The sequence below is a fragment of the Culex pipiens genome, chromosome 1 (genome assembly GCF_016801865.2).
Source record: "Culex pipiens pallens isolate TS chromosome 1, TS_CPP_V2, whole genome shotgun sequence".
In the NCBI taxonomy this organism is placed as follows: domain Eukaryota; kingdom Metazoa; phylum Arthropoda; class Insecta; order Diptera; family Culicidae; genus Culex; species Culex pipiens.
This window is the reverse complement of record NC_068937.1, coordinates 1,830,634-1,885,758: the sequence shown is the minus strand read 5'-3', so window position 1 is coordinate 1,885,758 and position 55,125 is coordinate 1,830,634. Positions and strand designations below refer to the sequence as shown.

General features: G+C 31.7%; 2 protein-coding genes across 6 annotated transcripts in view; both read left to right on the top strand.

Moving 5' to 3' along the window:
* Window positions 1-4,210, top strand: part of LOC120415043 (casein kinase II subunit alpha) — a 9,995-nt gene extending 5,785 nt beyond the window's left edge. Inside the window, exons 3-4 of the mRNA XM_039576416.2 lie at window positions 3,125-3,240; window positions 3,302-4,210. The gene's annotated coding sequence lies outside the window, so the exon portion shown is untranslated. The remainder of the gene's footprint in view (window positions 1-3,124; window positions 3,241-3,301) is intronic.
* Window positions 4,211-18,227: 14,017 nt separating this feature from the next.
* LOC120415036 (acetylcholine receptor subunit alpha-like) lies at window positions 18,228-54,875 on the top strand. 5 transcript variants are annotated; one of them, XM_039576405.2, is made up of 13 exons: window positions 18,228-18,466; window positions 27,783-28,230; window positions 36,907-36,951; window positions 37,011-37,120; window positions 40,200-40,380; window positions 44,936-45,051; window positions 45,252-45,420; window positions 45,495-45,631; window positions 49,188-49,276; window positions 49,342-49,396; window positions 49,600-49,719; window positions 49,910-50,159; window positions 52,615-54,875. In XM_039576405.2, exons 2-13 carry the CDS (start codon window positions 28,018-28,020, stop codon window positions 52,804-52,806), a joined length of 1,677 nt encoding a protein of 558 aa, XP_039432339.1. In that variant the 5' UTR covers window positions 18,228-18,466; window positions 27,783-28,017; the 3' UTR covers window positions 52,807-54,875. The 5 variants fall into 5 exon arrangements, with proteins under 5 accessions (XP_039432339.1, XP_039432338.1, XP_039432340.1 ...); XM_039576404.2 differs by lacking the exon at window positions 40,200-40,380 and adding an exon at window positions 37,833-38,013; XM_039576406.2 differs by lacking the exons at window positions 40,200-40,380; window positions 49,600-49,719 and adding an exon at window positions 37,833-38,013 and having other exon boundaries at window positions 18,229-18,466; window positions 52,615-54,851.
* Window positions 54,876-55,125: the final 250 nt, after the last annotated feature.

Sequence of the window (55,125 nt, the reverse complement as noted above, 5' to 3'; positions counted from 1 at the left end):
TCAATACATACAACTTTGCCCAAGACATCAAATCAATAAAAAAAATCTTGAAAAGTTACAGATTTTTTTGATATTTTCGTACCATTTATGTATGAACAGCTGCCAAAATTGTATAGATATTTGTACAGGAGAACCAATAACACAAAATGGCTTCTTTGGTGACAGGGAAGGCCTCCACATTTTCACAGAAGAAATTCCATTATTCAGCTGCCTTTATTTTATAGAGCAATTTACAGAAAAAATACAACTTATCAGAAAGTTGCCAAACTATAGCATCTTAACTTTATTACCGTGTTTTAAATCATGCGCAATCAATTCCCCAGATAGTTTTTTTTTGCAATAATGACTTTTAACGAATTTTTGTTCAGCCTCCTTTTGCGTGGCAGGCCTAATTTGCGATTTGTATCCTTTTTCGCCCACTTTTCAGTTATCAAAAAGGTCTTAAATAGAAGCGGGAAATGGGTTGACACCCTGTAGATGAGACACCCTGTCTTTCAACCATATCTTTTTTTTTTGGAATAAGTAGCTTAACAACTTTTCCTAAGACACCAACGCTTCACCAGTAGAAGTTACTCTGCATGTCAATAGCTTTAAATAAAAGCCACAATCATATACAACAACTTTTCCTTAGACACCATTTTGCAAGGTTGCTTCCTTATTACGTTAAAAAAAAAGATTTTGAAATATCTACCGAAGTACAGGCAGTGTTGGCAAGAAATATAATTTTCAGCACAAATTTCCATACCAATTTGAATCGCTTTGCGGAAATCTGGGTCAAACCCAATCGCTCCCAAATTTTGGGGGGTTGTTTGGGGGCCCAAATGGGACCGGAAAAGGCCTGTTCTGACTGAATTAGTCCATTTTGAAATTTTCCCATACAACTTCAAGCCATCCTAATATATATTGAATATCAATTGAATAGCTTGTAATTCGTCAGGTTTATGAAAAAAATGTTTCTCTCTGATTTCCTGACTCATTTTGAGACATTTTTCAATATTTAAAAAAATATTTGCTGCGATCTTTATTTTCAATATGATTAAATTGCTTTTTTAAAACTTTCCTTTCCAAACACTGAAAATTTGAAGTAAAAATAGTCAAACTTTAGAAATTTTAATTCAGTGTCTTTTTGCAACCTTTTTGAACATTTTCAAAAACACGATATGGATAATTTGTTTTCGTGTACATACAATTTTTCAGTTTAATAATTGATTCTGGAAATATCAATACAGAAATGATAAAAATTAAATTAAAAAATAAAGAATGTTTAAATGTAAAATAAAATCAATTAAAATAAATATATAGGCAAAATCCAAACAAAACGTTAAATTTGTGATATTTTATGTCAAAAAGAAAAAAAAATATGTGAAAATTTGATCTCAAGATTTTTTTTTCATTTGAAAGATATTTTAAATACATTTCTAAAAATGTATAAAATGACAGGGTTTCTTACAAAACCTGGGGAGCTTTTACAATCTTCCGGACTTTCCTCGAAAATGTTCTTTTTAGCATAACTTTTGAAGTACTTTACTAAACTTCTTAATTTTTAATAGAGACTTATAGGACCTCAAGACGGGTCGAGTACGACCAAAACGATTTAAATCGGTTCAGCCAGTGCTGAGTTGAGAAGTTTTCGGTGCACACATCCAAACAAACACGCACAGACATTTGTTCAGTTTTTGGTTCTGAGTCGATATGTACACGTGAAGGAGGGTATAGGAGCTCGTAGCCAGTCTAAGCACCATACTCTCATCGGGAAAGCTGTAGAGCACCTTCCAGAGCATCCCAATATGAATCTGGTTTAAAAATCAAAATAAAAAAAATAGTTTTTTTCCCATAGAAAATTGAACCATATTCGACGCTGTCGTGCTAACTTGTCGCACGTCGCTTTTTGTCGATCCGGGAAAAACGCGTTTTGATGTTTGACCTTGAATAAACAAAAACTAGTCCACGCAATGTAAAAAATAACAAACACGTTCTGTTGGTTGACCATTATGTGCATTGTCCAGAAGTTTTGTTAAATTTGGTTGCTGGAGTCCCGAGTTATAATTGAAAATGTTTCCGGTAGTCGAGCTCGCACTTGTGTCAAACGCGTTCTGACCTGAAATCCCTTTGACCAGTTGTCGCACTTACAGCAATTTTCAGGGTGTGTCAAGATAGCACGACAAGATTGAAACTTCTTTCATATGAAAAGTGACAACAATGCACGAAGTTTTTTATGGTTTGATTGAATATCTCATGATTGAAATCGATTTTTGGGGATCTGTGAAGGTCAAAAAGTGAGACATTGTGAGCCACACAAAATGGCGTTCTTAACTCAATTTGGCCCAAAATGCACGTGCGACAAAAAATCGCGTTTTAGACCAGTTTTGCGCACTGGATCTTTGGACAGAAGCAACATTCTTCGGGAAAGTTTCAGAGATTTGTTCTCTATTTTAATGGTATTGTGTTGGTTTGAAAAAAAAATGGAAAATAAAAATTTTAATAATCAAAGTGTCAAAAAAGAAATGCCCAAAGCGTGGACGCAACCAATCGCTCTCAAATTTTGAGGATTTATTTAGGGGCCTAAAAGCAACCGAAAGAAGAATCGCCCATCTCGAGCCACCTGGTTGCACAGACAGTGCAGATGTATTCCTTGATGTGTTCTGAAAGTGCCATGACCTTATACATTGCTTGGAATGGTAACAAATATCCTTCCAACGGAACGGCTTTATAGTTAAAGAAGTGTATTGACCCAATACCTAGTGTGATCCAGTTTTGAAGACAAACAAGAGAATGGAATGCCGGCAACATTCTTTTCAAGTTTCACCAGCGCCTAGGAACCTGAACGAAACAGCATGTATGAACCATTGCTCTGCCCCTGTTATCCCAGCAATAGCAATACATTGGTGTGAGTATATCCTGTTGAAAGTGTTTCCATACAAAAATATAATCTATAGAGCTTAAACTACTTGAATTGCTCTTATTCTGAATTTATTTAAAAAAGAAACTGGGTTAAATGTCATTTGATTGTTGCATTAAAGAGATAGAATGTTCGAAATCAATATATGATGTTTCTTATCCTCTAAATTGAAATTGGTAGCAAATTGTATTAACATTACATTTATTCTATCTCTCTTTCTTGCAGAACTGGATGAAGACGAACCCATGGCAGCCTGATACGATCTTTTTGTTGTTACATTTGTTTGAAAGTGCATTATACAAACGCTTTCAAGAAACCGTATAGGAGAATTTAGCAAAATGGTAACTTAACAAATTTTGTACCAATATTTAGAGATAAAACTTAATTATTTTCACATTTTAGAAACTGCCACCGACAGCAAGAGTCCGCACACACGCCTTCAAGAATCGGACCTCTCCTAGCATCGATCTCCAAGCCGCGCGATTGATTCAGCAAAGAAAGAAGTTGTTCACCAAAAGTCCAAGCAAAGCAAAAAAAAAAACGCCGTTCCCCCCTTTTCTTCCCCTTTTCCTCAAATTTTACTTCAGTGTAAAACACTGCGGGAAAAAACAGACAAGAACAAACACTCATCAGAAAAATTCGAATCCTTTTCCTAGCCCATTTTTTTTTTACGAGGACGCGTTTTATTTTGTGCGTCGTCTGCTGGCTCTCACCCATGTACAATAGTTTTCACAAGAAGAGAAAGAAGCTAAAAGTATGAAAGTGCGAAACAAGTTAAAGGAGTAGAAGCAGAAGAAGGAAAAAAAACTGATCAATAGTCACAGAAAAAATGATGAATTCGGGAAATATACAATTTTTCATTTGACATGAAGCACGCAAACGACTTTTCATTGCCCATTTGTTTGATGATTGATCGCAAAACTATTATTATAATTATGACCTACTATTAAATGTGAACTATTATTATTTTTCTCTTGCAATGTATAGTGCGTACAAACGAGACGTGTGTGTATGGAGAACAAAAAGAAAACAAACAGAAACAAAAAAAAACAAAGCAAAACCGGTAATTTTCTGCTGAGCGAGTCCAATTGATTCGAAATTTAAAACCAACTGAATGATTAAAGTAAAACAAGAAGAAAAAAAAAATACTTTTCAAAACTCTGCTTTTAAAGAAAATCCAAAATGGAAGCTGAGCGAAAGCACTTAATCCAGTAAAAAAAAGAACAGATAGTTGTAATAGGGACGAAGTAATTATAGAACAAAAAAAAATAATTATAACAATATTTAAATCAATAATAAAACGAAACGTTATCCGTTTGCTTTTACTTCATTTCGAAAAAGGCGTATCACCACCAAACACCACACATAGCTCGAATGTTTGCATTTTTAAGTGGGAACTGAATCCTCAAAAAAAAGATTTTCAATTCTTCTGTTTGAATAAAATGTCCAATCTGGTTGTATCACATAAAAAAATCATTCCCGGGTCAACCCGAGAGGGGTTTCCAGAAACACGTGCACGTTGAATTTTTCAAAAATATTTAGACATGACCGAATTGTTTTTCTCAATAGTTTGTATGGAGAAATAGGGCGGTTCGTCGCACTTGCATACAATCCAGAAATCGCATGCAATACGTACGTACAAGAAGCGAGCCGCACTAATTCTTTATATAAATTTTAGAAAAAACACAAATTGAGCCCAAAATCACACTTTTCAAACAATCATAACATTGCGCCATTTCAACCAAAATTAGCTCTCTTGGACTCAACGCCAAATGTCAAAGCAGCTTTTTCAAAACAACAAAAGAACTTTTTTGGAATTGAGAAAATCAAGGTTTGTTTCAACGCAATTTTGTTGATTATATTCAACAAAAAATTTGCTGATTCAAACCTCGTATAGGCTGATTTTACAAAAAAAAATCAGCGTAAAGCTAAATTTTTGAAACTTTTTACTATTTTTCTTTGAAAGGCCAATTTATCACCTTTCATTTGCAGGGTTGTTACGGACGGCGCGGATTTGCTGGCTAATTTTGCTCAGGCGTGGATTTCGCGCGGATATCAATTTTGATAAAAAAAAATTGAGAACGATAGAATTTCTTTCAAATTAGAAAGGAAAATATTATTAGAAATTAAATAAATTCAATCTTTTTCGTTCAGTGCAAAAAAATCAAATTCTAAGAAGTTGTTAATGAAGAAAATTTTCTTCTAAAAATTATTGATTTTTTTCTTAATATGAAACTTCGAAATAATCTTCAAGGAGCGATTTTTTTTTAAATGTATTGAGATTTGTTATATAAATTAAACATAACATTACAACTCATTATTTTTTAAACATCTGCTTAACAACTCGTATTAATAACAATTTTATTGAAATCAAAATAACTAAATTCGAAAAATTACAGAATTTCATAAAATTTAAGCTATGAAACTTTTTAGATTTTCTATGTTTTTTCAATTTAAAAATTGAAATTTTCAAAAATTTTGGTTTATTGAAAAAATGAAAAATTCTGTTGCCACTCGGATTCAGGTAGAATTGATTCTACTCCCAATTATCACAACATGACGAAATTTACTTAGCAATCTGTAAAAATCACCGTATTAAAGCGAACTGTAATGTTCAAATTAAAAAAAAAAATAAAAAATCTGGAATTCATCACTTTGAAATTTCAGAATTTACATATTCAAACAATAAAAAAATAGAATTTATTATTTTAAATTGCCCAAACTTACAGACTCAAAAAACGTAAAAGAGTACGAATTATTAAATTGAAAATTTACGAAAATATAACAATGGATTTTTTTTTAAGAAAGTTCTTAAGTTATTTAATTAATAAATTATTTAAAAAATAAATTATTATATTGTTAAATTATAAAATTATTAAATTATTAAATAATTTCATTATTAAATTATTAAATTATTAAATTATTAAATTATTAAATTATTAAATTATTAAATTATTCAATTATTAAATTATTGAATTATTAAATTATTAAATTATTTAATTATTAAAGTATTAAATTATTTAATTATTTAATTATTTAATTATTTAATGATTAAATTATTTAATTATTTAACTATTAAATTATTTCGGAGTCATAATTTTGTTTAGAGAAATTTAGTGACGAAAATGATAAAAAAAATTTGTTTCGATTTTCCAGAGTAAAATTTTGGCGAGAATTATCAAGTACAAAATCCCTAGATTTTTTCATTCGGTAATTTATTTTATGGTTTTAATTTTTTAAAATTTTTGAATTTATTTTTTTTCCTGAATTTGTTTTCAAAGCAACGATATTTAAAGTGTGACAAAAAATGCTAATATTGTCCCGAGCAGACGGAAATAACTAGGGAATAAAGTTTTTTGATATTTGAAAATACTAGGCCAATAACATTTTATGTTATTTATAACAAAATTTGTTATTCGTTCGTTATGAATTTTTTGTTATTGGATAGTTATTGTAATAATAGACTTATAACATTTTTAGTTATTCTTCGAACAAATCTTTGTTATTATTTTTTTGTTATTTTAACAACTAATCCGCTCATCCCAATAACAGTTGGAGTCATTCTTCCATAACAAAAAATGTTATTCCAAAGTTGTTTTGGCTTTCAACCAATATCAGACCAATAACAAATTTTGTTATGATAACATAAAATGTTATTAAACTCTTAATCGATAATTGATTTTTCAGGAAGATTCCATAACACTTTCTGTTATTTTAACACTATTTGTTATTGAAATGGCATGAATTTTGTTATTACCGTCTGCCCGGGGTTTCAGAAATGGCAAAAAAGGTTCCACTTGGTGCAGGTGGGATATGAATCCACAACTGATCAACGGAGCTGATCCAAATGCTTTCTGTATTATTCTTTATTCGTTTGAAATTTCATTCATTATGTTACTTTCTTCTATGTTTGTCGCGATTTTTTTTAATATGGCGTGGATTTTTTGCGACTTCTCCGTAACAACCCTGCATTTGCGTCCAAAAAAACTAAAATCGGTTGAAATTACGGAAAGTTATGATTTTTTGAAAAGTGGTTTTTGCGAAAATCGACGAAAATGGCCATTTTTGGGACCACCCTAACATGGCGTAGGTCACCCAAACAAAAAAATACGGGTCTAATTATATTTTTTTTCAATAATGCTATTTTCGTGGGGAATTGCTGATAAAAGATATGTTTTTTGTTGGTTATCACATCAAATCAAATCAATCCACTACGATAGATTTAACATGTTTTTCCTGTAGGTGTAGTTGAACTAAAGTTTCACTTTTATTAGCTAAATTCCTTAGGAGGCTAGAAACAGTGTGGCCACTCAAGTCGAGTGTTTTCCAAAACCAACCAAAAAAGTTTTTTTTTTCGTCAGAGTCAGAAATCCTAAGCAGACTTCTTTTAAGAAAAAAAAAAAATTGTCCGCCTTTGGTTTTTCAGATTTAGTGTAAGCCATAACAATTTTTTTAAACCCACTTCAACGAATCATCTCTGCGGCAAACTTTACGCAGTGGGCCTGGCTGCTTTAACGTTTGTGATGTTTCAATGCATTTTAATGCAATGGCGCACCATAAACGACAAGAAGAAGGCTAATATAATCTAAGGTTTTCTCGAAAATCCCTTCGAAATATGGAAATAGATTTAGGCAAAGACAACATTCTTGGTTTTGATCTTTATTTTTTCATAATTGAAGGATACAAAATTAATCATTATCGTACTTTGGTTTTCAAATGGAAAAAAGCAAAGGAATACTTAATATCTTAAAACTTTTTAAATTAAAATTCAAATTATGGATTTCTTTATTCAACCCTTTCAGGACTTAATGGTAAGCGATGGAAAAATGATGCTTTGACCTTACGAAAATTACAGGCTAGTTTTGAAAGCTTTGATTTTTGGGTCACATATCACAAATCATCAGGCGTGAAAGAGTTTAGCAAATTTATTGTAATTTGAAATCCTTCAAAATAATTTAACTATAATAATAATATAGGGGAAATTATTGATTTTTACTATTCAAAATTTTTGAAAAACTGTTTATAGAAACTTAAACTATTTATCACTCGATTTCAGTTGAAAACGCATTTTTATGAGCTGTAATTGAACGTCAAAGTGCTGATATGACAACATTAGAGGCACGCTGGAATTAGATGCTGTTCCCAAGATTTATATTTAAGTTTTTCTTTATATATTTCCAAACATTGTTAGATTTCTATTTTTATAAAAGTTGTGAATATTGTAGATATTGTGACATTTTTTTAGGCCGTTTCCAGAACTTGTGAAACAAAATACTGTTAGTCCTCAAGCTGTGGTGGCCGAGGCAGTTAAGTCGTTGGGTTAGTCTGCTAAAGGTCTCTGGTTCAATTCCTGTAGTCGACATTTTTGTTTTGTTTTGACGGATGAACTTTTTTTGCAAATGAACCTCGAGGGAATAATTCTCTTGTCCATCTCGAGTTGTGTTCTCTGTGTCCGTGAATGGTACCAGTGTGTGGTTTAGATACAGATTGTCACTTTTGAAATTCAAAGCCGAATTTGTTTAAATTGTACGTACTTTTTTAAGAATGAAATATGTATGGAATTTTACATTTTATTCCGTTTTTATTGTTCTTCTAGTCGAATAATTCAAAAGCTTCAAAAAAATATTTAAAACAGTATACAAAATTGTTTTAACAGCTTGACATTTTTAAAAGTCATATTGCTATTTTTCTTCTGGCTCTGCCAAACTTAAGCTCCCCGAAGCCTTTCAAAGACACAGAATTAAATTTTAACTCATTTGCGGCCAAAAATAATGACTCCGAAAAATGAGTAGGGGAAATATGCTCATTTTAAGCCTAATAAGCGGTCGTGTTTGAATGATGCTGGATAATCTGGATTGTTCCTTGAAATTCACTAAAACCAAGTATACCAACGAGTAGAGCAACTTTGTGTGAACATTTCTGTTTATTTTCACTTTTTTTTAAAGTTATGCTAATCCCTTAACAAGCATTTAAAAAAAATATTTCAAAAATGCATTCTAATCAGTCGAGTGCATTGGGCCACGCCCATTTTTCTATTTTCAGCTTAGTTCTTTTTTTCTTCCAGCGCTCTTTTGGGTCTGCTTAGTGCTGCCAAAATTGATGAAATTTTAAGCTCACACTCCAGAAAAGTAGCATTTATGCAGATCCTGGCATCACTGGCTCACTCCAACAGGCGCTGCACCAGCCTGTTGGTGGTGTTGGTGGCCACCCTTTGTTCTTTATTTGCCTTCGCTCCTTGCTCGGTTTTCTTCAGCCTCCGATTGGAATGGGTAGTCAAAATTGAAACGTCAAACGACTTGGCGCGTTTGTTTTTTGGATGGCGCTTGCTGATTATTTACATTTTGCGGGATTATTTTTCAAGTGAGTAACTAACTAATGTGCAAAAGAACATGTTGCCGGTATTTGGAAGCAATTTTTTATCTTAAGCGCTTTGAAATCGTTAGCGCAAGTGAAAAGATATTGATGGTGACTTTCGTTAAGCAGTTAACCTCTGATCTTGCGTTTGGATGTGTGTGCCACCAAAATGATGAGAAATGGTCGCGCAAAATATAAATTATGATCAAAAGTGCATTAAATTTGACCTTTTTGGTCAGTAAATGGCATAAATTTGCGTGCTTACTCGAGGCGGTGCTGTTGCTGGTAAGTTTATAGCCTAAATAGTATTTTTGGAGCTTTAATCGAGCATCAAACTCTCCATATGACGAACAAAAAGATTCATTAAAACGGTTTTTTTTTGTGAGGCAACAATTATATTCCCAATAAAAAAAATGTTAGATCAATAATCACAAATTTAACTCTTTGATTGATGGAAACGCATATGAAACCGGATTCCGAATTTTTGTCCCCACTTTTTTAATTTTTTATAAAATATAAAAAATGCAATTCCACGCGAAAGATGGATTCAACACTTGAAGAGCCAAAACTCTTTGATTTGGTAGAAAATATAATTCGTCAAGATTATTTCGTCGGCGTACCCAAAAACTGTCGGAACCCCATAAATAACCTCTAAATCCTTCTGGCCCAGTTTAAAGTTTCGCTCTCAGCATTGAACTTGCTCGCAGGAACTAAAAAACCCTCGAAAACTAATTGGAGCAGAAAACCCATATTTCAAGCTCTGTGCGAGTAAAGAAGCAGCATTAAATTTCCATTGTTGCTCTTGTCGTCGACAAGACGTGCATATCGCGTTTTATGCTAATTGGTCGCGTTAAATCAACCGGAACCAAATTCGTTTATCGTCCCCACTTCCAACTCGCAGTCTACGAGGAGCCAACTTGAGAGTTTGAGAGTGTTTTTTTTTCGAGTGGGAAAAGTTTTTGTCGGGAAACGAACTTGAAACAGTAAGGAGCTCGTAAAACATTCAAAGCAATAATTGCATTAACATTGGCCCTCTTAACACCTTTGTTGTAAGGTCTTTTCTTTAATTAAATTGACTTTACAGTCCCATTAGCATGATTGCTTCTGAAATAGGTAAGAAGAACCATGCGTCCCCACACTCAACACTGAAGAAAAAAACACCCTCAGATGCATTCAAATTGACACATGATGCTGCTTTATTGCTTTTTTGATTCTTATTATGTATATTTATATTATGTGTTACACACAAACGTATGCTAATGTAATCTCGCGGCTGGGCAGAACTATTCATTTCCCTCAAACCATCCCCCACAAAAAGCAGGGAAAATTGCGGCGGCGGAAAATGTATGAATGAAATGGAAACTCACACCACAAATAAACACACCAAGAAGAGAAATCCGCACAAAACCCAACAACAAAACCCAACGAAAATAGCAGCTGTTTTCTCTGTTTTGGTTTGTTGACCACGTTTTGTCATGCTCGCCCTCTCTCTCTCTCCCTCTCGCACTCACACACGTGGGGAGTCTGCGCGCGCGTGGTCCTCGGAACGTGCCGCCGGAATGTGGAGGATTTGGCTCTCTCTGTTCGGAATAAAAGGCGATGCTGGTTTGGTTGTGTTTGTGCCGATTGCATCCCCTTCTCTCTCTCTCGCGATGGATGTTCTGTTCAAGTGATAACCGGATGAACGCGACGCGAAAAGGGCTTCCTGATGCTCTCTCGCTCTTTGAGTTAGGGATGAAGATTAAATGGCTCTCTTTGAAGTGTGGAGCTAATGGAACGGGAGACTGTCCAGTATAGTTTAAGTTTTTATAAGAATATCGTGAATTTCTGGAGTTTTTTTTAAAGGTCCAATAAACCCAATTTTCAGTTTTTTGCTTTTTGGATGTTTTTTAATACTCCTGGAAATTTGGTTTATTGTACCTTTTTTTTTTAAAAAAACTCCAGATTTGAGTTTTACTTCTAAAGTTTAATGATGATTTCATTAATTTAAGGAATTGATTTATTTATAATAAAATTCCAGCAACATTACAAACATAAAAATTACAATCTTTTTTTAAATTTCTCAGCTCATGAGAAAAAATGTACCTTTTTTACAATTATACTTTTTTCATCCCTGATGTAATAATACAGCGTTTTGTTTTTACTGAGCACTTTTATAAAAAAGTGTTTTATTGCTTTTTTGGGATTTGGGGTCGGGATTATTGGGACAAATATTTAATTTAACTCTTTCGGGATTGTGGTTAAAGGTTCACTATTGTGGTTAAAGGTTGTGGTTCAGTTCGAAGCTTGTACGGAACTCCAAACTCCATTAAAAAAAAAGCTCAAGAACATATGCTCAAGAATATGCCTCGATTAAAAAAAAATACTTGGAATTTCTCATTTTAATGCGACTTAAAATTACAAACGTTGAATAATTTTATATTGCATATAACAATATTGGAGATCCAGAATTGCCTATGGGACGAATCTCAAAACGCAGAATCATGAAATGCCAAATACTAAAAACGGATTTAGTTTTTTTGCTCAGATCAAACAATAATTTTAATATTATTTTATGAAAAAATAAATCAGAAATTCTGAAATTTTGGAGTCTTAAATATGTTAATATTTAAAAAATTAGAAAAATTTAGCAATAAAAAAAAATGTAAACAAAAATAAAAAAATATCTAAACATAAAATAAAACAAATAAATTTGAAAACTCAAAGATAAAAATTCAAAAGTTAATGAAAATCAATTCTAGCATTCAAAATATACAACTAATAAATTTCAATGTTAAACAATTTAAAAATTAAAAATGTTAAGAAACTAATGAATTTGAGAATTTAAAAATTCAAAATTTAATAAAAATCAATTCCTAACTAAAAAATTCTAATTCTAAATTAAAAACTCATTTAGTTTTTTGCTCAGATCAAACAATAATTATTTAATTTGATGAAAAAAAATACCAAAATATCAGAAATTTTGAGGTTTGAAAAATGCAAATATAAAAAATTTTAGAAATTAAAAAAATCGGAAGTTTCGAAATAAAAATAATTAAAACAAAAAATTAAACAAATAAATTTCAAAATTCAATGATAAAAATTATAAATTTAAATGTTTTACAATTTAAAAAATCCAAATTTTAAGAAACTGAGAAATATAAGATTGTTAAAATTCAAAATTTAATGAAAATCAATTCTAACATTCATAAATATAAAACTCAAAAGTTTAAATGTTTTCAATTTTTAAGAAGCTAAGAAATTCAAGAGTTTAAAAATTCAAATTTTAATAAAAATTAATTCTATTATTCATAAATTTTAAAATCTGAAATTAAAAAAAAATATGTTCTGTACATAAAAAATCCAAATTCTAAGAAACTGTTAAATTCAAGAATTTAAATATAAATAAAATAAGAATCTAGAAATTTTGGAACTTTATTTTTATGTTTTATTTAAAAAGTTAAAGTTCAAAGATTTTAAAATTTATAATTCAAAAAAAATCAAAGATCTTAAAATTCAAAAATAAAAAAACAAGGCACCACAAATTAAAAAATTAAAAATTCAAGAGTAATAAAATTCAAAAATTTTAATGTTCTAAATTGAAAAATTTAAAATTTATAGAAATTTCTAATTTACAAAATACAAAAAAATAATTCATTGATTATTAAATTTCTAGTAAAAAAATATATATAAAACTAACAGTTCAAATGGTATCACAAATTCAAAAATTTATAAATTCTAGAAAAACAAACAAATGTTCTACTATTTTTAAATTTCTAAATTCAAATTTAAGAATCTGAAGAATTCAATTGTTTTTATCCTAGGAAATTTTGGAATTTGTTAATATGAGTACAGATTTTTTAATTATTACATTTTTTTTCCTCAAGAATCTGAAGCGCGAGCACTCACAATCGGAACTTACTATAATTTCCGTATAATTCTCACAATTTTTATCCATTAAATATTTTTTCAAAAATATTTAGACATCTGTCACAGATCAAAACAAGGATCTTAAATTCAAAATAAAAATCTTAAAGCTTTACGACCTGTGATCACAAAATGCCCTTTTTTCAAATACTTGAAAAAGTCCCGTTCGAATAAAAATAGATTGATAAACATTTAAATTTAATTTGAAATGCAGTCCAGGATCGAAAAACAAAATCACTTTGTATTATCGTTTCTTCGGATAATCTAACCACATCTAACCATCTTGTTTTGGGTCATTGAGCTCAAATATGCGCTGAAGAAAATTGAAAATTTTAAATCCAAGATGCCGGCCTAAATGCCAGTGATGGAATGTTGACAAAATGCATTTGGGAATGTAGGATGCAAGAAATTATTAAAATGATCAATATTTTTTTCATTATTTGATTTTTCCATGTTTAAAAAAAATCGAATTATTGATTGTGCAAGTTTTTTTTATATTGAAATTCATATCTCTAAAAGCATCTGGAAATGAGTTCAGATAAAAACATGGCCTGCATTTTCGGGTTATTTGAACAACTGTCTTTTAAGAGTATATGAAATGAGTTTTAAAACAAGCAGATTTCTAGAGAAAATTTTCGAAGCATCCTTTTGGAAATTTAATCTAGATTTATGTTTTATAAAAAAAAATAAAAAATCTTGCAAAAATTGTAACATTCATCTACCTTATCTGAATTTGCATAACATGTTGGTCAAATAATAGGTCTATTCCCGTACTTGCAGAATTTCTGCAGCTTCTGCAGAATTCTGCAGCCAGCATAAGGCACGTTCCCGTACTTTTCAGCTCGCTCTCTTCATCTCTCTCTTTTGCAGATGTTCTGCAAGGAGAGAAGCGGTAAAATTTTTGCCTGGGTAGCGCGTTCCAGTATCTTTTCTGCAACATTGTACACAGTTGAGTGGATTTACTTAAATTGGGTATTTTTTATTATTTCAAAATATTTAAAAAAATTGTTGACAAAAAAGTAATTGAAGAAAGTTTACCTCTAGAACTGGGACATTATTGTTTTATGCAGCACAACATTTTATTTAAAAAATCAAGGATGTATTATTTATTAAGTAACTAGAAATTAATTATGCTTAGGTAGAAATCATATATTAGAAACAACTTAAAAATTTTACATTAGGTAAACAAATTTACAAATTAGAGCGGCAGGTACGTTTAATAAATATGATTAAAAAAGACAAACAAAGGTTTTATATAGAAAGGACCATAAATACATGATTAATAGCAGAATGTATGAAAGATCATTCAGGATAACATAAATAAATCATGACTGGATGTAACATGAAAGAACAACGGTGACGCAGTAAAATTGACAAATAAAAAAAATGATCACATAAAAATTTTGACACACATAAGTTGAGCAATCTGGAAATAAAGAAATCCATAATTAAAAATATAAAAAAAACTAATATTTTCACATCCAGAAACTTAAAAAAAAACATTAAATCAGATATTTGAGAAATTTAAAAATTCAAATAATTATATCAGAAAAATAACAAACAATAAATCACAAATTCAAAGCTTAAAAAATCAAATGCTTAAAAACTAAATATTTCAAAATGATTATAGTTCAAACAAATCTTAATTAAAAAAATTCAAAATAAAAAAAAGGTTGAAAAAAATCGAAATAAAATAACTAAAGTTTTTTAATATTTATGAGTTCAGAACACAACAAATTCAAAAGCTACAGCTAAAAATAATAAGATAGAAACTTATAGAAATTATAATTTCAAATACAAGTAAAATTAAAAAATTCTGTAAATCAAATTTTTAAAACTAAAATATAAATAAAATAGGAGAAGTCAAAATTTCCAATCTGTAAATCCCCTTAATTTGAGTTTCTAACCTAAAATACGACTTCAAAAAATGTGTATTTATTATGATTCAGGATGGCATAGAAATTAAAAGTTCGAGAATTTAAGAATTTAAGAATTTAAGAATTTAAGAATTTAAAAATTTAAGAATTTAAGAATTTAGGAATTTGAGCTTTTAAGAATTTTTATTTCGACAAAATAACATATTTTTTTCTGCTTCATATAAGAATACAAATTGGTAGCACCGGTAGCACAATTGAAGATCAAAAATTATTCCTAATCAAATATTTATTTGAAATTATTAAACTCAAAAGAAATGTGTCTTTTAAAAGTTTTTAAAAACAATTTGTTTTTTAGAGTACAATTTTTTGTTGGGGTACCAGCCGTGCTTTAATACTATCGCTTAAGTTATCAATTTTTATCAGTTAAAAATATTAACACTAAAAAAATCGCTATATCATTTAAATAAATGAACATCGAACAATGCACATAAAAAAATCGTTCTCAATAAAACCAGATATAAGAAAACTAACCCAAAATCATTTATTATTACAACTTATAATAAAATGCTTAATTTCACCCAACTTGCAGATTTTATGTAAGCGTGTAGTCAACATCCATCACACCAAATTGCAGTAACTCTTCAACAAGAAAGAGAAGAGAGAGCTTGCTGAAAAGTACGGGAACGGTTTTGCTGCAACTTCTACCTCTCTCACTGCAGAAGTTCTGCCTGAGAGAAAAGTTACTTTTGTTGCAGAAAAGTACGGGAACGCTCTGCTGCCGTTTTTGTGCAGAATTGCAGAATTCTGCAGTACGGGAATAGACCTAATATCTCAAAAAAAAAAGCGTCGGAAAATGTATTTGGATTAGTTTTCAATTGATTGGAAATTTTATTATATATGAGCAGTTCTCTACGGAATCGGTCTTTTTTCTTTAATTTTATTTTTTGTATTTTTTAATCCGGCTGAAACTTTTTTGGTGCCTTCGGTATGCCCAAAGAAGCCATTTTGCATCATTAGTTTGTCCACATAATTTTCCATACAAATTTGGCAGCTGTCCATACAAAAATGATATGTGAAAATTCAAAAATCTGTATCTTTTGAAGGATTTTTTTTATCGATTTGGTGTCTTCGGCAAAGTTGTAGGTATGGATATGGACTACACTGAAAAAAAATTATACACGGTAAAAAAAATTTTGGTGATTTTTTATTTAACTTTTTGTCACTAAAACTTGATTTGCAAAAAAACACTATTTTTAATTTTTTTTATTTTTTGATATGTTTTAGAGGACATCAAATGCCAACTTTTCAGAAATTTCCAGAATGGGCAAAAAATCTTTGACCGAGTTATGATTTTTTGAATCAATACAGATTTTTTCAAAAAATCGAAATATTGGTCGCAAAAATTTTTCAACTTCATTTTTCGATGTAAAATTGAATTTGCAATCAAAAAGTGCTTTAGTGAATTTTTGATAAAGTGCACCGTTTTCAAGTTATAACCATTTTTAGGTAACTTTTTTGAAAATAGTCGCAGTTTTTCATTTTTTAAAATTAGTGCCCATGTTTGCCCACCTTTGAAAAAAATATTTTTGAAAAGCTGAGAAAATTCTCTATATTTTGCTTTATTGAACTTTGTTGATACGACCCATAGTTGCTGAGATATTGCCATGCAAAGGTTAAAAAACAGGAAAATTGATGTTTTCTAAGTCTCACCCAAACAACCCACCATTTTCTAATGTCGATATCTCAGCAACTAATGGTCCGATTTACAATGTCAAAATATGAAACATTCGTGAAATTTTCCGATCTTTTCGAAAAAAATATTTTCAAAAAATTTAAATCAAGACTAACATTTCAAACGGGCCAAACATTCAATATTACGCCCATTTGAAATGTTATTCTTGATTTAAATTTTTTGAAAATATTTTTTTCGAAAAGATCGGAAAATTTCACGAATGTTTCATGTTTTGACATTGTAAATCGGACCATTAGTTGCTGAGATATCGACATTAGAAAATGGTGGGTTGTTTGGGTGAGACTTAGAAAACATCAATTTTCCTGTTTTTTAACCTTTGCATGGCAATATCTCAGCAACTATGGGTCGTATCAACAAAGTTCAATAAAGCAAAATATAGAGAATTTTCTCAACTTTTCAAAAATATTTTTTTCAAAGGTGGGCAAACATGGGCACTAATTTTAAAAAATGAAAAACTGCGACTATTTTCAAAAAAGTTACCTAAAAATGGCTATAACATGAAAACGGTACACTTTATCAAAAATTCACTAAAGTACTTTTTGATTGCAAATTCGATTTTACATCGAAAAATGAAGTTGAAAAATTTTTGCGACCGATATTTCGATTTTTTGAAAAAATCTGTATTGATTCAAAAAATCATAACTCGGTCAAAGATTTTTTGCCCATTCTGGAAATTTCTGAAAAGTTGGCATTTGATGTCCTCTAAAACATATCAAAAAATAAAAAAAATTAAAAATAGTGTTTTTTTGCAAATCAAGTTTTAGTGACAAAAAGTTAAATAAAAAATCATCAAAAAATTTTTTACCGTGTATAATTTTTTTTCAGTGTAGCCCATAGCCATACCTACAACTTTGCCGAAGACACCAAATCGATAAAAAAATTCCTTGAAAAGATACAGATTTTTGAATTTTCACATATCATTTTTGTATGGACAGCTGCCAAATTTGTATGGAAAATTATATGGACAAACTAATGATGCAAATTGGCTTCTTTGGGCATACCGAAGCCACCAAAAAAGTTTCAGCCGGATTAAAAAATACAGAAAAAAACGCATGACCGAAATCTCAGAGAATTGCTCTATATATTTTAAATGATGATTTGCTTTTGCCCTTTGATTTTTGTACCATTTTTTAGAGAATGTAGATTATAAATTTGGCTTTACGTGGAAAATACTTTCAATTTTGAAAAATCTTGCCGACTTTTCTAACAAATCGTAGAAAAATCTAGCAATAATATTGTTTTATATTTAAAAAATATTTAAAGAAATTCCTTCATCAACACCAACTCTTAGCCACCACCTCCTATCCCCCAAAAATACATAACTATCTCCACCAACACAAGCACTCCCCTCCCAAAAAAAGGACGAGATTCATCTCATCTCTCCAGCAGCATCATCACCATCATCGTTCGTCGGCATCCCTTTTTCGAACGGCAGGAAAAATTTTCAGTGAGCATTTGAGTGTCCGAACGAACGAACGTCTTCTTCCGAGGAAAATTCCACACGAGAACCACCCCTTTGTGACTGTGACTGACGGACTGTGTGTGTTTGTGTTCGCTTTTGGGGCCCTTTTTGGTGTGAATCATTTTGTGAATCAAGTTGGCCAGGAGGAAATTCGTTGTTTTAATTACTGCCGCGAGCGAAAAGCACGGAGGGAAATTAGCAACGACGGCAAGAAGGTGACTTTTTTCTAGGGAGTGGATCAAAGTCCATTCGAGCAGAAGAAAGAGGGTGGTGTTTCAGTTTTTGGGAAGAAAATTTTGCCCCTTCGCTTGGTAGTGTGATAAAAAGGGCCCAGTCAACGGCAACGTTTCTGGAGGGAGCAGGGAGTGTGAAAACGGAGGGGGCTGGCCAAAGCGCCCAAAGTTATGCAATAATTAATGAAACGCTGTAATCTGCACCGGACTAATCTAATTAGTGGCGCTGGGTTTAAACTTTCAATCTAATGCAGTTTCTGTGTCATTTGCCCTGCCCTTCTCCCCTATCGTCCCGTGGTCGACGTCCCGCGAGGGTTGCTTCGTTTATTTGGGGCGAGGTGACATTTAGAGAGACCAAAAGTGTGGTTGCTTATCATTCAAAAGGAAAACACTAAAAAGACACGAAAGTGAAAGCACCAGATCGATATTGCTGGCCATTTTTATGTAACACTTTTAAAATTCCTTCACCAACCAGCAAAAGTAGATGAATAGAGCATAGGCATAGGGGAGAGTGGCCGAAAGGGAAGCAGGAGGAAGCAAGTATACATCTTGCTTTTCCTTTGGGTTTTTCCTTTGTGACAGCACACGAAGAGGAGGACGACGATGAGCCAAGCCCTGTGTGTGATACATGGTCCGCCGCCGCTCCTCAAACACATGTACAGAAGCGGTGTGGTGGCACACGTACGAAAACGTGCGTTCACACATACAGAATTTGAGAGAGAGAGGGAGAGAACGAGAGAGTTCTCATTGTTGGTCAATTGGATTGGTTGGATGTGTGTTTTGATGTTTGTAATCAAAAGGACTGTATTTTGTGTGATAAGGACGATAACAGAATGAGCATTCCTTGAAAATCAAAAAACACGAATCGATGTTGCTTTTTTCTGTTTAAGATAAATTCACATTGCAAGATAAAGCTTCCCCATTTTTTTCTTTGCAAAGTGTTTTTTGAAGGAGCCGCATGGTATCTCTACACTACAACCACGTCTAAACACGGAATTTAATCTTAAATTTTTCAAAAATAAGATCATTTTAGAACTTTTTTTTATCGGAAAAATGCATAATATAACAAAGAAAAACTTTTATTTGAAGATATGACCAAACATCGATTTTTTGACACAATTCTGAGGGAAGATTCAGACTCAGCGTGCAAAATTACATGAAAAAACAGATAGTTGGAATATTTTCAACACTTTCTGTAACTTTTGACCATTTCGTACAAATTGACTTGTCCAAAAATAAAAATGTTTCTTTTTTGGAGCTCTGCAACAAGGTTGTTAACGATAAAATTATCGAGGTTCGATAACGATAACGATAATTCTATCGTTATCGTCGGGACGATAACGATAATCTATCGTTATCATTATTCCGATAATTCTATCTGCGATAATTTTATCCACGATAAAGGACGATAAATGAGATTTAACCCTCTACAACCTAACCCCGCCTCTAAACGGGCTTCGATCTAAAAAATCGCCAAAAATCAATTTTTCAACCAATTTTTAATCTAAAAAAAGCATTGGAAAGAAGAACTCTTAAAATTTTAGAAAATTTATGGTTTGGAAGTTTTATTTGCTTTATGTGAATTTGCCAATGTTTTCAAAAATGTTTGTTTAGGGATCAACTTTGGCTGTGTTTTTTTACTAACATTTCCTATATTTTCAGTAAAAAGAAGTATGCAGTAATTTTTGTAGTGTCCCAGGCTATTCCTCTACGCATTTTTTGCAATTTAAATGGTGATGGTGCCGTTCTATAGCAGAAAATGTGAAAACAAGCAAAAAATAGAAAAAGTGCCTGTAAAACCGTGAAAAAATTAGATAAGCAAAATGTAATTATATAAGGTGGTAGAATAGGTCAAATACTACCAAAAACAAACATATACTAAACAAGATAAATGCAAATTAAAATACTAAAAATAAAACAAGAAAAACATAAAACAAGAGAAGTAAAGTTTTTCGTAGAACAAAAGTTGCTCAAAATGACCTCCTGAACACGGGAAAAGTAGAGGGTTAATATATTTCTAAAATTTAATTAAAACCCACTAAGTTATATTGAATTTTTAAGCTTCCTTCCATAGTAAATATTTTTTTGATAATATGGTAAGTTTCAAAGTATAAATACTTTAAAAAATCACAAAATACCGTATTTTTTTAAAAGTACTGATTATTTTATAATTTACAATATGGGTATTAAACGATTCGAAATATTGCATCCATTTTCACTGTTTTAGAGTTTTTTGAATGAAATACTGAAATTTTCACAAAATACCGTATTTTCTCAAATTATATTTAATATATTTCTAAAATACTCAATTTTTTTTATAATACGCATTATGGGTATCAAACGAATCAAAATTTTGCATGCATTTTCACAACTTTAGAGTTTTTTGAATGAAATACTAAAATTTTCACATAATACCGTATTTTCCCGAAAATATTCAAATTTTTAAAATTCTCAATACGGGTATCAAAGGATTCGAAATTTTGCATGTATTTTTGTTTTAGAGTTTTTTGAATGAAATACTGAAATTTTCACAAAATACCGTATTTTCTCGAAAATACGAAAAATTTTACAATTCGCAATATGGGTATCAAATGATTCGAAAATTTGCATGCATTTTCACTGTTATAGAGTTTTTTTTAAATGAAATACTCAAATTTTCACAAAATACCGCATTTTCTTGAAAATACTATAATTTTTATGATTCGCAATATGGGTATAAAACGTGGTATAAAACGACTTGAAATTTTGCATGCATTTTCACTGCTGGGTTTGTTGAATGAAATACTAAAATTTTCACAAAATATCGTACATATTGTCTCGAAAATACTCATTTTTTTATAATTCGCAATATGTGTATCAAACAATTTGAAATTTTGGATGTATTTTAACTGTTTTAAAGTTTTTTTGAATAAAATACTCAAATTTTCACAAACTTATTGCAAATCATGAAAATTTGAGTACATACAAAAAATACGGTATTTTGTAAAAATTTGGGTATTTCATTCAAAAAACTCTAGAACAATGAAAATGCATGCAAATTTTCGAATCATTTGATATCCATATTGCGAATTATAAAATTTTTAGTATTTTCGAAAAAAATACGGTATTTTGTGAAAATTTTAGTATTTCATTCAAAAAAAACTCTAGAACAGTGAAAATGCATGCAAATTTTTGAATCACTTGATACCTAATTATAAAATGTTTAGTTTTTTCGAGAAAATACGGTATTTTGTGTAAATTTCAGTATTTCATTCAAAAAAACTCTAAAACATTCAAAATACATGCAAAATTTCAAATCGTTTGATACCCATATTGCGAATTATATTTTTTTAGTATTTTCGAGATAATACGATATTTTGTGAAAATTTTTGTGAATTATAAAACTTCAAAAATAAAAAAGTTAAAAAATTAAAATTACAGGCCACGGTTTCAACATTTTAATGACAAAAGTGTTTTAAAATGTATTATACCCTTGTCCAGTTGTTTTGCAATCATTAGTTTCCAAAATATCAAAATATTGATGAAATTTTTATTTTTTGCGAAAAAAAAAAGTTTTTGCATTGGTGAACATTATAATTTCATAAGAATTCAAAATATTTTTAAACGAGTCCAAACATGCTAAATATAATTATCAATACAGAAAAATGCATTTTGATTTTTTTTTTAAGTTGGTTAGACTTTTATTTTCATGACAATTTTGAAGTTTTTTGAAAAAAAAAATGTTTTGCCTTGTTTTTCGGACTAATTTTGAGGGGGGTGAAAAGAGGTCAAAAAGATCAGGGGGCAAAAAAAAAAAATAATCAACTGAAACAATCTGAAATGCATTTTTCTGCATTAAAAATCCAATTTAGCATGTTTTAGCTCGTTTGAAAATATTATAAACTTTTATGAAATTACAATTTTAACACACCGAAATTTTTATTTTTCTCACAATAAATATTTTCTTAGAATAGGTGTATAATGTATTTTAAAACACTTTGTTAGTTCAAATGTTAAAACCGTGTAATTATTTTTTTTACTTTTTTATTTGTTTATTGTATTGTAAAGCAAAGTATCAAAGTATACCTAATAGATGGTTAATTACCATAGTGAGCAATTCTCTACGAAATCGGTCTTTTTTCTTCAATTTTAATTTTTGTATTTTTTAAACCGACTGAAACTTTTTTGGTGCTTTCGGTATGCCCAAAGAAGCCATTTTGCATCATTAGTTTGTCCATATAATTTTCCATACAAATTTCGCAGCTGTCCATACAAAAATGATGTATAAAAATTCAAAAATCTGTATCTTTTGAAGGAATTTTTTGATCGATTTGGTGTCTTCGGCAAAGTTGTAGGTATGGATACGGACTACACTGGAAAAAAAAATGATACACGGTAAAAAATATTTGGTGATTTTTTATTTAATTTTTTATCACTAAAATTTGATTTGCAAAAAAACACTATTTTTATTTTTTTTTATTTTTTGATATGTTTAAGAGGCCATAAAATGCCAACTTTTCAGAAATTTCCAGAATGGGCAAAACTAACATTTTAAAAGGGCGTAATATTGAATGTTTGGCCCTTTTGAAATGTTAGTCTTGATTTGAAAATTTTGAAATTATTGTTTTCGAAAAGATCGGAAAATTTCACAAATGTTTCATATATTAACATTGAAAATCGGACCATTAGTTGCTGAGATATCGACATTAAAAAATGGTGGGCTGTTTGGGTGAGACTTAGAAAACATCAATTTTCATGTTTTTAAACCTTTGCATTGCAATATCTCAGCAAATAACGGTCGTATCAACAAAGTCCGAAGAAGCAAAATATCGAGAATTTTCTCAACTTTTTAAAAATATTTTTTTCAAAAGTGTGCAAACATGTGCACTAATTAAAAAAAAATAAAAACTGCGACTATTTTCAAAAAAGTCACCTAAATATGGATTTAACTTGAAAACGGTGCACTTTGTCAAAATTTTACTAAAGTACTTTTTGATTGCAAATTTGATTTTACATCGAAAAATGAAGTTGAAAAAATTTTGCGACCAATATTTCGATTTTTTTAAAAAATCAGTATTGATTAAAAAATTCATAACTCGGTCAATGATTTTTTGCCCATTCTGGAAATTTCTGAAAAGTTGGCATTTTATGGCCTCTTAAACATATAAAAAAAAATAAAAATAGTGTTTTTTTGCAAATAAAATTTTTGTGATAAAAAATTAAATAAAAAATCACCAAATTTTTTTTACCGTGTATCATTTTTTTTCCAGTGTAGTCCGTATCCATACCTACAACTTTGCCGAAGACACCAAATCGATCAAAAAATTCCTTCAAAAGATACAGATTTTTGAATTTTCATACATCATTTTTGTATGGACAGCTGCGAAATTTGTATGGAAAATTCTATGGACAAACTAATGATGCAAAATGGCTTCTTTGGGTATACCGAAGGCACCAAAAAAGTTTCAGTCAAATTAAAAAATACAAAAAAAAAATCGAATGACCGAAATCCTAGAGAACTGCTCTAGTGTCAAAATGTTTCGAAATTCCCATTTTCGATAGTAGCACAATTTTAATAATGTTATAAACAATATTGCGATCTCTTTGCTTCAAAATGTTGAAGGCTGGGCTTGAAATTTCTATTTTTTCACAAATGATGTGGATTATGTAGTAACCGTTATCCAACCTTCCTCCAGACACTGTTGGAAATGTGTCTCATCAAGTCGTTCCAATCGATGAAATTGAATTTTACCTCATTTCCGGCCATAAAACCAAAGCTCAAATTTCGTGTATTAATACTATATGGAATGGTTTTAGGAAACCAAACGTCTCCATGGATTATATCTTAGACAGTGAGACTTCAACTCGAAATTATTATTATTGCTTTCGGCTGGATATTAACTAAAATTTATTTTCTGGCAATTGGAACGGCTCTCGAGAGCTCAACTTATACAATGTCTTACAAAAGATCAGAATTTTTGTATATTTATTTTCAAAATAATTAGCTGCGTAATTTTGCATATCTGTATAGACTTGATAAACAATTTTTTTCCTGCCTTTAAATCCTAGGAATAATAGAAAAGACCATGCGACTGCCTTGTCAAGGTTTTTTTTTAAATTTAAAACATGTATAAAAAATATTAAAAATTATGGCTAGCCCTTTATCGCAAATATAATTGTCCCAAAGTGTCCTCCACACCGAGGAACCAACAACGGCTAGCCCATAGAAAATATACTAACCAATATAGATAGCTGCTATATCGCTGATGCCTGGCTACTTCATTCATAAATTATAGGTGTTGCTTTAACGACAGCCCCATCACGACCCGCAGCCTCTTCTATTCTGCCCCGCCTCATACGGAGAATATTTCCCTCACCCTCCCGAAAAACGAGGCCAGGACAGGATTTCGGTGTGGCAGCACCTTTCAAAGCCCCATCCAATATTAATGGTCCACCAGGGCCGAGTGTCATCGGAACATCCTCCTCCTCTCCTGCTTCCCCACTTTGGAAAACCGTTTACTCTCCATTTCTTTCCCCCAACCAGAATTGGCCACACTCAGGAGGAAGACGTGTACATTCGATGAGAGATGAATGTTGTGCGAGGAACGATTCCAGCATCTTTTATGTATAAGTGATACCCAAGGGTAGGATTTGAGAAGGGCGTAATCAATATTTACAATTGAAACCAATTTAAGGTGGTATTACATTGTAGGAGTCTTTATTTTTGTAAATTTGTCAAAAAAGATTTTTTTAACTCGTCAAAACCGTGTTTTGACACGTTTTCAAACAAAATTACCCACAGTAAAAAATTTGATTTAAATTTTGTTTGACTCTAAACCCTTTTCAAACACCACTCTCGAATATTATGGAAGTTGGTCTCGTAATCGATCTCTCCACCGGTGTCCTTTTTCCGTTCCGTGCCACTCTTGACCAGAGAGCTACGACAGTCTCAAACGGGGACAGTAATGTGACTTTTTTTTCGGAAACATGATTCTCTTACTTCAACCTCCCCCTTTTTCCCACCAACTGCTGTGCGAAAAATTTTGTTTGAAAAGTTGTTTTCATTGTTTGATTTATGTCCTCGGTCCTCCTCCCGGAATCTTTTCTTTTTCGCCGTTCGTTTCTTAAAGGAAGAAGAAGCACAGTGTGGTACACTTTGTGTAGGGGTGGAGGGTGGAGCAGCGCGGTACTTTACAAAAATGGGCGGGTGGAAAACAAGTCGAAAATAAAGAAAAAAGAACCCGACTTCAATTATTCATGGGAACCAGCCATGGCATGACGAAAAACAGTTTTCTTCGTGTTTTGTCGTCCCATTTGTTTTTTAGTTTGTTGGCAAAGTGATGTGTTGGCGGGAGGAGGGAGGGGTAACAAATTGAATTGAGTTGTTTATTGGCGAAAGTTATCTAATAATTTCACGCTACCTGGTACATACAATGTGGCCTGTCGAAGGCGGCGACAACTTTTTAGGCAAGAAATTATCGCACCGCAAACTGCCAACTTGGGTGGAGTAATATAAATTTTTGAGGGGGATCATTTGGCAATTTTCGGGAAAATTTATTGGCATTTTATCGTTTATTAGAATTTTGAACGAAGATGACTTCTATTTGAATTAAAAAGTTTGTGATTGTATGACAAGAAGTCGACCAGAGGACACGTTGAAAAATCATTAATTCAGGACAAATTCGAAGTATATTCGAAGTATAGTCGATTGGTTATCACCAGCCTTAGCACAAATTCATACAAGTTGGAAAAGCATTAATTTAGGTCAAAATCATGATATATTTTCAATTCTAAGTCTATTGCTCAATACCATGCTAAGCACAAATTCAAACAAATTGAAAAATCGGTACTTCAGATCAAAATCAATGTGCATTTTCAATTTCAAGTCGATTGGTCACCACCAGCTAGAGCACAAATTTAAGCAAGTTAAAAAATCATAAATTCAGGTCAAAATCAAAGTGTATTTTTAATTTCAAGTCGATTGGTCACAAGCAACTCAAGCACAAATTCTTAAAAGCTGTAAAATCATTACTTTAGATCAAAATCATAATATACTTTCAATTTAAAGTCGATTGATCACCACTACCTAAGCACAAATTCATACAAGTTGAAAAATCATTAATTCACGTCGAAATCAAAGTGTATTTCCAATTTCAAGTCGATTGGTCATAAGCAGCTCAAGCACAAATTCTTAAAAGCTGGAAAATCATTACTTTAGATCAACATCATAATATATTTTCGATTTAGAGTCGATTGGTCATAACTAGCCTGAGCACAAATTCGAACAAGTTGAAAAATCAAGAATTTAGGTCATGTTCATAAGGGACCATCCATAAACCACGTGGACACTTTAGGGGGGGGGGGGGGGGTATGGCGGTTGTCCACGATCCATACAAAAAATATTTTTTTTGTATGGACAATTGTCCACGAGGGGGGGGGGGGTTACAGATTCCCAAAAAAGTGTCCACGTGGTTTGTGGATGGTCCCTAATATGTTTTCAATTTCATGTCGATTGGTCATCACCAGCCTAAGCACTAATTCATACAAGTTAAAAAATCTTTATTTCAGGTCGATATCAAAGTGTTTTTCCAATTTCAAGTCGATTGGTCATAAGCAGCTCAAGCACAAATTCTTACACGCTGAAAAAGCATTGCTTTAGATCAAAATCATAATATATTTTCGATTTAAAGTCGATTGGTCATCACTAGCCTGAGCACAAATTCGAACAAGTTGAAAAATCAAGAATTCAGGTCATGTTCATAATATATTTTCAATTTCATGTTGATTGGTCATCACCAGCCTAAGCACAAATTCATACAAGTTGAAAAATCATTAATTCAGGTCGAAATCAAAGTGTATTTTCAATTTCAAGTCGATTGGTCATAAGCAGCTCAAGCACAAATTCTTACAAGTTGAAAAATCATTACTTTAGATCAAAATCATAATATATTTTCAATTTAAAGTCGATTGGTCATCACTAGCCTGAGCACAAATTAAAACAAACTGAAAAATCTTAAATTCAGGTCTAATTCGTAATATATTATCAATTTTAGGTCAATCGGTCATCACCAGTCTCAGCACTAATTCATACAAGTTTAAAAAAATCACCTAAAGTTATTTGTAAACGCCAACAATATCATTGTTTGGATGGTTTATTTAGAATTATTTTTATCTTCTTATATGTTGGAACACGACACCCTCTTTCAATGGAGCCGCATGGTTGCTCAAGTGACAAACCCTCCTAAATCAAGAGTTCTAAATGCACACTGCGTACTCTATTCACAACCCCCAATGTCGTCTATTGTTTTCTATTATGCAGGATGTAATTATAATCGCTCCCGGTCTACCATTATTGTAATGCACCAATCCGCAAAACGCAGACGAAGAAGAAGAACAAAAGTGGAACCGACTTTTCGACGTCGTCGGTGAATCATTGATGAGGACCTAAGTGAGAAAGCTCCCGCCCAAACAAAAGAAGACGAAAAAGAAGAAGAAAAATTCACCCTCGAAAGAAGCCTAAGAACAAGAAGAAAAAACGCCTAATTGCCATCGCGATGAAGAAGATTCCGCCCACCTCGGGCGAGACGCTGCGAGCGTGGCTGTTGTCGGCCCTCGTGGTCCACGGAGCGGTCGCCGGTAATCCGGACGCGAAACGCCTCTACGACGACCTGCTCAGCAACTACAACAAGCTGGTCCGGCCCGTGGTGAACACGTCGGACGTGCTACGGGTCTGCATCAAGCTCAAGCTGTCCCAGCTGATCGATGTGGTGAGTAATTTCCGGTTTATTTCTTTTTATTGCTTGAGTTTGTTTTTGCGTGTATTTTACCCATTAACGAAAGGGAGTCATCAATCTTATCTTTGACATTTCCGATATTTGAAGAAAGAGTTGGAATTGGCTAAACAAAACTTGGTAAAAGCATCGAAAACAACAATTTAATGGTTTGAAACTCACCACTGCAAATTTGAACTCACCACAAGCGTTTGACAGTTCTCAAAAAGATTGTTTCGAAGATTGACGTCAGCTAAACTAATCAAAAAGTTCTTCATTTTGGATTAGAACAGTCTCAGGAGATTCGCCACCCTGAAAAAAAAAATATTTACCCACTTACATCAGGGCATAATCGATCTTTAGGTAAAACATATGCGGGAACACACCATAATGAAGGACCATCGAGATAAAAGGCACGAATCAACAAAAAAGGGCAACGTGCCTCGTTCTTCTTGCCGACAGGAGTGAAATTACATCGAGATAAGGCAAACTTTTTTGAGATTACATAATTTCGATACTGTGCCCCTTCTGCGGACCTTTTTCGGTGAGGAGTTTGGCAATAAAAAAAGGAACATCAAAGCCGAAAACGTTATGAATTTGTCTGGGTTATGAAATCCAATAAAAATGGAACGGATTTTTGATCAAAAGGCAGAAATTTCGAAACTGATTGGAGGCAGATTGAAATAAAGTTAAAGTGCTCCGTCTTGAACATTTGAGTCTGTGGTCAAAGTGACGCGTTTTACCTTAATCTTAAAGGGAAACGATGATTCTTGCCAAAATTATTGCAAAAATATTATTTTTGTCTGCTAGATTTTGTTATAATTTTAATAGAAAGTGAGTTACGAATTCCAAAATTCTAAAAAATTTAAATTTCTCAAATTATGATATTTTCAAAACAGTTAAATAATTCAATTCTAAACTTATAAATTATACAATTCTTTAACTTTTAAAAATTCAAACATAACAAAATTTAAAAAAAAAATAAATTAACCCACAAAATTGACAAAATTTACAAAATACAAAATTGACAAAATTGACACAATTGACAAAATTGACAAAATTGACCAAATTGACAAAATTGACAAAATTGACAAAATTGACAAAATTGACAAAATTGACAAAATTGACAAAATTGACAAAGTTGACAAAATTGACAAAATTGACAAAATTGACCAAATTGACAAAATTGACAAAATTGACAAAATTGACAAAATTGACAAAACTGACCAAATTGACCAAATTACCAAATTGACAAAATTGACAAAATTGACAAAATTGACAAAATTGACAAAATTGACAAAATTGACAAAATTGACAAAATTGACAAAATTGACAAAATTGACAAAATTGACAAAACTGACAAAATTGACAAAATTGACAAAATTGACAAAATTGACAAAATTTACAAAATTTAAATAATTTACAAAATTTACAAAATTTACAAAATTTACAAAATTTACAAAATTTACAAAATTTACAAAATTTACAAAATTTACAAAATTTACAAAATTTACAAAATTTACAAAATTTACAAAATTTACAAAATTTACAAAATTTACAAAATTTACAAAATTTACAAAATTTACAAAATTTACAAAATTTACAAAATTTACAAAAATTTACAAAATTTACAAAATTTACAAAATTTACAAAATTTACAAAATTTACAAAATTTACAAAATTTACAAAATTTACAAAATTTACAAAATTTACAAAATTTACAAAATTTACAAAATTTACAAAATTTACAAAATTTACAAAATTTACAAAATTTACAAAATTTACAAAATTTACAAAATTTACAAAATTTACAAAATTTACAAAATTTACAAAATTTACAAAATTTACAAAATTTACAAAATTTACAAAATTTACAAAATTTACAAAATTTACAAAATTTACAAAATTTACAAAATTTACAAAATTTACAAAATTTACAAAATTTACAAAATTTACAAAATTTACAAAATTTACAAAATTTACAAAATTTACAAAATTTACAAAATTTACAAAATTTACAAAATTTACAAAATTTACAAAATTTACAAAATTTACAAAATTTACAAAATTTACAAAATTTACAAAATTTACAAAATTTACAAAATTTACAAAATTTACAAAATTTACAAAATTTACAAAATTTACAAAATTGTCAAAATTTACAAAATTTACAAAATTTACAAAATTTACAAAATTTACAAAATTTACAAAATTTACAAAATTTACAAAATTTACCAAATTGACCAAATTGAGCAAATTAAGAAAATTGACAAAATTGACCAAATTGACAAAATTTACCGAATTGACTTAATTGACAAAATTTACAAAATTCACAAAATTTACAAAATTTACAATTTTTTTAAAATTTACAAAATTGACAAATTTAACATTTTTAATATTCTGTTTTTTTCAATAATTTTTTTTTAATTAACAAACTTCAAAAAATTTGCCAACGTTTTGAACCAAATTAAAGGCAGATTGAGTAAAACTAAAGTGCTTCGTCTTGAACATTTTAGTCTGTGGCTTAACTGACAAGTAAAAAAGCACAGCAAAATGACGCGTGTTATCTTCATTTTAAGGGGAAGTGATGTTACTTGCCAAAAATTTTAATATTTTCAAAATGATTTAATTCTACAATTCTAAAATTCACTACTTCTAAAATCCTGTAAAAATTCTAAAATATATCAATTCATAATTTTCTCTTTTCAAAATTCACTATTCTGCCCACCATTGAAAAAACGGCTAATATCCACTTTTGGCAAAAACGAGATACAGTCGACTCTCTGGCTGTCGATCTTCTCGATATCAATAATTCTCCATCTATCGATGAATTCTTCAGTCCCTTCAATCTGCATACTTCAATTATCTTCATTCCTCGATATTTTCCCTTGCTTGAAGGATCTCTTCCTCGACGGTCCCTTGGATTCTGTTTGCTTTAAAAATCTCTTCCGGTTGTCAATAATTTCACTTTCTCATGGCTTGCATAGACATTTTCCTTGCCGAAACGAAGCTTTGAAGGGTGTTTGACATTAGTTTGTTTTTGTTTGATGGACGTTGCCATGATTCTCTCCCATAGCTGGGTATCAAGAAAAAAATATTTTCAATCGAGTCTTCATTTTGCATCGTTCTGTAAACTGATGATTCTCTTCCTCGACGGTCCCTTGGATATTGACAACCAGAGAGTCGACTGTATTAGCACCAGGTGGTAGAGGATGTTCCAACGCATCTTCTGGAACTTGAAGTTCACTGAAATAGTGTTTAGACTTGGCTGCCGATGCGAAAAACCAAACGGCTATTATGCCACTCTTATGGGAAATTGCCTTGACAGAGATTTTGTGACAAACACTAAAACGCGTTTTTCTCGGAATACTTGATTTGGCATAATAGCCGAATTTTCAATTATGGGCAGTATTAAACTAACTTTTTATGAACCAAACTAAATGACTGCATATAGAACATTTTAGTCTGAGGTCCAACTGACAAGTAAACAAAGCGCAACAAAGTGACGCGTTTCACCTTAATTTTAAGGAGAAATGATGTTTCTTTCCAAAATTCTTACTAGATTTTATGCTTAGTTCAAAAGGAAGTGAGTTCTTAAATTATATTTTTTTACAAATTAACTCTTTAATTCTAATCCTATTAAATTTCATTAATATTTAAAACTTCTAGTATATTGAAATTCATTTTTTTTAATTCAAAAATGTTAAAACTTCTATAATTCTTGCCAAGAATTTCGAACCAGATTGCAAGAAGATTGCAATTAAGTTAAAACGCTCCGTCTTGCACATTAGAGTCTGTGGTCCAACTGACATGTAAACAAAGCAAAACAAGGTGACGCGTTTCTCCTTAATCTTAAGGGGAAACGATGTTACGTGCCAAAATGTGCAAAACTATACTTTTTTGCTAACTAGATTCAGTGCTTAATTCAAAAAGCGAATTTTATTTGCTTCTGTACATCATCATTTTCGTTTGCAGTACAGCTACTTTGCCTTCTGCAACATGTTATTTTGCTGAGTGGACTCGACGTCGAGTCGAGCGCTCTTAAGATCACTGAATTTCCATAGCAATCTTCCAGCTGTCTGCCATAATTCTTTCTAGTGGTGCAGAGGAGGACACACTAGAACTTCCATCTTCCAGATTACAACACACACACACTCACTCTTTCAGACCACGTGAGATTGCATGCATGATAATAAAACGTTTTATGGTAGCGTCACTGCCGTGCCATCTTGTGACAGAGGTTCAACCTCAGTTCGAAAAAGCGAACTGTTTGCCGACTTGAGCATTGTTGAACTTTTCAATAGCTTCGGCAAATCCACAAGAATAAAGTTAAACGAAAGCTGGGGGGATTACCGAGAGGAAACTTTCCGGATTTTCCCAACCGAACCGTCGTCCCAGAGAGTCTTTAAAGTTTCAAACCCCCTTTAACACGGCAAACCACTAAAAGCCACCTACCTATAGGAGCTACACATAGCCTATGATGGGTAAATATCACCATCATTGTGTCTATCCTATGGAACCCAGAAGTGCATGCAACCCGTCGTCATCGTCACGGGGTAACGGTAGAACAATCACGGGGACCGTTCCGAATGGGCCCGGAGAGTGGCGTTTAAATATTCATAGGTTGCCACCACCAACCTGGAAACCATCCAACCACTCGCCGACCATAGACTCTCTCTCGCTCGGTGGTGGTCGTCATCGTCGTACCGGTTCGGTTATTATAGTTCCACTCTACAGGCATGTCCTCCACCGCACACTGTGCAGGAATGTGTAGGGGTTGATACCGTGCATGGAACGCAACTGGAACGCAAACTTATGACAGCTGGAACGCAAATTAGACGCTGATGAAACGCAATTCGCAAACGTTAGAAAAACGCAACTTTAAAAACACAGGTCAAAACGCAACATAGGAACGCTATGAAACGCAAACTATGTTTGAGCGAAACGCAAAAGGAACGCAAACTCTGTGTCGAAGAAACGCAATCTCAGCTTGAAACGCAAACTTCAAAGCGACCCCAACCTACGGCTTATCAAAGCAACCGCAGCGGCATTCACTGACTACTGTCTCCTCACACGTGTACTCTCCATATTCTAGAGACCACATCACGGTTTATGATAAAAGCCACATCCAGCCAAGATGGTTCGCGTACATGGGTGGATGGGAATAAGTGCACTAAAGCAGCATATGCAAAAAGACAAAATTGAATATATATATACGCGCAATACGGTGACTTCCTAACTTCCTACTACTACTGGTAGCAGGTAGTGAGTGAACTTATCGATGGGTTCGTAACAGGTCCCGCAAGGAGAACGATATGAATTTGTAATCATATTTGAAAGAGCTCGGGTTGAAATCAGTGCTCCGCGAAAATCTTGAGTGTGGTTTAATGCTTCACTAGCGATTTGGGAGGATGTTGAAGTTTTGCTTTAGGCAAATTTACTGCGGGGTTTGTTATTGTGATAGAGGAAATCTATCAATTTAAATTGAATAGAGGAGTGTCTTGCCCCTCGATTGCGTTGCTTGTCAAACTGACGTTTTGCTTGCAAACTGAAATTTTGCATCTGACTGAAGGATATTAAAATCAAATTAAAGTGATCCGTCTTGAACATTTGAGTCTGTGGTCCAACTGCCAAGTAAAAAATGCACAACAAACGTGTCACCTTAATTTTAAAGGGAAACGATGTTCTGTGCCATAATGACTGCAATAATCTGTTTTTGTTTACTAGATCGAACAAAAAAAGTTATATACTAATTCTCAATTTCTAAAATATTAAATTATGTCATTCTAGAATTTTCAAATTTAAATTTCTTGACCATCCAGATTTTAAAATTCCAAAATTTTAAAAAAATTACTAATATTCTAAAATACTAAAATACAAAAATACAAAAATACAAAAATACTAAAATACTAAAATACTAAAATACTAAAATACTAAAATACTAAAATACTAAAATACTAAAATACTAAAATACTAAAATACTAAAATACTAAAATACTAAAATACTAAAATACTAAAATACTAAAATACTAAAATACTAAAATACTAAAATACTAAAATACTAAAATACTAAAATACTAAAATACTAAAATACTAAAATACTAAAATACTAAAATACTAAAATACTAAAATACTAAAATACTAAAATACTAAAATACTAAAATACTAAAATACTAAAATACTAAAATACTAAAATACTAAAATACTAAAATACTAAAATACTAAAATACTAAAATACTAAAATACTAAAATACTAAAATACTAAAATACTAAAATACTAAAATACTAAAATACTAAAATACTAAAATACTAAAATACTAAAATACTAAAATACTAAAATACTAAAATACTAAAATACTAAAATACTAAAATACTAAAATACTAAAATACTAAAATACAAAAATACTAAAATATTAAAATACTAAAATACTAAAATACCGAAATACTAAAAAACTAATATACTTAAATACTAAAATACTAAGATACTAAAATACTAAAATACTAAAATACTAAAATACTAAAATACTAAAATACTAAAATACTAAAATACTAAAATACTAAAATACTAAAATACTAAAATACTAAAATACTAAAATACTAAAATACTAAAATACTAAAATACTAAAATACTAAAATACTAAAATACTAAAATACTAAAATACTAAAATACTAAAATACTAAAATACTAAAATACTAAAATACTAAAATACTAAAATACTAAAATACTAAAATACTAAAATACTAAAATACTAAAATACTAAAATACTAAAATACTAAAATACTAAAATACTAAAATACTAAAATACTAAAATACTAAAATACTAAAATACTAAAATACTAAAATACTAAAATACTAAAATACTAAAATACTAAAATACTAAAATACTAAAATACTAAAATACTAAAATACTAAAATACTAAAATACTAAAATACTAAAATACTAAAATACTAAAATACTCAAATACTAAAATACTAAATACTAAAATACTAAAATACTAAAATACTAAAATACTAAAATACTAAAATACTAAAATACTAAAATACTAAAATACTAAAATACTAAAATACTAAAATACTAAAATACTAAAATACTAAAATACTAAAATACTAAAATACTAAAATACAAAAATACTAAAATATTAAAATACTAAAATACTAAAATACCGAAATACTAAAAAACTAATATACTTAAATACTAAAATACTAAGATACTAAAATACTAAAATACTAAAATACTAAAATACTAATATACTAATATACTAAAATCGACAAAATGGACAAAGTTGATATAACTGACAAAATTGACAAAATTGACAAAATTGACAAAATTGACAAAATTGACAAAATTGACAAAATTGACAAAATTGACAAAATTAACAAAATTGGCTAAATTGACAGAATCGACAAAATTGACAATATTGACAATATTGACAAAATTTATAAAAATTTTAAAGTTTTTCTAAAAAACTAATATACTAATATACTAAAATCGACAAAATTGACAAAACTGACAAAATTGACAAAATTTACAAAATTAACAATTTTTTTCAAAATTTACAAAATTTAAAAAATTTACAAAATTTACAAAATTTACAAAATTTACAAAATTTACAAAATTTACAAAATTTACAAAATTTACAAAATTTACAAAATTTACAAAATTTACAAAATTTACAAAATTTACAAAATTTACAAAATTTACAAAATTTACAAAAATTACAAAATTTACAAAATTTACAAAATTTACAAAATTTACAAAATTTACAAAATTTACAAAATTTACAAAATTTACAAAATTTACAAAATTTACAAAATTTACAAAATTTACAAAATTTACAAAATTTACAAAATTTACAAAATTTACAAAATTTACAAAATTTACAAAATTCACAAAATTTACAAAATATACAAAATTTACAAAATTTACAAAATTTACAAAATTTACAAAATTTACAAAATTTACAAAATTTACAAAATTTACAAAATTTACAAAATTTACAAAATTGACAAAGTTAACAAAATTGACAAAATTGATAAAATTTACAAAAATGTAGGACTATAATTCTTGAGTGTTCAGCGGATAATTCGTTTAAGGTGCAATTATGTGTTTAAAAATAGCTAAATTATTATGATGGAGGTATTCCACTACCGAAATCTTTGCAAATCAACAAAGCTTTTGCTAGATATTCGAAATTCTTCAATTGAAAATTACAAAATTTCAGAACTCATAATTTAGAACTTTAAAAATCTAAAAATTCTTTAATTTTAATATTTTATATTGATAAAGTCAAAAATTCTAAAATTCATAAATTAAAATAAATATGGGTCGTAAACTTTAAATATTAAAGAATCCTTAAATAAAATTCTACAATTTCAATATTCTAAAATTCTTCTGGTTTAAAAAATCATAAATCTTAAATTAAAAAAAAAATGATTTTGAAATTCATATAATTCTTTTAATCCAGCAATTTTCCAATTTTAGAAGTCCGAATTTTTAAATTAATTATTTTCAAGACTGATAATCGAAAACAAATATAAGAAAGCAAGAAAAAAATTAAAAAATTAGAATGAGTTGCATAAGTTGATAAAAACATTTTTTTTGTTGAATTTAATTTAAAAAAAAATGACTCAATTTCGAATGAATGACAATGTTTTGACTTTTCTCCTTTCAGAACCTTAAAAATCAAATTATGACCACAAACCTTTGGGTCGAACAGGTATGAATCGCATCCCTAGAGGAGCACGAACAGGTATGAAATCTATGATCAATTTCCAGTCCTGGTACGACTACAAGCTACGCTGGGAGCCGAAGGAGTACGGGGGCGTGCAGATGCTGCACGTCCCGTCCGACCACATCTGGCGCCCGGACATTGTGCTGTACAACAAGTGAGTATGCGCGCCTTTGTTTACTTTTGTTCGGATTAATCTTGCAAACAACAACAACATCAACAAAGATGAAAAAAATATGAAAGTATTCAAGCACCTCGGTGTGTATATCCTCTCTCTATTTCTCTCAGTGTGATACTCATCTAGAATAACGATTTGAAAGTTTATTTTGAAATCGAAAAATCCTAAAATCACGCTTCAGTTCACGCGGAACAGACGTATGAGTCCATTGCTTAGTTGTTCGAAACGTAACAGTCCTTATAAATGGGGTAGCGTCCCTCATCCTTCGACGTTTGCTTCCATTGCCAAGCCATTAAGGTAGTGTTTGTTTGTCACTTCATCCCGAACAGCACTATGCCCTTGTGGTAGCGTGGCGTTCCCCTCTCCAAATTTCTGCAGGAACTCTCCAGACAGTGCAGAAACAAACGCGTGTGTTTTGAATCATACCTTTTTTTGGGTTTGTTTTGTTTTATGACTTCCTTGAAACTCTGTACGATTCATGGTTTATGGTTTGATTATCGTATGAGTTGGCTTTTTGTTTTGGTTTTTTTGTGGTAATAATCAATATACTTCATGTCTATATAAATGAACCCATTAAACTAACCGATATATAAACATAATCCTAAAAATCAAATTTTAATTCCATGCTTAAATTCATGTGTGCCAAATCTCCCCTTTCTGCGTCTTAAATTTGAATGTTGACCGCTTCAAGTGCCGACGGTAATTTCGAAGTGACGTTAGCGACAAAAGCCACAATATATTCCGAAGGTTTAGTTGAATGGAAACCTCCTGCCATATACAAATCATCATGTGAAATTGACGTAGAGTATTTTCCATTTGATGAGCAAACATGCGTATTGAAATTTGGAAGTTGGACATATGATGGTTTTAAGGTAGGTTCTCGATGGTTTGCAAAACTTTATTTTTTTACAAATATTTAAACAAAAAACAAAAACACTTGGATTCATCTTTGTTCGAAAACGAATATATAGCTTCACAAAATTTATATATTTTTCTTACATTATTATTATTGCTCCCAAAACAAAAAAAAAGCCTTTCTGTTTGACTTTTCCGTTGATCGTTTTGTTAACTGTACACAAAGATTGTAAGATACCTTCAATTTGGAAAACCCCCCAAAAGAAAACAAATTCTGTCCGGAATTGAACCAAAACAGGCCCCACCTTCGCGGTGGTGGCTCCCCATTGTACATAGTAGCTTATAGTTATTATAAATAGCCAAATAAAAAAAAACTACAAACCTCCCATTATCAGTCGATCAAATCAGCTTTAGCTAACTGCACCTTCACCACCAAAAAAATGGAAACAAAAAATAGATGCGCATTATCACTTGTGTTTTCCGTTTCTTATTTTTTCACCAGTGTCTCTCGACTTTTGATTTACTCATTCTAGCTTGTCGATTACTCCAAGTTTAAGTTCGAAACGTCGCAACTAAATTGTTCTTACGTTCGTATACTTCAGTTCGAGATGAAATGCAACCAAAACCGTTCATTTTATGTAACTATTTTGAAATTGCGATTTTTTCCAGTGTCCCACAAAAATCTTAGTGGGAGGTAGCTTTTCTTCACATATACAGAAAATAAACATTTCCAATCTCTCCATATGACGTTCGCCGCGTATGATTTCACTTTCCAATAGTGAATCTACCCTGTAAAGATGGCGACCAAAAAAAAGAAAACAAAACAAGCAAGCCGTATAAATAGTAACATTGTATATTTTAACATCCCTCTCCTTCTCTCTTTCTCTTTCTTTCGTTCGACTTATCTCGCTTGTTCGTTTAGGCATTATTATCCTAAAACAAAACTACCTGCAAATTCGACACACGTGATGTAAATACAACCATCGTATATGGTTTGGGGAGATTTTTGCCAACCTTTATATCGAAAACTAATTTTACCTTAACCATAAAAACTGCACGTAATCTTTTTTCAGTTTAACTAACCAAACAAAATAACATAAATGTAAATAGCCATGCATTACTTATCCCTTGCGTTCAATTTTACCCGAATTTCTTTCGTATACCCACCAACAACCAAAAAAAAACGCAGTGTTTTTCTCGTATTGTTATGTATATATTTTCCATAATATATAGTTTTGTTCACGAGTTTCACCCGTTCACCCCCTCTGTCTCTCTCTCTCTTAATCACACACAGACGCACACTCACGTGTTCTCTCTCCAGCGAGGTCCCGGTATCAATGTGTGTATATATTGCAGAACTTGTGCAGTTTTGGCAACTTTTCCAATTTGCGAACCACCACCAACAACAACAATGATTTCTGAACTGTATCCAAAGTGTGTGACGACAAGAAGAAGAAAAAAAACTCATTTTCCTCCCCTCCCGGGGGTCTCGAATTAGCTGATGCAGTTTAATTTGAGTTTACTTCGGCGCCACATGTTTGTCCTTTCCAACAAAAAAAAGGAGCAATTTTGAGCGTAATGTTTCAGACTGAGCGGAATTTGGAATAACAAAATAAATAAAGTCAGTGCTCGGTCTGGAACATTGCAGTCTGTGGTCTGTTTGACAGGTAAACAAGGCGCGCCGAAGGCGACGCTGGTCAAGGCATATAGATTAGTTAAGGTAAGGCAGGTTTTCCAGTTGTAAAAAAAAAGCTGAATATTTTTTTTTCAAAAAATATTTTTGTTTTAAAAGTTTTTTTTTTGTTTAGTTTGACATGCTTAACAACTCTGCAGAAAAAATCCGGTGGAATTTAGCAGAAAAATTGTCAAATTTGCATTTCTCTGGATTTTGTGCTAACACTTTTTTGACAGCTGGAAAACCCGCCTTACCTTATCTAATACACATACCTTGGACGCGCGTGACCTTAATCTTAAGGTGAAACGGTGCAGCGTGTCAAAATGGCGGCTTGAAATTTGTTTTGTTTTTTGTTTGTTTTGAATCGGCGGTCGCGGGGAAAAAAAAGCGAAAGAAGGAGTAATCCACCTATCGAAGCATTTTTAGTGTTACGCACCCAAAAAAAATCCCAACAGCAAAAAAAAATCCACTAATCCACCATCAATTCCGTTGACATTTCATGATTCTCTGCGTTTCTTCTCTTCACAGTGCTGACGGTCATTATGAAGTAACGCTAATGACTAAAGCAACAGTTTATAATACTGGTCTAGTAATTTGGCAGCCACCTGCAGTGTACAAATCGTCGTGTTCAATCGATGTTGAATATTTTCCATACGACGTACAAACGTGTGTCTTAAAGCTAGGAAGCTGGACCTATGACGGGTTTAAGGTGCAAGATTTATTACCTAATAATATTATCCATACAAAAAAAAAAAACTTAACGAAACATGTTTGTTATGATTTCAATGAACCTGCAACTTAGCTGAAACGTAATCAACTTGTTATTAGAATGCCATGCATAAAGACCATGTTTTTTCGATACAAACGATATTGGAACTTAACTATCGTTTTGGTTCTTGATTTGTTAGAGAATTTCTTAGTCAACTATTATTCTACTGACAGTATCGCAAAGCATTTTTTATTATTATTTTGTTCGGAATCCCTTGAGTTCCTTTTATGATACCTTGAGATATATAGTACTGGCATTGCTGTTTGTGTGAATATGACCATTTATATCGAATATATTGCTACTTGACTAACAAAAAAAGTGCATCTTTACCGTTATTAAAATTAACATAAGCTATCATACATCGTTCTCAAAACAAATAGAGGAATGATTGATTCGTTTTCTTTCGTTTTCATTTCACATTTGCCCTAATTTTACGTTTCGACTTTGGTTTTTCAGTTTCTGTCAGTACTGATTTTCCATTCATTTACTTTTTTTCGTTCAATCAATATTGTAGTCGTACGCAACATGTGATTTTACGAGTATTGTTTAGCATCCAACAGTTTTTAGAACTTAATAGGGTCATCCACTGCAATATTTACACTTAAAATAGTCGTTTCGGAAACGCTTCAGATTGTCCTTGTTCTTGGTAATTCTGGTTTGGTTTCTGTTGTTTTGTGTTTTTGTTTATCTTTTTGGCACCACTTTTGAACCATCTAATATCTAGTTACAAAACAAAAACAATGTCGAGAATGTTAGGTCGGGAAATGCTTTTGTTGTTTTGTCCTCACGCAACGTGAATTTGTATGTATGTGTGTGTGTGCGTGTGCGTAAATCGACGCCAGATCAAAATTCTCGATTAAATTTTCAAAAGGCCCTATCTGCATAGGAAACCCATGAGGGATAGGTTGTTTTGAAAATTTAATCTAGAATTCAACCCCCTTCAAAATCTGCACCCCAGTTCGCGATAGCATCCACTCCACACCCACCCCGTCGGTTGCGTGGAAACGTAGAAACGTCAAAATTGCACACCTTCCGCGTGATACCCACCTTGAACTGCTCTCTCTTTCTGTTTAGTGGCTGCACGGTCGTTGGAACTGACCTGTTTTGTGGGTTAAATCGAGTTTTTTTTTGCTTTCACTAATTCTGGGTTTGGGAGCGTTCTTTTATTACGTAACGCAAAAATCGGATTTTTAGACCCCCTCCCCCCTCCCCCCCCCCCCCCCATAACAAAATTTTCATACAAATTTTAATAATTTTGTACGGAGCGTAACACGGCCTCAGACCCCCCCCTCCCCCTCAACTGCGTTACGTAATAAAAGAACGCTCCCTTTCACACTACAAAAAATTGCTCAAGTTTCCCTGTCAAAACATCGAGTGACATAACCTTGTACAATTCAGGTTGGAATCCCTTTGGAATATTTTTTTTATCAATAAACGAGTTTTTTAGCACCACACATGTTGTGAAACTTTTGTTTATAATTAATACTAAAAAAAAGTTTCACAAAATGTATGTTATTTTCGAGATCTAGATGAAATATTTCTGATTCCAACCTTAAGGGTGCACAGCAACCAAAAAAGTTGTTGTCTTCTTATTCCAAAATTGCCAAACTTAAAAAAAATTGTTAATTGTTAAAAATAGTCAAACTTTGTTGTAAGTTATGTTGTGAACAGTACTTTAGGGGATGAATAAAAATTTTTATCGTTTACTGTAATTTTCAAGATACTAAAAATGTCCGTAACAAAATTCTTGGTGCAAAAGCTCTGGTTGATGTGCACCGTTAACCAAGCAAGGTCTTTTCGATCGATTGAAACCAGAGTATGTAGATTAGATAAGGTAAGGTGGGTTTTCGAGCTGTCAAAAAATATTTAGCACGAAAACTGGATTTTGTATCAAGATTTTCAGAAAATTGAAAATTTATCAATTTTCCGGGAAAATTTCAAAGTGAACCAAAAAAAACGCTTTAGCTGGAATTTATTTATTGAAAGCGTTTTTCGGTTCAGTTTGGCATGCTACAATCAACTCTACAAAAAAAAATTGAAGAAATTTGACCAAAAAATTGACAATTTTGAACTTTTCTGAAAATTTTCATATAAAATCAGGTCCTCGTGCTATCTATTTTTTTTACCAGCTCGAAAATCCGCCATACCTTGTCTTATTTATATGCCTTGGATTGGAACCATATTTTGACAGCTCGATCGAAACCCAGAGAGTAACAACCCAAAATTGGGTAATTCCAACGGTCGTGTAGCAAGTTAACTGAAACCACAGACTGATCAGACGTACGACTCAACTTTTTTTTTACTTTTCGGTCGGAATATTTTTTAAAGGAAAATTTGTGTGGCTGGCCCTATCAATCGAATAATACTGTTTTATCGAACTATCTGATAAGTTTTCGTGGAACTTTAGGACAACTAGCTGATACATTCGTGTTGTTTAGTTTTTGTTTCTCTTTTTCGTTAGTTTTCAGAAAAAAATAATCAGAAATCAATGTACCTTCAGCATGATTGTTCAAATTGAGTTCATTTTCTGTTGAAAATTCGTCTAGCAAAGTCAATCGATTTACTTTCTTTGAAGTTTAGAAAAACTCCATGTCACGGTATTTGACAGTTGAAATGAAATTTGTCAACAAAAAAGATACACCGAAATTTTCGTTAAGTTGTGAAATCTCAACTTTGAATTTGTTCGACGCACCCTAGCTTTTGTCACCAACTCATCAGGTAATGGCTTCATGCTGAATGTTTATCAATTATGCATTCCGTAAAGTAAGAATGCTGTCGCGAACTGCAACTGACCACGGAAAAAAAAAAGCTCAATGGTAATTGGTCAAAGGGCACCAAATCCAGCGTTACCACCACATTATTGATTTGCCTTGAATTGAATGACAACATTGATATATGATATGATATTTTTGGGATTACACCCTTGAATGCGTTAATTTTCACTTTTTAAAAACAATAAAACAAACATTTTCAAAAAAAGAAACCTAAAAAAAGTAGCTTTTGCTAAACCACATAAATCTGCAATAAATTTTACTCTGTGAACAAGCTTAAAAAATATTTATATTATTCATTGCATCTCTTTTATTTCCTACATACAACCACAGATTGACAGTGATTGGAGTATTTGTTTGTACTTTGTTTTGATTAAAAATAGAAGTTTAGAGGGAAGGTACAACATTGCTCAATATCATTTACCCATAATCGTGTTGTTGATTGATATATCGATTGGTTGACACTTTTTTCAACGTCGTTTTGTTTTCGTTTTCTTTTTTGCTAAATTGTTGCATCGAAATTTTAAATGTCGTCTTTTTTCTCTTCTTTGATATTTTGATATTGCATTTGGGGTTTGCCGAACTTCTAGTTGTTTACGTGTATTTTTGACATTTTTCACAGTGCGCCATTTTGAAAAACTCAACCCAACAACAAAACACGTTGACATTACAGACCAAAATAATACACTCTCAATGTGCTTTAGAACATTTTAAAACCGTTGTTACTTGATCGCATTTTACTGTATTTTTCAAGCATGGATCTCCCACGATGGTGTTCAACGTAGTCCGACGTTAGCATGTTTGAGGTTCATCTGTATCGAATAAGTGTTGTGTTTTTTCCTTCTTTTTAAAATATTAAACTCTAGATATTTTCCTAGAAAATATCACCCTAACTAAAGCGATGATCTAAACTAACTGTGTGAACTAAACAAGTCGAAACAATAGCGAGCATCCGTTGCTGAGTAATAAAAAAACAAATAGTTACTAAATAAAACTTAGTTTAACGACCAATAAAAAAAACAATACATAAGCTCGTTTGTTACTATTTAAAAGCCTACCCTTGCCTTCTCCCCCAACACAAACACACTACCTCCCACTTTGATAAATATAAATATAATTCTGCTTTCAGCGCACATCAGCCGGCTGTTAGTGAAAATTTTTGTTGTAATTGGATTTTAAACTTTTTTTCACGTTGACTCTTTTCCGTTTTTCTTTTCGATTTTTTTACTCTCATGATAAATGTGCGATTTATGTTTTTTTCATTCTTTCTTAAACATCTTCAAGCCACATTTAATATCGATGTAGTCCCTTACTAACCATTAAAATGCACCCTAAAGTACTTAAATCATAACCAGGTTTCGATTTCGGCATGCCTTTGACGTTTGTTTCCTTTCTTTATTCAACACTTAGTACCAAAATTTCCCAATTCTCACCACATTAGTCTCCCCTACAGAAAAAAAAAAATCTGAAAATTTTAACCCACACTGATAATTAAATGTTACTTTTAATAAATCGATAAATTCTGACTAATGCATGACAAAAAAAAACAAAAAAAAATCTTTTACAATTATACCAATTTGTTTCTTCTTGTTTTCTTACGCGCATTTGATTATTAAAAAAAAGTCGTTAACAAACCTTCCAAGCAAAGCAATCCACAAATTTTGGCCCCTCTAACGTTTCTTTCCCTTCTCCGACGAACGCTAACGCTAACGCCTAACGCCCAGGTTGACCTGCGGCACATGGACGAGCAAACGGGCAGCAATATCGTGAACGTCGGCGTAGATCTGTCCGAGTTTTACATGTCCGTAGAGTGGGACATCCTGGAAGTGCCGGCCGTGAGGTGAGTTTGCTTCCAACTGTCAGAGAGAACAATAGTGGCAGCGAAGCTGCAGCGCCACCAACGGGATTTGGTCGAACTAAAAATTTGTCGTGCGCGCCATCTTGTCATTAAAGCATCTTTGGTTGAATGTCATCGCTATTGTTCTCTCGTGCAGAGATCAGACAAAACCAAACAGAACAATCTCAATTTCTCCCCTCCAGAAACGAAAAGTTCTACACCTGTTGCGACGAGCCCTACCTGGACATTACGTTCAACATTACGATGCGGCGGAAAACGCTCTTCTACACGGTCAACATCATAATCCCGTGCATGGGCATCTCGTTTCTGACCGTGCTCACGTTCTACCTGCCGTCGGACAGTGGCGAGAAGGTAAATTTGAGCTGTTTTTTCTTCTGTTTTCTCTACAAAACTGACTTTTTCATTCCGCCGCCGCCGCTGCACAGGTCACGCTATCCATCTCGATCCTGATTAGTCTCCACGTGTTCTTCCTCCTGGTCGTCGAAATCATTCCGCCAACGTCCCTAGTCGTGCCTTTGCTGGGAAAATATTTGATATTTGCTATGATCCTGGTTTCGATAAGGTACAGTCAGGGGCTGGAAAAAAGGCTAATTTGAAAAAAAAATCTGTTTGGATTCAGTTATCCACGTGCTTCATATGACAGTGACCGAGTGACATTACGTTACCTCTTTGTTGATTGACATTGAGCTGGCTTGTCACTGAAATTTCACGCAATTGTCAAATCGGGAATTTACAGATTAATCGAAACAACTTAATTGTGAGTAACTTATTCGAATCCTGAACATTCTAAAATGTTAAATTCTAATATTCCCAATTCCAAAGTTCCACAATCCTAAAATTCTAGAAATCTAGATTAAATTTTCAAAACAACCTATCCCTCATGGGTTTCCTATGCAGATAGGGCCTTTTGAAAATTTAATCGAGAAATAATGTTTTTTTTGAATTCTCAATCTTTTAAAATTCGAATAGAAATGTGAAATCCAAAAAAAACAAAAAATCATAAAATTAAAAAATCTAAAATTCTAAATTCTAAAACATTGGTCCTTTTAGTAATTTTGATCATTTTGGTCATACAGGTAATTTTCATGATTTCGGTAATATTGTTCATTTTGGTTATTTTGATTTTGATAATTTCGGTAATTTCAGTCATTACCGAAATTATTTAAATTAACAGAGCAACCAAAATTACTAAAATCACCAAAAATACAAAAATTACCTTTATTATCAAAATAGATAAAGTAGATAGATACCTGAATCTTAATTGACACACAGTTTAATTTTTGCAGAATTTGTAATTTCAATATTTTCAGAATCTATATTTTTTGGATTTTAGAATTTTAAGATTAAAGATATCAGAATATTAGATTTAAAAAATTTTCTGAATTTTGAAACATTGCAATTTTGATTTTGATACCTAAGGATTTTGATTTCAATATGTTTTTATTAATCGAATTTAAGAGTTTAAGATTATCTGAATTTAAGGATTTTAGAATTTACCGAAAATATCAAAATGACCAAATTCTAATAATGACCAAAATTACTAACATAAGCAACATTACCAAAATTACTTTAAATACTTAAAGTAGCAAAATTACCAAATAAACAAATTTACCGAAATTACCAAAATTACCGAATCGACCAAAATGATTAAAATGGCCAAAATAATCAAAATGACCAAATGATCAAAATGATCAAAATGACCAAAATGACCAAAATGACCAAAATGACCAAAATGATAAAAATGACCGAAATGACCAAAATGATCAAAATGACCAAAATGACCAAAATGACCCAAATGACCAAAATGACCAAAATGACCAAAACGATCAGAATAATTAAAATGAAAAAAATAACCGTAATCACATAAATGTTATTTTGGTCATTTTGGTCATTTTGGTAATTTTGGTTATTTTGGTCATTTTGGTCATTTTGGTCATTTTGGTCATTTTGGTCATTTTGGTCATTTTGGTCATTTTGGTCATTTTGGTCATTTTGGTCATTTTGGTCATTGTGGTCATTTTGGTCATTTTGGTCATTTTGGTCATTTGGGTCATTTTGGTCATTTTGGTCATTTTGGTCATTTTGGTCATTTTGGTCATTTTGGTCATTTGGGTCATTTGGGTCATTTGGGTCATTTTGGTCATTTTGGTCATTTTGGTCATTTTGGTCATTTGGGTCATTTTGGTCATTTTGGTCATTTTGGTCATTTTGGTCATTTTGGTCATTTTGGTCATTTTGGTCATTTTGTTCCATTTGGTCATTTTGGTCATTTTGGTCATTTCGGTCATTTCGGCCATTTTGGTAATTTTGGTCATTTTGTTCCTTTTGATCATTTTTTTCATTTTGGTCATTTTGGTCATTTTGGTCATTTTGGTCATTTTGGTCATTTTGGTCATTTTGGTCATTTTGGTCATTTTGGTCATTTTGGTCATTTTGGTAATTTTGGTAATTTAGGTAATTTAGGTAATTTAGGTAATTTTGGTAATTTTTGTCATTTTGATAATTTTGGTCATTTCGATCATTTTGATCATTTTGTCATTTTGGTTATTTGGTCGTTATGTTCGTTTTGTTGATTTTGATAATTTTGGTAATTTTTTTGTGATTTTAGTTATTTTGGCGATTTTGGTCATTTGTAGCATTTTGGTATTATAGGTAGTTTTGGTAATTTTGTTGATTTTAATCATTTTGATAATTTTGTAGATTTTTTGTCATTTTGGTTTTTTTAGTCATATTATATATATTGGGTGAAACTGTTGATTTTTTTATAATTCCTAAAAATTCTGAAATTACTATAGGGGAAATATACCATTTCTCAGCCTATTTCTATTATCGGCCTATCAGCACTTTAATAACGAATTACAGCTTTCATAAAGTGTTTTTGACTGTTCCAAAGTAACAAATAGCTCAAATAAAAGTGAGCAAGCAACTCTCCATTGTTGATTTATCTAAAAATGTTGATTTAATAGCGGAAAACTGCAAAAGTGATGAGAATTGGTCGAATGGCTTAGAGTGATTAAAATGGGTATATTTCCCCTAATTCCTAAAACTGATAAAAATTTTAAAATTCCAAAGATTCCAAAAACTTTTCAAATTTCTTTAGGTTCCTAAAAATTGTAAAAATCCTAAAAGTACTAAAATTCACAAAAAACTATCCTATATTCCATAGATTTCTAAAATTTCTATTTTTTTTTTAAATAATTCCTTTAAATTTGTTAAATTTATAAAATTGCTAAAATTTGCAAAAAATCCTAGAAATTGCTGATTTTTTAAAATTTCAAAGATTCCCAAAAATTTCTAAAATTTCTTAAAATTCCTAAAATTATTAAAATTCTCAAAAAAAATCCTAAAAATTCCATAAAATTCTAAATACCAAAGATTCATAAATTGTTTTAAAATCCCAATAATTCTGAAAATACCTAAAATTTTTAAAATAAATAAAATTTCTGAAATTCCAGAAATCCCTCAAATTTCTAAAATTTCGTAAAATTTCTGAAATTTAAAAAAAAAATATTATTCCTAAAATTCTTATAATGCCTAAAATATCTAAAATAAATAAAATTTCTAAAATTCCAGAGATCACTGAAATTTTTAAATTTCTTATATATCCTAAAATTCTTAAAATTTCTATAATTCCTAAAATTTCTGAAATTCCTAAAATGCCTAATATTCCGCAAATAATAAAAATTCTAAAATTCCAAAGGTTCCTTTTTTTTAATTTCTCGAATTTCCAAAAATTCCGGTGAATTATAAATTTTTCAAAAATTCTTAAAATTTCAAAAAATTTCTAAAAATTTTAAAATTTCCTTAAAAAAATACTAAAACTCCTAAAATTCTTAATTTTTTTATAATTATTAAAGTTTCTGTAATTTTCAAAAATTCCGTTGAAAAAACCCGATTCAATGTCAATAGACATCACGGTAACGTTAAGTCTCGCAAGCTGTCAAAAGAAGCACGGAGAAAAAAAAGGTTTTCAATTTGTTATTATTTTTTTTTATTCTGGGTCTAAAATTTTTCAAAAATCGTTTTATTTGCAACTGAGTTTATACAAACCGGTCCGGCGGGTTGCCTACCATCGGGCATATTTGTGTAACAAAACCATTTCTTCTCTCCCTAATCAGTATATGCGTCACGGTGGTGGTTCTGAATGTCCACTTCCGGTCACCGCAGACGCACCGAATGGCACCGTGGGTCAAATCGGTTTTCATCGGTAAGGGTTTTATTTTCGCCTTTTACTTTTGGTTCAATCTAATCAAATCTAATTGAAATTTGTAGATTTTCTACCCCGATTTCTGTTCCTGAAGCGACCGAACTACATCGAAAATCACAGGTGAGTGTTGATCTGATGGTTGAAGTTTGGTTTTAAATTATTATAATTAAAATTTACTCTAGTCATATGCATCGCGTTCTTTATGCATTCTTTGATTGATACCTTCTAAACATTACTCGAACGATATTCTCCTTTAATCAGCCCAAAAAAGCAAACTTACAAGCATTTGTATACATTTTCTGTCTTTACTTGGCCTTTTGTAGAAAATTGTTACCAAAAGAACCACACGCTTGCTTTTATCCTTATTATTCGACCACCACATTAAATCGCGTAGCTCGTTTTCATAATAGGACATCATCAAACGATGATCTATCTCCGCTAAGGTATTTATGAAATTTTCTAACTGATTGTTTTTTACTTTTCTCTTTTTTCAATTTAAACTCTTTTCTTCAAATTGAATTTCTTGTTCGTTTACACTGAAAAAAATATACTCTCATATTCGAATTGATTGTCAAAACGAAAAAAAAACTGTCTTGCAATGATGTGTGATAGGAGTAATTTTCAATTGCATAGCCTGTCAGGAACGGGCCCGTTCGGCGGCAGCTGCCAGATTCACGGTCCCGCCCTCGGGATGCCGCACTCCGAGTCGGAGGAGCTGTCGCTGTCGACGGCGGCCGACACGGCCGTCCCGTCCGGCATCAAGAGTCCCGTGCTCAAGCATCCGCCCTTTTCGCACTCGAGCTGCCCGGTGGAGATGCACCGGAGCTGCTTCTGCGTGCGGTTCATCGCGGAACACACCAAAATGCTCGAGGACTCGACGAAGGTAAGGAGGAGGGGCGTTCGGCGCGAACTGCAGTATGTGCGCGGTTGAGTGACTCGGATTTTGACGGGAGCGATCTCAAATTTGACATTCATAAGTCGGTTTTGACCTAAAGTACGGTATGCAGATCAGAAGGAACGCGGTCAAGAAATGTTGCGTGTTCTTTTCGTGACCCCCCCAGGAAAAGTTGACAGTTCGGTATGAGCGCGTTTGACGGTGTGCGTATTCAAAAGTTAAAATTTAATAGATTAAAAATGTTTATTCAAAAACTTTAAACAACAATTATTAATTATAAACAAAATTGAGAAATCAAAATTTAAAATTTCTTCAAAAAATCAGAAAATTAGAAATTTATAACTTCTAAAACTAGACAAACTAAAATTATGAAATTATGAATAATGAAATAAGGAAATTCAGAAATTAGGATGTTAGGAAATTAGGAAATTTGTTAATTAGGAAATTAAGAAATTAGGAAGCTAGGAAATTTGGTAGTTAGGAAATTAAGAAATTAGGAAATTAGGAAATTATGCAATTGGGTACTAAAGCCCAATGTCAATTTTTATGTACAACGGTAAAAAACACGATCAATATCATTTCTGATCACTTTTTTTTCATTTCAATGCAAGAAAAATAATGACAAGACAACAACCCAGAAAAATAAGCTTTATCGCTGTAAACAATAATATCAGCAATCTAAGATTCATTTTAGGACTCAATTATGTAATAACGAAATAAAGAAATTAGGAAATTAGGAAATAAGGAAATTTGGATGCTAGGAAATTGAGAAATTTAGGAAATTATAAAATTAGGAAATTAGGATATTAGGAAATGAGGAAATCAGAAAATTATTAAATTAGGAAGTTAGGAAATTTGGTAATTAGAAAATTAGGAAAGTAAGAAATTAGGAAGTTAGGAAATTAGGAAATAAGAATGTAAGGAAATTTGGTAATAAGAAAATTTAGTTATTAGAAAATAAGGAAATTAGGAAATTAAAAAATTAGAAAATTAGGAAATAAAGATGTTAGGAAATAAGAAAATAAGGAAATTCAGAAATAAGGAAATTAGGCAATTAGGAAGTAAAGAAATTAGGAAATTAGAAAATAAGGAAGTAAGGAAATTTAGAAATTAGGAAATTTTAAAATAAGGCTGGTACAAATGTTCAAAAGTTTTTCTTAAATTCTTAAATTTTGAAATTTCTGAACTCCACATTTCTAATTCTGGAATTTTGAGATTTTTGATTTTTTCAAAAATTAGAGTTTTTGAATGTTAGAATTTTGGGTTTTTCGTAAAAATATGTTTTCGAATTTCTATATTTAAATTTTTTTAAACTTTTGAAATTTTGACTTGTAATTTCTGAAATTTTTCGGGTTTCGAATTTTTAATTTTTTGAGCTATGGGATTTATAAATTCTTTAATCTCGACTTTAATATTATTTTTTTCAATTCAGCATAATTTTTATTTTAAATCTTCAAAATAAACATTTTAAAAATGGTTGGAATTTCCTTCATTTTTTTTTTTTTTTTGTTATTTCTGAAATGTTTGTTTTTCCATATTCTCGAATTTTTATTTTTGAATCATTTGTATTGTCGAATTTCAGATTATTATTGAATTTTTCAGTAAGAAAATAGATATTTGTATGATTATTGTCAAGTTTATTTTCACTCCGGTTTATTTCATTTCGGTCCCGCCAGGGTGGATTAATCGGACAGTGCAGTGAACTCACAATCCAAAGGTTGCTGGTTGGTACTAGCAATAGTTGGCGACACGTGGGCCAACAGCAATAAAGACAACTTCTATTTTTACTCCGTTTCGATCAAAAAACTAAATCTGCCCTTATAATTTCAAGATTTTGAGATTTGCCGGGATTTTCTTTTATTCTAACGAATATAAAATTATTAAAACGTTTGTAACTTTCAGTCGCATTCAAATAGTAAAATTCAAATTTTTTGATTTTTTCATCAAAACATATTACAAACAAGCACCGCGCGAAGAAACGTCAAACGCCACTTTCCGTTTCTGTTCCTTTTCAGCTGCGTACCGCTTAAGAAAAATCTTTTCGTGACCCTTTCCTTGACCGTTTCTTGGGCGTTTTTTTATATGGAGTTTTGCGTTCCTTCCGATCTGCATATCAGCCTTAAACTGAGTAATTTGTCAAAATTGAACAAGGCCATCGAAATTTTCGTCGCGAGCTGCAGTATGCGCAGTTGAATGACTCCGATTTTGACGGGAGCGGTCCTACTCACGAATGAGTACTCAAATTTGACATTCGTGAGGCCAAAACTGAGTGAATGGAGCCCTTCCATTCGAGCAGTTTTTGCTTTTTTCTACAATGTATTTCTTATGGAGCGAACTGTCAAAAACTGCTCGACTGCGGGTGCTCCATTGAAGAGTTCATCGAAATTTGAGCAGGTTTTTGTCAAAATCTGACCAATTTCGACGCATGCTATCGTCCTCGCAGGTCAAGGAGGACTGGAAGTACGTGGCCATGGTGCTGGACCGGCTGTTCCTGTGGATCTTCACGCTGGCCGTGGTGGCCGGGACGGCCGGCATCATCCTGCAGGCGCCGACGCTGTACGACGACCGAATACCGATCGACAAAACGTTCGACGACTTTGCCACCTCGACCGTGGTCCGTTGCCCGCCGCAATAGCAGCCTGCAGGGCTGGTGGTTTGCGGCCTGCTGGCGGCTATTGTTTTCGTGTGCGCCGTCGGAATGAGTGCCTGCGTTGTGATGTACGAGAAGACGCTGGTGGTTCGCGGCAGGTTCTTTTGAGCTGTTCTGGTTTTTTTGAGTTTGGCTCTCTCACTTTCTCTCTGCAGCTGATTTGCTCAATAACACACACACACTACCGTTACTGATTTGTGATCAAAGTTTGAAGGTTTAGCGCGCATCAGCACGAACGCTAGTATGGCCGGCGGGTGAGTTCACGCTGAGCTCTGGTATGGCACGATTGGTTCGCGAGGCGGTTTAGGTTTCAAACGTCAAACTGCCTGTTTGAGCGCAACGGCGTTGTCAATTTGAAGCGGATTTACTGTGTTTACTGCTGTAGTGTTGGACTACACAATGAATTGTATTGAATACGGGTATCATCGCGAGAAAAGATTGCAATTATCGACACACAGACACATTTTTTAACCATATTCAATGGCCCCTCCGTAACACTATAGTGAAGTCCCCCTCCCTTTACGATTGCATGAGGTAGCAATTTTCATCGTAGTCGAAATTTTTAACAAAGATGTTTTAATCAGAGTAGCAGAATCCCGTTGCAAAAAGAATACGCACAACGCACCAAATTCAGTGCGCTTCGCGCCATTGTAGTAAATTTCAACCGAAAAAATAGTTAGACCGAGAACTTTTAGCCCTTCTCGCCGTCTGGTGATGTCTTTATGCAATAAAGTAGTTTGCAAAGAAAAAAAAAGAAGTTAGTTTTCGCTAAACCGCGACTAATCTATACATCGAATGATTTAAAATCGACATTTAATGTTTCACAGACAAGCGGATCGCCCGTTTATGCTCAAAAAATATATACTTTGCCGTAGCTGTGTTAGACTAAATGTGTTGTTGACTTTGCCAAGCTGGTCATGTTTTTCGCAACTCAGAATAGAGCAAACAAAAATAATCCTATTGGTTTAGCTGCCACCATTTTTTTTGTCCTGTACTGCGAATGACTGAGAAACGAATGTCAGCGAATCCGCGCGCGACTCAAAAGTAATGAATTTTACACACACTCACAACGGTGTGACACAACACAGAGTACACACATTCTGTTTAATACCGTGCGTCCAACAGCTTTTAATCAAATATGTTTTAGGGTACGTATTGTAGGGAAAAAGGCAAAAAAAAAAGAAAACTCTATTATCTAATAATAACATTGATAGTTAACATCTAATGTAAGTCGTACAGAACAAAAAAAAAGAAGAAAAAAAAGTCCCGATCGGGTTGGGACTACCAGCAAGAGCAACATTCATAAAACTGAAAACCAAAATACAAACAATAAATTATATATATGTAATACTCGAATGTGAAACAATTACCGTGGCTCACGGTTCTCTCTCATGAGATCAATATCAGCGCGCAAGCAGCAACACTTAGTTGACCGTTTTTGTATTCGTTTATAAGTGTTAGGTTGTCCCAAGTTTTACAGGAGAGAATGTATACAATTACTATAATTTTTGTACACGAGTATTGTCGACGTTTCCCATTTCGAGAAACTTTAAACGTAGTTATAAAAAGCTAGTTAAACCAAACAAACTTTGTAAAGACATTAATTTTCTTCCATTTTCTGTCTTCAAACATTACTACATTTTACTCTTTTTATTAAAATTAATACTGCCATTTCACAGTGTGACAAAAAACAAAAGAGCGTCACACTTCTCACAGTAGAAATATCTGTCCCTTAGCCCTTAATTTCAAAGAAAGTTCATGTTTAGCGAAAATGATTGTGTGGCTATCCCGAAACTCCGAAGATATTCCTAAAAACCAGCATGAGAGTGTAACATGTCATCGGCCAAGACAGCAAAAAAACATGTTAACAAAAAACACAAACCGTAGCAAACTAGGGTTAAATATATTATATATATTAGAAAAAAAGCAAACATTTATAAAATGAAAACAAAAGGTAACAAAACGAGAACATCAGCACACCACACAAAAAAAAACACACAAAATCACGCTCATACAAGTAATAAAAAATATATATTATAAAAAAGGGAAAATTTTAATCAAATGAACGCGCGCCCGGTACTAAAATATTAATCAAACCCATTAAAAAAAACTGCAGAGAAACCAAAAAGAAGAGGAAACAAAACTAAATTGTATGAACAAAACATGATAAAAACAAAACAAAACAAACATCGGTGTTGGTTGTTGAACAAAATAAAATATGAACCTTTGTTATTTACGTAGTTTGCAACATGTTTTTATTTTGCGCATAATTTGAAAGAAATCCATCATTTTTAAAGTGTAATT

Coding starts and splice junctions, on each gene's coding strand:
- LOC120415036 (XM_039576405.2), top strand. CDS start 28,018: ATGAAGAAGATTCCGCCCACCTCGGGCGAGACGCTGCGAGCGTGGCTG. Junction 49,277..49,341: donor GGTCAAATCGGTTTTCATCG/GTAAGGGTTTTA, acceptor TGAAATTTGTAG/ATTTTCTACCCCGATTTCTG. Junction 49,397..49,599: donor AACTACATCGAAAATCACAG/GTGAGTGTTGAT, acceptor GGCCTTTTGTAG/AAAATTGTTACCAAAAGAAC.